The 72,089-nt window shown below is 29.2% G+C and overlaps 2 protein-coding genes across 3 annotated transcripts; one reads left to right on the plus strand and one right to left on the minus strand.

Moving 5' to 3' along the window:
- Positions 1-856: 856 nt before the first annotated feature.
- Positions 857-21,178, plus strand: LOC129958930 (mitotic spindle assembly checkpoint protein MAD2B-like). The gene is made up of 6 exons (XM_056071675.1): positions 857-1,090; positions 1,599-1,771; positions 10,839-10,945; positions 13,969-14,036; positions 15,053-15,142; positions 20,025-21,178. Exons 1-6 carry the CDS (start codon positions 923-925, stop codon positions 20,052-20,054), a joined length of 636 nt encoding a protein of 211 aa, XP_055927650.1. The 5' UTR covers positions 857-922; the 3' UTR covers positions 20,055-21,178.
- Positions 21,179-27,417: 6,239 nt separating this feature from the next.
- LOC129958828 (zinc finger protein OZF-like) lies at positions 27,418-44,429 on the minus strand. 2 transcript variants are annotated; one of them, XM_056071527.1, is made up of 4 exons: positions 43,649-44,429; positions 42,418-42,579; positions 35,617-35,761; positions 27,418-29,606 (listed from the first exon to the last, which is right to left on the minus strand). In XM_056071527.1, exons 1-4 carry the CDS (start codon positions 43,810-43,812, stop codon positions 28,344-28,346), a joined length of 1,734 nt encoding a protein of 577 aa, XP_055927502.1. In that variant the 5' UTR covers positions 43,813-44,429; the 3' UTR covers positions 27,418-28,343. The 2 variants fall into 2 exon arrangements, with proteins under 2 accessions (XP_055927502.1, XP_055927503.1); XM_056071528.1 differs by having other exon boundaries at positions 42,418-42,523; positions 43,649-43,787.
- Positions 44,430-72,089: the final 27,660 nt, after the last annotated feature.

Here is a 72,089-nt window from a genome sequence, read left to right on the forward strand (position 1 = left end):
CTGCGAAGAGTTACCAGCTCAAGATATTATATGAAATCTCCACGATATTGTTCGTTATGCTGAATACCGAAGTCTGACAAGCAGACAACATCGTGAAAATATCTTCTCAAGAATGTTGTTAGGCATTTTTTGCAAATAGAGAAACATAATGTATTGCTATTGAGATTTCATAATCAGTCAGGTTATCATGTTGATATCAATGTACAATTTTAATATGAAATTTGTCTTAAATTTAAACGAATGAAGGCAAAATAAATATTTACTAAAAAATCTTTTTCTAAAAAATTAGGGGCCGCTGTGGCCTGGTGGTAAGGTCTCGGCTTCGTAACCGGAGGGTTTCAAGTTCGAGTCCTGATTCCACCGAAGAACCGCCGTGTAAGGGGGTCAGTTGCACGTTAAATCCATCATGACCAAACGTCCTCCCGGTGTGGTGCGGTGTGGAGAGGGGGGGGTGCCAGCTCAGGTGTCGTCCTCGTCATCTGACCGCGGTTTAAAATTACGAGGTCCATCCCAAAATAGCCCTAGTGTTGCTTCAAACGGGACGTTAATATAACTAAACTAATCTAAAAAAAATGATTTACTCATTCTCCCCCCTTCCTTTTCGAGCTAATTCTGGGTCAATTTCAGTATCAATTGATTTATATAGGTATGACAAGTCTTATCCGATTCATATCTTGGCTTTTAAGAAATTTACTTCTCCTGGAAATAATTATAACTTGATGGAAGATGTAAAACAATAAAAATAAGATACTTGTCAAAAATTAAATATGCTGCTAAAGCCAGCATACCGGAAAGTGTATCATTTTTCTTAGGGCAATTCGGAAAATGGCAACACAAGGAGCTCTGCTTATAAATAGAAAGACGCGAGACGGCGTTGTTTACTTTCAAAATCAAACCGGAGCGCGTCGTACGATAGATAGAAATGGCTAGGGTAATACCAACTGTACCACTCGCAGACATTCCCGAACTTCGGTCTTCTGTGGGCTTATGCGGATTTATGGAGGTCGTTATCCATCATCTTTTGTTTGTAAAAAACGTTTATCCCAAAGAAGCATTCTCTAAATCTGTGCGAAAAAATGTTACTGTTTGGGTAATTCTTTCATTTATTTTTTCAGCTGTTTAATTGTGACAGATGTTAATGTTTTTTTAGACCTATCCATTATGCTGTTTAAAAATTTTTTGAGCATATGCAATTAACCACGACCGCTTTTTCTTATATCTGTCAGAAAGTAACTGACTTGTACAGGGAAGTATATATTTATGCACTTTATTTTGATGTACGGCTGTATTGCTTCCTGCATTCCTCTTTTAATTTAAAATCTCATCTTCTTTATGAACTGGCATATGTTCCTTCATATAAGAAAGCAATGAAATAATCAATACAAATGTTGTTCATTAGTTTATTTTTTCTATTGAGTATTTAATTCATTGCACACTGGAGTCTAATTTAAAATATAAAAAATTACTGAAATGGTTTTAGTGCTTATTACACTAATTAATAAAGCGATTTTTAGTATGTATTTGTGTTTATTAGAAATTTGTCATGTCTGACTTTTGTTCTTAATGAGTAAAATAAATGTGATGCATTTTTTCTCCAGAAATGTGACTGTCCAGAAGTCCAAAAGTATATTATCAATTTCCTCAACTTTGCTCATAAGGTTCTTATACAGAAAAGGAAGATTACACTTGGTTTTGTCTTGTGCAGACGAAACAACGAAGTTATTGAAGAGTTCGACTTCGAATTTAAAGTGCACGATTTGTTCGTTGAAAGGTAGAGTAAATATTACATTTCGGGTAGTATATTCTTTGCATTTTTTATTGAAAATTTTATTTTTAATTATTCTTTTATGAAAAGTAATGAGAAGTGATGTTCACAATTGAGAAAATCGCATGAAGTAAAAGGTTAAATTTAAAAATATGATAAGTTTACCAAACATATATTTTCAAATGATAACTTATCAAATTTGTTATATTTTAACATAGCTCAAACCTAACAGGTGACAGTCATATTTGCAGTTGAAAACTATTTTACTGACTTGACAATATTGCCATATCATGTTCTTAATTCAAGTTGTTCACTGACTGTTTACATTACACATTATATATGGTAAACATATACAATATGCTAACCATATATAAAAAGATTCATCTACTTTAGTCATATTTGGGAGACCAAATGTTTGCAATGCTTTGTTAAAAAGAAGTAGAAAGGGCAGATTCATCTGTTAAGCTAACCATTTAAAAACAAAGTTAGTTCTTAAACAGTTCCAGTAATAAATAGGTAGAAAAAAAAATCTGGAAATTAAAAAATTCAACCTGTGTAGTCATATACTACAGATTATATCATTCTTGTATTTTAAACTAGAATTGATATATAGCTTTAAAAAAAATGTAGTATTTGATCCCTGTATTTGTAAATAATTATGTTTTTATAATCAAAAGTTTGAATAATTATGTATTTACTATATTCCAGTCATAAGATTAATATGTATATACTTAATTAAACAAAATTTTAAATATATGTAGTAAAAATATTTCTTTTACTAAATATTGTTGACACTCATATAACTTGGTTCAGGAAATGAAGACTTTAAAGAACATGGAATTTGTTAGAAGTTCTGATTTTAAATTTTTATTTGAATGTATTGGATTTTACTACAGAAGCTTTAATTTTTCCTTTTCACTTATGTATAATTTACATTTAATTTTACTTGCTGTTCTGTATAGTAAAAATTTAAAAGGAAAAAAAAAAAAAACCCTTATTTTAATATTAAAATAAAAAATGCAAATTTTGGATGAATTTATATAATGAGAAAGAACTGTGTGTTGTAGAAATTTTTAATCCAACAATCCATTCTATGTAAGAAAAAGAACAAAGGATTGGAGCCTCCATTGCAACATGTTCTATTTCCTTCCAGTGCACTGAGGTAGTTTTAAAGACTGTTCTGTTAAGCGTGTGGAATGATTCTTACAAAATACAAATTCTTAGAACATCTATATCATTTGACATAATGTTTATTTAATATATATTAACATTTATTTTGCACAAAAGTTACCTTATTAAAGATTTTTATTTTAAAAGAATATTTGGCTTTTAAAATTAAAGAAAAAAGAGTGCAACTCCTTTTCTTGTACTACCATATGTGTGACACAACATGACCAGATCCAGCACATGTATTAAAAAATCCAAAATGAAACATCATGTTTTTTAGTACTTTTTTTTTAATTGACAGATTTGTGTTATGTGACAAAATGACCATGGATTTTTTTTTTTTTAATCATTCAAATCTATTATAGATGGGAAAGACATATATGCAACGTTGTGTATTGCACGAAGCTAGTTGTTTATGGAGAATTCACCTTTATGTGAATATCATATTTATTAACTTTTAATATTCAAACTACCCCAGGTTATATTATTTTAGATAGTTTACTATTATTTCAAAGTAATTGGTTTGGGCAAACATATCAAACTTGCGGCTTGTTGAATTTTGAAGTGCAATCAAAAACATCATAAACATTTTAATTAAGAATCCATAACATTTTAGTAACAAATTGCTGGTCATAGTGGATCTGTAAATTGAATTTTTCAGCCAGTAAGGTATTTATTTTCATTTTTTCTCTAGATGATTTTGTAATTGATTCCTAATTATATGCAAGTTGGTGGAATGCAGTTCTGATATAAAGGCTAAATTTAATGAATTTTACAAATATTTGTTAGTGGAGTTCCAAGACTCTTTAAATTTTCAAATAAAATTATTCCTTTTTTTTTTCCTTGAATTTGCTTATGTGTGGAGACAAATCTTTCAAATGTAGATCTTCTGTAGGATTCGGATATCTGAAATTACAACCCATTTTCCTCAAACCATGAAGAATAATTCAGATGTGATGCTAAATTTTGAAATGAAAATGTGTGTCTATTGAAATTTAAATCTTTGTGTTTTGGCTGCAGAAACCTTTTTTTTTTTTTTTTTTTTTTTGCATGTGTTTGGCATGCTTGGTTTACACAATTTTTTAAAGAAAAGTAAGGCATTAATAGTTAAGAAAATTTTCATTTAAAACAGCAAGCAGAAAGGTTTATTTTATATACAATAATAAAGAAAATATGAGGGATTTTTAGTTCTGAATTTTGTGCTCCCTGTTCTCCTTTTCTTTTACCTAATATTTTTTAATTTGAAAAATAATTCTTTAATGGCAGTATCCTGGAGGTATCTTTGATAATAACTATAATGAGGTACTATAATGAAGAAAATAATAGGAGGAGCAGATACTATAATTTATTTGGTTATTAAAGTACTGAATACATTTTGAGTGGGTTAATTAATTTGTCCAAAATTCTGCATAACTGTCCTGGTGGCCTTAGAGTTGTATTCTCTTTTGAGATGGAGGATTGGAAACTAAAATTTATAAATATAAAATTTATAAAACTATATAAATAAATGTGATACCTTCAGTGTGAGAATCTAGGATTTGGATTGGGGGAATGGGACTAGATAATAAAAATTTTCTATCATTGTGATATCTCCAAATTTTACTGCAGTGAAAGAAGCTTTCTTAATCTGTTGCGATACATTCGTATATCAAGTGCTTAAGCAAAATGAAATATATATATATATATGCAGGTGATATTTTAAGACCCTATACTGATACAAATATGAAAAATAGTATGTTTTATTTATTATTAAATATTACAATATACACCTATGTGTTAGACTGGACAAATTAGGAAATGGCAGCAAATTATAATATATGGCATATTTTTTGGCCTAACTTTTTTGGCCTTTCTTTAACATTTATGTCTGTTAATAATATCATCTTCTTAAGGTACTGTAGCTCCTTTTTAGAGTTGCTGTTGTCACTGTAACTATTTTAAAAAACTTGTGCAAATTTTTTAGGAAATATCTTTTTTGTATATATTTAACATTTCAATAACCAACAATTTAGTGTCTGGAAACTTTCTCATTTGCCTTTTCCATAGTAAATATCTAACATGTACTTATTCATCAGTAATGAAGGCACCATTTTCAAGATGGCCATACTTATGTAATTTGACCAATATATAGAAATTGTTGGATGTTTCTTCAGCCAGATTCAACCAGGAAAAGATATTCTATCTTTCTGAATTTATGTAATCATGGCATCCCAAAATGGGAGAAAATTAGAAATACAATTTAGGATCACTAATATCCATGTTGGACCAATAGACTTGTCATTTATTTGTCCCCCAGAATAATGATTGGAATCTCATGTTTCTCATACATTACTCTTTCTTTTTAGAAAATTCTCTAAAAATGATCATCTTCATTTTTCCTTATGTCCAACAATTGATCTTGAAGCTTCTTGATCTATGTTTTATCATGGCAGTCAACTAATTCTTATTTTTGTAGGTATTTTCTTAATGAAATGCTGTTTTTAAATATGCTTACAAAAAAAGGAAACCATAAATTTCACATTGTTGATAGTTGATTAATCCATGCCACATCAGTAATCTTTTGCACACAGCATCCAAAAGTTGAACAAGAGTTATTATAGTCATGCCTCTCCATCCATCTTGCAGGGCATAAGTGCATTTTTTAAGTGCATTTTTTTTTAATTGCATCTTTAAGTGCATTTTTTTTTTTAATTCAGGACATAACTTAATAAACCTACTTATGTCTTTGCAGTGTGAAAAAATAAATACATTTTTCTATTTTCCCCTAATGTTTCTTATTATAAAATGAAAATTTTAATAATTGAAAGCATTCAATAGCCATAATATTTTAATAATAACATATTCAAATTCTCATAAAATCATGTTCAATTATAGTAAGTGTTATTTTTCAATAGTATTCTATAATGGAAATTAAGAAATTATGCAAATCAATAGTCACTTTTACCAAAATTATTGTATATCAAACTTCATGGTTTATATAAATCAGAACACTTTAATTTTTGAATTTATTTTCCTGACAATTAGAATCACTAAGGATTTTACAATACTTTTCATAAATTAATAGGAACAGGATGAAATAACTAGCCAAAAAATCTTTTGGACAATGTCAACACTTCAAGTATAAATGGAATGATTACAGAAGTATTAAAATTCTTGAGCCTGTCAAGTAAAAAAGCAGTGTTGACATAATTTTCTTTTTTAAGGGAGATAAAGAAAAAAATAAGCATGTGTTTTTTAAATTCAAGAATTCTGGTTTAACTTTGGGGAGTGGAGGCTATAGTCCCTTAGCACTTCCAGTTAAATTCACCACTTGGTGCTTTTTGAATACATTGTTATAGATCAAACTTCTGATTTTAGTGTAATGTAGAAAGACTGAAAAAACATGATTTTGGACCACATTTTGCTCTCTTCGTACTCCAGTTTAAAATTGCAAGATCTTTTAAATATTTTTTTTTGGAGTTTAATGGGATAAGGGAGGATCTAATCATAAATATTTTCTGTAGTTCTATTGAATAAAATATCTATTATTCTAGCATTACCTGTCATATCCAGAAGTTTTATTTGAAAAAAAAAAAAAAATTCTCTAAAAATTCCTTAAAAAGAAACAAAATGTTCATAAGTTGCAGTGTATAAATTTACATCAACCTTTAAAGTTGTAGTGCTCCTTTTTATAGTCAAATTTCTAAATAGCTTGCACGTTCATTGTTAAATGTAAAATTTCAGCATTTTGGGTACACGTATTTAAAATTTGTAAGGATGTAGCATTTTTTCTTTTCATCAGAATCTAAAGTGTATAAATAAAAAAAAAATTTAAATAGATCCTATTTAATTAAATTATCAAAAAGTCATTAATTCCCAACTTTTTTTTTTTTTTTTTTTTGCTATACAATTAATATACACTTTAATCACAGAGCATCAAATTCATGATTTTAATCTATAATAGAAAGATGTGCATACATGTGTCGGGATCATTCTAATCTGATATACCAAATTTAGGGCATAAAGGCTGCAAAAGATCCTTCTCCTAAAATATTGATTAATTTATCTCAGTTTATTGCAAGCATAATTTTGGTTAGCTGAAAGTGATGAATCATTTTGCGTTGCTGTCTATTAACAATAGATAGACATCTTTATTATAAATGTATCGCCTTGAGGAATTTTTCTTATATATATATAATTCAAATTAAATTCTAAGGGTTGGATGGATTTCTATAATTAACTCTTTTATTTATAATTTCTTAAAAGTTTATAATTTTTTAAAGGGTAAATTAACTTTTAAAATTGTTTTGTCAAACAAAACTCATACAAATTTGTTCTTTTTTAAAAAAATATATATAATTTTACCCGATATAAATTTCATATACTTAAAGAAAAAAAAATGTGTAGGATTTTAAATTCAAATTAATTGTTGGCAACTTTAATGCAAGCAAGGCCTATTAGCTTCCCCCCTTCTTTTGTTCATTTTTAAGCAGTGGTGTTTAAGCAGTAGTTTTCACTTTTAGTAAGAATTTTGAAGATTAAGACAACAAACTGCAGACAAACAAGCTGACTGACAATGTTGGAATGCAGCTTATCTTGTATTAAGTATACTTAATGAAATATTTCTTCTAAAGATATCTTCTCCTAATTTTTTAAAATAAAAGAGTAACCCAAACATACTTTCTGATGGAAGATAAATATCTTTTATGTAATAAATTATAATTCATTTATCAAATGAATGAATATTTTTGCATAAAAATTGAAAATCATATTAATTAAAATCTATTTGTAAATTGCTAATTTAATCTAAATAATTTTTAAAAAATTAAAAGGAAAATTAAAAAAAAAAGACTTTGCAAGTACTGAATTCTGATTTCCAGCATGTGAAAGAATTGCTTTGACAATCATGCTTTTGAGCTGCTAAATACAAGTTACTAATATATAAATTATGAAAAAAGTTTGAACGTTATTTTCTTGGAATTAGTCGGTTATTGCACTTTAATAATTTAATGAATAAACATCCTAAAAGTATACTACTGTTATACTAAATTTCATCCCGAACTCAACTACTATTTCTTTGTTAGATAAAAAGCACATAATACACTTAATCACATAACAGTATCCTGCATGCAATGATAATAATAAAAATATATATATATTCTTTATCTATTAAAATTTTTAAGCATTGATAACTTGGGATTGCTTTTTTTTTTTTTTTTTTTTTTTTACTCCTTATGAAACCAGTAAAGTGATTTTCTGTGCTCTTTAAGAATAGGTATAGGACAAGTTAGGGTAACTGGGTAGAATTTTGAAGACTACCATTTCCTTCGATTTTAAATGATCATACGAGATGGAGAACATGCCTATAATTTATGAGAGCATGATCATGTTCTGGAAGGCTCATAAAGAATGCATTTTTTTTAACTATTGATTTATTAATCAACCAGTCTCAATTACAGAGATATTTCCAATTTTTAAAGATTGTGGTATAATTGAGAACACTTATTTTGGCTTCTGATCACTAATTGAACTGATTTGGTGAGAATATGTTTGAAATAGATTATTGCTTACAGCTCCAAACTTATTTTACTGTCATTTTTCAACATCCCCAAAGAATTTATTTTAAACTGTTTTCCAATAAAAAATATATATTCTATTTCATGGGAGATCTTATATTAATTGTTATAACTATTTTTTTTTTTTTTTTCAATTTGGAGTTGATTATAATTATTCTAGCCTTAATTTTGTTGGGAAATAATCTTTTATGAAAACAGAAAAGATTGAATTTTATGAAACATGGGAAGGAAATATTCAAGAATTAAAATGCACTTTGCTTAATAATAAGTAAGAACTATAGTTCAGTTTAGTTGTAGAGAGTGCACCTCTTGCTTCAAGTTAAATGTTCAATCTCTTACACAACTCATTTTTCTCTGACATTTATGTTACCTTTAAAAGTCAATTTAAGCGATTGGATCTAATAGTATATCTTTCATTTGGCTCTAAAAAAAATCACCAATAATCAATAGTCACCAAAACAAAATTTGATTCAGTCAAATTGATGCTCTTCAAACTTGTCGCATTCAATTAATTAATATCAATATTTCAGATGTACAAATAATCGGTATTTATTCTGGTACCTTCACAGTTGATCAAAATGTGTATACTTGTTGAAATCGCATTTTTTTTTTTTTTTCATGCTTAACTTCAAATAGCATTAATTATCTACTTTCAATTGTGAAAAGTAATATATATGTGGATTACATGGCTAATTCTTTAAAAAATATCTGATATTAATTTGACATAACAAATTAACATGATTGGCATAACGGGGCACTACCACATTACTAGATTTAATATTACTTCCCATCATATAATAAATCAGTCCAAATATTTGAAAAATGCTGATTTTTATTCCATTAAAACTTGTTCGTAAATACCCCTTGATGAAAATTTTCATTAATGGTAATTAAAAAAAACTTTTATTTGTCAGGAGAAAGTGAAAATTTGAATATTACTCATAACCGTTATAATCTACAGATCTGCGAAATATATAATTTTGTAACTTATTTTGCAAATAGCCATGTACAGAATGGGAAATGGTACTTGGAAAATGTTTGGTTTCTTTCTTTTTAAACAGGAGTGCAACTAAAAAACAAATTTTAGAAAATAATGCTGAGAAAGTGGTAAGTGTTGTTTCACTTCTTTTAAGGTGGCTTTAAAATGGTACATGCTTTCCAGCTTACTAAGGCTTCACCGATGTGAACTGTCATCATCATTCCCAATTAAATTTCTTGATCCTGATTTGTTATCAATTTTATTATAAGTATGAACATTTATCGGTTGTAACATTTTATCGCCATATATAATTTAAGAGACCTTGTGGAATTCTGAAGATGTTTAAGTTTTATGTTCCCTTTTCTAAAAAGATCTTATGATGGTTTATATCCTCTGCTCTCCCCCCCCCCAAGGCCCAAATCTTTGAAAAGTGCCTTAGCAGTTCAAAGATAGTTTTAGTTGATAGATCTGTTAAAAATTTCTCGATTTACTGGATTGGTTGATTTAACTCCATTTTAATTTTTAAGAATCTGAGGAACAAGAGCAAAAGGGAAAAAAATGTTTTCCTTCTGAAAGCAACAAACCGATTCCTCAATTTTGCTCCCCTGGTAATGACATTCAGGGCATATGCTCTGGCTGCTTCACCCTAATTAGCCACTCCTGTACTGATTGTATGAAGTTCGTCTTGGAATTGAAAATATCAGCGATGTGGCAAGCATATTTTTTCTTTCATTATACAATCTGTGTGTTTATTTTATTTATTTTGTACCTTGTATAATACTGTGTAACTGTAGATTGTATTTTTTAAACTATTGATTTGTAAATGTTTCAGAATATTTTTCCAATGTTGATTTTTTGCTTTAGAATTCTTAGATACTTCTAACTAACCTTATTATATTTTGTGTCAATTCAGTTTTCAATCTTCTGCATTCACTCCTTGCTGTGCCATTATTTTTCTATCACCCTGTTTATCACCATTTTTCTCCCATAAGCTTTTTGCATAGGTCTTACTGATTCCCTTAAAATAGCTAGCAGAGATGCTGTAACTCAACATGTAGAACTTGGCATGTAGATATGTAACATTAAAATTTTACTTGTTATAGGCAAGAGCTGGCAAATATATATATATTTTTTAATTGATGAAAGAAGCTTTTGCATACTTATTTTAAGCCAAATAGTAGTTCCTTGTCAAATAATATTTAGGTTTTAAGTTGAAATCTTAATGAGGCTTTTCCATATATATTTGAAGCTTCTTTTCTATAGTGATTCACTGCTTATTGAGATATTATGAATTCAAGGGGTTTTTGTGTGTGTGTGTGTGTGTGAATAATATATTTTTATCTGTTTACTAAGGATATCTATTACTTTTTAGTGAATCGCAGTTGGTGTGTTTGTTGGATAATTTGATTTCCATCTGTGAAGATATTCATAAAACAAATACCTTCTTTGATTTCAATACAGTTAACTCAGGAGCAAAAGGCAAGTATATTGGGTTTTTTTTTTTCCAACTATGTTAATTCTGATTTGTATTTGTAACTTCATTAAATGTTTTTTGATGAATGTTTTCTTTGTAATGTTTTAAATGATTTTAAACTGAAAATTGTATTGTCTTTGTTATGAATTTATGTATAATCCCAAAATGAGAAATTAAAAGTTTTTTGTTTATTAAAACATCCTTTCATATGTTTTTGTTCATTAAACATTTGCTATAGAGGAAAGAAAATATGGAATGATTTGTTTGATATTATTTAGTTGATGTCTGATTTAGCAGCAAATAAACGTGTTTATTGGGCAACTTTAAATGCTACATCTGTACAAGTCTGTTTTTCTCTTGTATTTTAAGATTTAATACATGTGTTTAGATTTGAAATCTGTTACATTACCACAGATCAAAATTACTATTGCTAATAAACTACCATGCAGCTGAGAGCTATGAAAAATTTTTCAAGATAAATCAAGTTGTGGAATTTTAAAATCAATTAGGAATTAATTTAGGAATAAATTTCAAATTAGATGTAGAGGATTGATAATGGCAGAGTTCTCAAAGAAATATGTGGTCAGAAATGATGCATTGTGCTGTTAGATGACAATAAAGAGGTATATAATGTGGCTAGTTTTCACTTTTTCATATGTTTCACACCTTCAGTTCTCGTATTTAGGTATACAGGGTGTCCTTGAATTCATGGGCCAGGCTTTAAGCGTAGGTAAAATACATATAAAAAACATTTTTGGTATAGCAATATAGTGTCAGAAATGAACAGTGTAGATGGAATAAGTAAGTGTAAGCAAGGCGGAAAAAAATGTAGTGTTTGCCAGACTTCTAATGACTCTGATAAAAAAAACAAAAAAACTTTCAATCTGCTCTTTTTTCAAGCTGCTGCAATTATTCATGGAACACCTGGCATCTTCGAAAGAGTATACCCTAATTACTTGTTAGGCGCTACTAGGCCTGTGTCGATGCTGATGGTGGCACATTTGTGCACATATTGAAATATGCAAGTAAAGAGCTTTCTCTTCATTTCATCTGCATTTCTTGTTTTTCCTTCGAAATTTTTCATTCTCGGCCCCACATTGCTACAAATTTATATGTATTTTGCATATCCTTAAAGTTTGGTCCATGAATTCAGAGACATCCCTGTATAATAATCCATGTATCAAATAAATTACTTGATTACCAAAAAGATTTGTCATAAATGTTTAGATTGGCAAGGTAAATTGCTTAGTAAAATAGCAAATTCTACCTAATCATTTAAATGGTCGTTCATGTACTAGCCCATCTTAACAAATTTCAGCCTTCTGGGTGTGCTCTTTCTGAGAGCTATAACAAGGAATTTAAGTAAATATTCTAATAAAATGCATTTGAAAATTGAGGAAAGATAAAGTCTCTTCTCCAATTAAAGATGTTTTACTATATTAACATTTTTTATTTAGCATTTTTTAAAAATGTATTAATTTAATCGATACAAAAATATGCATTTTATTTATAGTGTAATACAAGCACTATTAAAAGAAAAATTACTTAAGCAATTTAGTCGTGTTTCTTTACATTCTTAACTATCGGCAGACAGTTTTATTTTCGGTATTCAAAACTGTGCAGAAATAATCTGATCTAATGACTACGCCATCAAGTCGACATTTATTGTTCAAAAGATGATTGTCTTCTGTTGTCGCGAGTTTTTAGGTCACAAGTTTGGAAAATTGCGATCAAATGAATGTGCATATTCCACATTTTGTTCTTAGCATTACTACGCTCAAAGTGTCTCTCCGTACTAAATCAAAGATGCTCTACAATGTTATAATTGATCCCCCCCCCCCCAAAAAAAATTTTTTGTTCCACTTTTGAGAAATGGAACAATATTTGTTCCGTTGTTTGTCACCAAGTGGCTCTGTAACCGATCGCACCATGCACCTTATGGTCATTTTACCAAAGCACCAAGTTTGTGGTAATAGTTGTCAGCATTCTCAAGTCAATTTAGGGTAGAAGGATTTTAGCAGACCCCCCCCCCCCCCGTCTGTTACAGTTAAAGTATATAGTTATTTCTTAGAATTCTAAATTATTTCATTCCATTTTATTTTTGATCATTTATATATTACAATGAAAGTGTATAATTTCAGAGAATTCCACGTTATTTCTTGAAATAACAAATAATATTTTATGAAACAAAGAATTTAACAATAACATATATAAATTACCTAGTTGATGTATGCATCAGTGGATATATGTAATTACTAATTTCTAATTGGTTGAATATTTAATTTTTGAACTTTGGAAAGTTGACTCTATTCTTTCTCTTGTCTTAAATACTAAGTGTGCAAAATTGGGTTAACTTTGATCCAATTGCTCAGGAGAACGTACACAACATACGTACTTAGATATAATGATTTTTTTATATTAAGATAAACAGTGTATGTATATACAAACACTCTGCAGTCAATTTTCTTAATTATCTGATTTGTAAAAATATATTCATATTAATTTATAAATTTGTATGGTATTTGTATAGCAAATTTCAGAATCAAGAAATTTGTAAATATCCTTGGATTAGTTAGTACCTTGAGCTGCACCCAGTTAACTCTTGTGAAATTTTAGGAAAATTTCACAAGAAATTATTTTACAATTTTCCTTGTTCTGTGCTGTGCAAAGTAATGCATGCTGAAAGAAATTCTTATTAAAAATGGCATTTTGTATTCGGTCTACCATAACTTCAATATATCATTTCTACACATTCATTCTTTTGCAAACTCTGCTTGTTCCGTTCATTTATACCACAAATATTTTGAATGCCAAAACCTTGTTCATCTATACCAAAAAGAAATATTTTTGTATTGTAATCTGAGGTTTGAGTGGATAATGTTAATTAAATTTGCATTTTTGTGATGATATTCAAGTGCAATAGTATCTTAAAAAAGATTTGTATGATATTCAGAATTGATTTTGCTTATATTTTTAAGTATGGTTATAATTTTCTTCATGTAGTATAATTTGAAAATTTTGTTTGCAGAAATAACTTTTGAATTGCAAATTGTATTTGATCCAGATGAAGTTGAAGATCTTCCAAATCAAGATCCTGTAAGAAATTTGACTTTCAAAATCTTTTTCAAAATCAAAATTTAAATGCACCAGCTCCTTTTATATAACACTATTCAAAATAGGTAATTTACATTATACTGGCTCATGACATGTTGATTTTGTGCTAGAAGGAAGCATAATTGCTTGTTATACCCCTTTTATTGCAATTAGCCCATTCTGTTGCAATTAGCTCACACTTTTAAAATAATAATTTTTATTTTTAATTGTTCTGTCTATGTGTGCACAAATGTAAATCAAACTAGCTGCATTTGCAATGCAATTTGATCAAACATATACTAAAGTCCTAAGATTTAATTTTAAAAAATTCTTCAAAATTTTCATAATTAAAGATATATTTAAATTACATTTTCTAATATATGTAATGGTATTTTAAAATCTAATTTATATCATATTTAATTTCCATTTTTATTTTATTTTAACCCATATTAACTTCATTCTAAAATGTTATCATTTCTTGATACAATTCCACCTTTTTTATTTAATTAATCTTACACGTGCTTTGTAAAATTGCTTTAATCAGCAAGTTTTCACGCTCCAAGTGAAGGTGAAGGGATAAAAATCTCTCTTGGTTAGCAAATTCTTTTTAAAGATACCTATATTTCCCTTTCCTAAATCGACACTTGCGAAAGAAATCCCAATCGGAATCTCATAGTATAAAATCCTTGGGAAAATTTTTTTGTTCTCTTTTGCTCATTTGCGTCGCGGACTGATGTATTTTGTAGCTTCTTGCTTGTACATAAATTATGCCTCCTGGGATAAATCGGAAGTTTTAAAATTTCAAAAGTGTCTTTTCTTTTCTCGGCCATGAAGCTGCTTAAAAAATGTGTTTACATGTATAATATAACATTTCAAAATGCACTCTCCTGTTTCCAATTACACTTTATTATAACAAAACAAATCTTTATTGGTTTTAATGATTTTAAATTTTTTTTTATCAACAATAGCTTGCTTACTCTGAAACTTCTCCTTATTGAATATTTTGTTCCCTACTTCAGGAATATCCCATGATTTTACATCGTGCACCTGCAAAAAACCCATTGAAAAAAGTTACCCAGTTGAAGAAGGAGCGTAATAAGACATATGAGGTAATTTTTATGTATTGATATTTTAATTTCTTTATGCTTATATATATAATTGGCATTGTTTCTTTATAGAATTCATCTATGATCTCCTTTTATTTATTGGTCAATCTTGCATTGAATAATAAAATAATACTATAAACCCTTTTATTTCTGGTCTAATATTTATAAAATGAAAGATTTTCTAGTGGTTACCTTTATTCAGTAGTTGAGTTTTCTCTGCCGCCTTTAAATATGATAATATCTCGAACCATGTGTATATCATGTAACATGGTTCCCACAATCCTTGAAAACTCCTTAAATTTTATTTTGCTGTACTTGGAGCCCTAGAAAAATTCTTAATTTGTTTTATTATGTCCTTGAAATGCCCTTGAAAAATAAGAGAAATTTATATCAACTTTAACTCCTGTTTAAAAAAAATGTTTTCTCTACGCTTTCGGATAATAATAAATTTTCAGAAAAGGTGGAAATTCAATTTGAAATTTAACATTTTGTCTCGATTATTGTCTGAATTCTTTTTCCTAATTCTGTTACGCTCATGAACACTATTCGAAAAATTAGTTATCAAGATATTTTTTTCAAATTTCAGTTTTGCTATTATATTCAACAATCAATCATTCATTTATTATTATTATTATACCTTCGGAAATCATCAAACAGCATTTATAAATGGGATATTTGATAGCTCATTTTATAAATCATTTTAATATCTATAGTTTTTCAACTAAAATTTTTCTTCTCAGATTAATAACTTTTTATTTAAACGGGAAGGGAGGGTGGCTTTTTTCTGCATTATTACATTTTTTGTAACAATTCGCCTGGACTATTGGTTCTGCCTAGAGAATTCCACCAACAGGAAAGAGGTGTTGATATGGGGGAGTTGTCAATTTCCAATCTTTTCTCTCTAATTTAAAGAAAGTTGCATCAAACAGGATTGTCTCACTAAGAAAGAATCTCCAACAGGCAGAAATAAAATTATGCCATTCACAATGTTTAAAATACAAAATTGAAATAATCTTAGTTATTATTCGTAAGCTCTTGTAAAAATGCATGTGTGTATGAAATCATTCTATGCATTCAAGGAATGTATTCTATGCTGTTCAATACTTACTATTTAAGAATGTGGCCGATCATAATCTGTATAGTTTAGTTTGATGAACATCCAACCAATCCTAGAAACAAAGCCAATGAATTTACTCTTCCTGTTCGGGAATGAAACAAACAAGGAAGCTGAAACTAGATATGTGGCTTTAATTTTAATGTGCTATTCCACAGCCGAAGATATTTTACGAAACTTTGTTGGAAAAATTGGATTTGAGAAATATTTTATCTATTTCGATGGATAGTCTATCAATATTGGAAATTTTTGAATTATTGAATAGTGAAATGCAAAAAGAACTTTCAGTTTTGTATAATAAAGGTAGGTAGTTGTAGTCCGCATGGGATTTTGAATCTCTTTTTATTTTATGCTTATCTCTTCAAAGGTTCGCCAATGAGATTTATTCTTCAAATTTTTAGAGAATTGGAAACTTCCCCAGAATTTCTGAAGAACGAGGTGTCTGGAGAATGCAATTGTTGTTAAACGAGCAATTGAAATGAGGAACATTTACTATTATATGTGAAAAGGGCACATTTATAACTCCAAAATCTAAATCATATAAATTTGTACTAAGATGTTACGTTTTTCTATATAGAATTTTCATTTTTACCACAGGATATGAATAAAATGGTCATTGGCTGTTTGAAAACTTTCAGCATCCTGAAAAATGTTCTTGAAATTGTAACTAACACTTCTTTGATTTTGCAAATAAAGATCCGTATATCGATTCGTATAATCATGTATTTGAAAATTAACAGTGAAAATATTTTTTGAGATTTATTATTGTATTTCTATATCTAAAATAAGAAATTTTACTCTCCTTAAATTTTCTGGAAAAAAAAAATCCTTGAATTTTTTTTTTCTGCTTTCAATAAGAACGGGAAATCCAACCAGTTGTCCAACACTGCTGTGGGAAGATTACTAGTAGCAAAAATCAAATGTGTGTGCTAAGCCTACGAATCTTGCTTGCACGTTACACTGTTCTTTATTATCTTCAGCAAAGGTCATAAAACTTCCCATTTATGTTAGCAATTCTTAAGTACTAGTAATCACTCTTTGTGTGTGTTTCTAATTACTATCAGCTGTTATGTTGATAACACCCATTCCCTTACAGTCATTATTGGCCCATAACCTATCTGGTAGGAAGGGGGGAGACATTTAATGAGGTGTAGGTGGGTTGCAGATAAGTGAAAATCAACAGCATTAAACCTTGTTTAAACAAAATTCAAAGTTCTCTTCCTTGCACAGATATACTAAGAACATCTGTATACCGTACTACATCCTACTACTATGTACGAAAGTGCATAGATACTTGACCAGCAGAATTTACCATTGTTTGTGGATTCATACAGTTTTATAGCAATACCCTCTTACCTTGCTATAATACAAGCTGTCCTCTTTTAATTAATCTGGCTTTCCTCTTTTCACCTAGTTGGTCATTTTAGAATTCTATCCTATTCAGTTACCTCTGATGTGATGGTTAAATTCATTGCTAATGAAGGCAACAAAGGTAGCAATTACATGGATGGAAAAGAAGACTTATAGATAGATTCTTTTTTGAATTTCAATCTTCTTAAAACTGTTCTTTGCACAGTCCTAAGCTGAAGAGCTGCAGTACTCCCCCACCCTCCCGCAATTATTTTTTAAAAGTTGCATTTTCATTTTTTATGTAATTTACATACTTTTCTCTGAGAGGTGGATATTTTATGCCTACTTTTCATTCTGCAAGTACGATGGTCAACAAAAATTGTGAAATAATGATAAAAATAAAAACGTGGAGAAAACAGAAAGTGAATCGACTAGCAAGAAAAACGCAGGTTTGGGCTAATCGTCGGGCACTCTGTGAAACCCATTGATTGCAGTTGATTGATTTGAAGGCTAAAATCAACTCTTAAAGATCCAGCTTGGAATAACCGATTTTTTTTTTTTTTTCTCCCCTTCCCCATGCTTATCCAAAAAAAATTTCCGCATGGCCTCTGGCTAGGTCGGAGTATTGCTTGCTTATATATCCAAAATTTGCCTTCGTTCTCTGTATCCCCCCCCCACACACACATGTCTTTCATTGGCTATTTATAAATTTTAGTTTCGCTTTTTGTACTCCGATTAAAACATATTTGGTTATTGAATCTACATTGATGGTGGTATGTAGATTATTAAGATCTGTGCAGGAAGCAACAGGACGAATGTTGTTGGAAACATTTCTTTAATCACATTCACACACTTAAACAATCACAAACACAAAACATTCACGCGCGCTGCTTCACAGTTCAGCGTCACATCTCATTCTAATTACAATCGCAATGCACTATGGGATGGCCTAATCAGGCATCGCCATCTAGTATCCAAAAGCGAAGATAAGAGTAATGCAACTGCTACACATTTTTATTATTAGAGGCTCTCTTGAAAAAATAATTGTATAGATAATTTTGTTATTCAGAAGAAAATTTTTATAAAGAGGGATTATTTGCTATTCAATAATACATGCGGAAAACGAAAAATGTAGCAGATCTTCAATATATATATATAATATACAGCTTTCACCGAGCGAAAAATTAAATATAGAAAATACTGGTCGTTTTATGTTCGATTTGAACATTGTGCAAATCGGGCATAAAACGAGAATAATAGCGAAATTTTCAAGCAGAAAAACTCTGCATGAGAGAAAATTTCTCTGTCACATTTATTCTAAACATGGTTGGTTGTGTGACTAATGTAAAAAATGCATTATTTTGTTTTCCAAGTTCACTTTATAGTGCAGATGATTACTTTATGTTTCATGGACTGTTGATGATGTGAATAATTTACGTCATCTTCCTAAAAAAATAAAGTAGCATGAAAATTCTTTAAAATATTTAAGAACTGTAATAGATATAGCGACGCTTGATGACAACGAATTTTATGTTTGATTTAGAAATTTAAAAAATTTAGTTTTCTTATAGGTAAGGCAGCATTTTAAAAGAATACAATTTCTTAATATTTTTGCAACACTGCGGATTTCTGAGATAAGCAGTCACTGCTACCACAATTATGTTTCTTGTACAACTTAAACTTATACTGAGCTGGAATCTTGATTAAACCTTATAATTGTTGAGGGTGCTTATATATGACTTATGGAGATTGTGTTAATTGTCTTTTATATTGCGTAAAATACACACTTTTACAAAATATCTTGCTAGTTGATATAACTTGATCCACTGCTTTAGAACCTAATAAATTGATCTTTAACAAGAGCTTGCTTGGTATAGGCTCATTTCTTAGAATAAGGAACAAGTTTGTAAAAGTGGGTCATGATGATTGAGGTGGCACTAGGGAGCAATTTGCTTAAGCCTTTGTTAGCAGTTAAGTAAATAAAAGTGGATGATAATTTGCATATTTATTTATTTAGTAATTTCTATCTTTGTTTGCTCAATTTTTTTCATAGTTTGAATAATTCTGAATAGATCTACATATTTTTTAAAAATATTGACTGCAAAAGTCTAGTGGTACTTTTTTTGCATAACCTTAATTACTTGCTTTTTAATGTAAGCATTTTGGAACATTATGAAATAATTCTATAAGAAACTAATGTCTGGTTATAGGACCTGCAGATATTTGGTGTGTGTGTGTGCGATTCAATTTTAAGCTTTTTAAAACAAAAATTATGTTAAGGCATCACTGATTTTGAACAAAGTTCTTTGAGAACTACGTTTTAAAATCCAGATGCCAGGAAAATTGTTTATTTTAATTTTTTCCATACAAGTTTGTTCTTAGTTTTACTTGGCTTGATGACGAGTTATTTTTGTTTTTTAGGTGAAAGCTTTTGCTCTGAAGAAGATGTAAATTTGATTCTGCACTTCAACTTACATTGCTACCTGACACTCAAATATTCATGATCACTTTGTAACTATTTTAATAAAATTTTATAAATAATAGAAAATTTTGTATTGTTCAATACTATTTTACAATTTTTATAATGCCAATTTGTATATGCTAACTTTTATAATGCCAATTTTTATATGCTTTTATAATGCTAATTTTTTATAATGCCAATTTTTATATGCTAAAATCATTGCTTCTGTTCTCTTTTCAATTCAAAGAAAAATACAGCCTGTGAAAGCAATTAGTTCCTTGAGTCATTTTATGAAATTATAGTTTTTAATCCAAAATTTTAAAATCTTTTTTTTTTTTTTTTTTTTTTTAATATTTGCATTTTTAATGAAATGTAGAATGTGATATATTTGACATTCCTAATTCAGATTTTATAAAGTATGGTATTGATTTATTTAAGTTGGAAAATATCAGTTTTGTTCGTTTATTTTCAAACAATTCAATGAAATTTTTAAATATGTAAACCATTGGCAAGATGCTAAACTAAGTTCAAAACCTGAATTTTAGTGACAAAGATTGAGTTACAGTGAGATGTGGTATCATTTAGTTTTAAGATTGTAGAATTTGTTTGTGAAAGTTAACGATTATTGTATCAGTGTAATCGAATATTTATTTCTAGATGTGTTATCATGTCCTTTAAGCTGACAAAGTTTTATATCATGGTCATAAAAATTCCATATATTCCTTTTTAAACTTAAATTTTAATTTGTATACGATTGGTACTATTTAAGCATGGAAGTTTTGCATACCATATTTATTCGGATTAGTTTGATAAATTCTGGATTCCATTATACAATAAAAACTCCTATTTTTAAAATTCATTTTAGTAATGGCCAATTTTGATTTAAAAGGCTAAGGTTTGTCTACATCGTTTTGTGATTTGTCTGAAACTTTATAGTACTGTTTTTTTTTTTAGTTGCACACGGTGACAACTGACTTATGATCTGTATCTGTTATTGATGTATAAATATTTTGCTTGTCTATGATGTATTTATATTCATGTTGCTTACTATTACTTCAATTGTAAAAGTGTATGTGAATCATAATAAATAAAATTCGGTTTATAATCTCGTCAATATGCATTGATGTTATATACATAAGTTTTTCGTTCAGAAAAGAAATAAAAAATTACTAAGTTTTGCAAGATATATTATAAAATACAAGATTACTTCTATAAATATATGTACAGGGTGCGTAGCGTCATGAAAAGTACTTAAATTTGAAGAACATTTTTAAGCACCTTAAAAGTGCTTAATTTTGGAAAAAAGGTCCTTAAAAGTGCTTAATTTTCTCAAGAAACATTCCTTTTTGTTTCCCTAGGCGATGAATACGATAAGTCGGTAAAAGTCATAAATTTTTATTTATTGGATATATCGATAAAGAAAATCGATGAAAGGAAAACATTCGGTGAAAGAATATGGGAGTTTCTGCCCATGTTAAGAAAATGCTTAGTAAACTTTTTTTTTCTTTTTTTCCACTCCTTTTTTCAACAATGGGTATATTGTAAGGTGACCATTCGTACTGATTTTACCAGTACAGTACTGGTTTTCAGGGCATAAGTCCTGGTTAGTCATTAAACAAAACCAGTACACGAAAAGTACTGGTTTTAGATTAGAAAACATTAAAACAAAAAAATAATAAAATTAGAACTGGTGTTGCAACGGGAAACGAACAAACTTTATTCGTTTTCGTAGTTTCCTGTAATTCCTTTTTTTATTATTATTTGTTTTTTTTATATATATATGATGCATCTGTTCATTTCCGGTCTGGTGGCGCCAGAAGGGATTATTATTTATATTGGTTTTTTTGTAATTTAAGAGTTATCGGTTAGAACTCCTGAAGGAGTGCTTGTAATTTATTAAACTGCATTAAAAATGTTAAACAAAACGTCCTCACTGCTTTTGTCATGTGGAGAAGTTATTGGATATTTTTAGTGTAGGCAAGCTCTATCCCGGACATTTTGGTTTGAACTTTGATCAGCAGAAAGGTATGTGGATTCTTTTTTGTTGATCAGTAGAAATTAAAGAACATCAAATCCGCAATAACTGGCAACCCTGATAATTCCATGTGATATCGTCAGGTGTCGCATGAACAGGACCGCCACGACGTCATACAAGCCAGTGGTAGTCTAAAGTACTAACTACTGTGATGTACCTACCTTATTATTATCATGGCGGCAAAACGACGAAAGTGCGTATTTAATGATGATTTAAAATTAAAATATACATTTATTAAAGAAAGTAATAATATTGATCCTAGTGAAGTATATTGTGAAAAATGTAGAAGTACGTTTTCTATTGCAAATAGTGGAAAAAGCGACATTGAAAACCACATAAAAACAGTTAAACACAAACGAGCAGTGTCAGCAGCAATTGCAAGTTCGAGTATGACATCATATTTTAAGAAAAAAGAATTTGAAACTGCCGAGAAGAAAATAGCTGCAGCTGAAGGTTTGTGGGCATATCATACAGTTATGCATAATCAATCTTTTCGATCAATGAACTGTACCTGTAAACTTATTAAGGCATGTTTCGATGCTAAATTCACATGCTCTAGGACCAAATGCGAAGCTATAATCACCGATGTACTTGTCCCTTATGCAAATCAAATATTGGCTGAAGATTTAAGAAACGTAAGTTTTATATCAGTGTATTCAGACGCCTCAAATCACAAAGAAATTAAACTTATTCCTTTACTTGTCAGATATTTTTCATACAAGAATGGAATACAGGTAAAAATTATTGAAGTAAAGGATTTGCTAGGAGAAACGTCTGACATAGTTATCGAATATATTGTAGAGGTCTTAAAAAAACATAATTTAGAAAGCAAGATATTAAGAGTTTTGTGCCGACAACACTAACTTTGGAGGCATGCGAAGAGCCGGGAAAAATAATATTTTTACCAAGCTAAAAGCAACTTTGGACGGACGGGAGCTTGTGGGAATTGGTTGCTCAGCGCATATTTTAAACAATTCTATACAAACCGCGGCGGACTGCCTTCCAATTGATATACAAACTTTAATTACCAAGATTTACTCTTACTTTTACATTTATACTGTGCGCGTCAGTGAATTAAAAGAATTTTGTAGACATAGAATATAAAAAACTTTTGGGTTACAGTGCTACGCGGTGGTTAGCGTTACGACCAGCTATTGAGCGCGTGTTGGAAATATTTCCTGCATTAAAATCGTATTTTGCGTCTAATGAAAAAACTCCGACAATTATTAAAAATTATTTTGAGAATCCTGAGACTGAATCTTGGCTTTTCTTTCTCCATAATGTGTCGTCAATGTTTCATAACACGGTTTTAAAGATAGAAGGACAGGATATTTCTATGTTGGAAACAAATATCATTTATAAGGACCTTAAAACCAAAATTGCTGACAGGATAGCAAGTGTGTTTCTGCCCCTGCAAGTTCGACAAAATTTAAAAAGGCTAGAAGAAGACGGCTTAGTTAAATCGAATATTTTCAAAGAAAAAGTGGTGGAATTTTACAGCACATGTTTTCAGTATCTGGAAGAATGGGAAGGCCATTTTGAGGGAATCGAGAAGTTTAATTGGATTACATTAAACATGAAACCTACGCATCAAATGGCTCAAGTATGCAGTGACTATTTAATTCAACATTATCCGGAAATAAATTTAATTGAAGGTGAGCTCTTTGATGAAATATGTTTCATTCAGCGCTACACCACAGATGAGAAACTTGGGCATTGGAAACAAAATTGTGTTTCGGTATCGGTGGATTGAAATTTTTAAAGCCTTTAAAGAAAATGATGTGTCCAACAATATTGGCAAATTGGTAGAGTATTGCCTCTGTATGCCAGGAACTAATGCACCGACCGAGCGGGGTTTTTCTTTATTAAACAACATCTGGACTAGCGAGAAAAGCTAATTGAAAGTGGAAACTTTGAAATCCTTGTTGATTGTCAAAAATAATTTAAATGCAACCTGTATGGAATTCTATGAAAATATACAGGAAAACAAAAATTTGTTAAAAGCAATTCATTCCTCAGAAAAATATAAATAAACAAACTAAATTAAATAACTCCTTATGTTTTATTATGTTATTACATTAGGTATGGCTTATCATGTTATGTTATGTTTATTATGTTTTATTTTTATATTGTAAAATCATATTTTAGTTTTCACATTTCTTGTGTTTAAATAAACGCAACATTTTTTGATATCTAAAAGTTTATTTACTTAGGTATACAGGTTGGCCGTTGGGTGAATTTTTGATAAAATTTGGGCGTGGCTGGTCAAAATTCATGTTGTCCTGGTTTCAGGTTAAAAAAAATGGTCACCTTAGTATTTGAAGTATTGGAATGATTATTCCGAAATATCCCAAACTGGTTGCAACTAGAAAAGCATATGAACTTCTTTTACAATTAGTGTTCTAAATATTATATGGTTTATTTTAGTTATGCCTGGCGACTTTATTTTCAATTCTTTGTATTCTTAAAGATTACGCAGATTAGCTCCGATCGACGAAAAATAAGACAGTATGGTGTGTAAAAGAAATAGATACACCAGGGATGGGAGCAGTTATTCTAAAGCGTACTTGAAAGATATTTAACTGCTTTTATTCTGATTACCATGAAATCTCATTGCATATTCAATCATCATTCTCGTTAATATGCTGTTTTGAGCGATTTTTTGAACTACTGCGAAAGGGATTTTATTGTACGATTATTTATTGCGATTGTAATTACTTTAGTCGACTGCGCAAAATCTAGTGAGTTGAAATTTTAATTTGAAGACGGAAGTTTTCAATAATTTCTTTTGCGGTGTCCTTTTTTAAATGTCCCCATTCCTTTGAAAATTATCATTTGTTGAACCAATCTTGTGAAATGATAGTTTTTATTTTTTTTTTTAATTCTGCTAGGTTTGATGTTTAAAATTTAAAAGAAATAAAAAAAAAAGTTTTAAGAATGATAAAAAAAATTTAGATTATATCATTTTTAAAAGGGTTTTTTTTTCCCTCTCTTTTTTTACTTTTACACGATTTTTTTCTTTCCCTGCGATTTTTCTTTTTCGGTATAAGATTTGACTGATTAATACGGAAAATCACTGAAATAAAGGACGTGAAATTTAACCGGCAATTACTTTTTATATATTAGAGGCTCACTCGGATGGATATTGTAAAATTTCAATTTAACAGTTAAAATTTCTAACGTACTTCCCGCCTAACATAAGGAATATTATGGCACAAAATTTATTTTTACATCTTCTTAAAGGTATTTATACAACATTTTCCGACAGTCATCTGTGAATTTGTTTGCCGCTTGTTACATCTCTTTTAGATGGCCTCGTCAGGCTTGCATTAACTGTGATAGTAATAGAAGGATTTTCCCATTAACAGCTTTCAAATCTACTAGTCACTCGCATCAATAAATTCTTACCCCTCTCCTTTGTAAACCCATTTTTTAGAATGAAAGAAGCAAATTTATAGTTAGTACATATGTTTGGAATTTAGTTCCGATATAGAAACTTGATGCAAAAATCCGTTTGTGAACACAAAGCGAAAAGTATCGCCTACAGCAGTTGTAAGTTATCCTCCATAGAAAATGAATGCTACCGACTTTCCCTTGAATAGATTCAGCTACTCAAATATACTATACACTGTAGAAATTAAAGAACTGTCACGAAAAGCTGATTTAGCAAAGGATTTTTCACTCGTAGCGAAGTGCAACAACATTCAAAGAAGTAGGATAGAAAAAAAAAATACTTTTATAAGATGTAGAATCTGAAATTGTCAATGTGAATTTTTTTTAAAAAAATGTATAATTGGCTGTAATAATAATGTTTCTCTACTTACCTACCTAATTAGTTGTAATTGTTACCTAATTAGTTCTTGTTTCTATGCTTATTATTTCCATTCATACAAATATTTATATGAATAGAAAATGTCTTATATAATCAATTTTTTTAACAAAAATAACGTTAAAATAAAAGCTGTATGTATTAGTTAATTTATCAATACAAAATAATACTGTCAGATTTTTGTCATTTTAATTTTAAAATTTGGACTGAGTATTTTAAAAATTAGGGAAGGGAAGCAGTCAGTTACTTTTTGTGCATACTTTTTTTTAAATTGTACACATAAAAAAGAAAAAATTATTAATGCGTAAAAATTATTTAACTATATTTTTTCCGATATCTTGTGAAAATTTTATAAACCCATTTTTGTCGAATTTACCAATTATTGAATCTTTAATGTTTGTAACATATATTGATTTTATTCAGTTTGCTCTTAATTCAAATTTTCAGAGTTTGTTTGTATTAATTATTGCTGAAGATAATGTTGCCAATTTAAATGAATGATGAGGCTGGATTCAACAGCCAAACATCGATTAAAATTTGAAAAGTTGTTTTTTAATCAAAGATTAAAATTTAAAAACAGATGTTTTTAAAAAAAATTTTTATAAAAACTATAAGACAAAAAAAAAAAAAATTCTTGAGTTTATGTATTCGTGCATGTACAAAAGTGCTTAATTTTTGCATCTATTTCACACTACGCATCCTGATGTAGGTTTAGAGAATAAGGCTATCAGCCATCTGATGTACTTAATATAGAAACGTCACATGTTAAGAGATCACTCCCAAAGACTCGTACTATAACTTCAAAGTATATGAATCGTAATATAATTACTGTACGGAGATTTCAAAGTATTAATAAGAAAATGCGTTTTTAGATTATAATTCCGACCGTTCCATGCATCAAATCAGATGAATATTATTTAATGAATTTTAAAATTCTATCTAGGACCATTTAAAAAATTTGCATTGCAACTGGTTTGCAATATCCAAAGGATCAACTTGATAAAATATATTCAAGATTTTTTAAACATAAAATATGGGCATTACAAACAGCCTTTTTCCATGACGGCGTATTAATTTTGTTAAATTCATCAATTGCGTTTCTAATATAAAATTTAAATACGCTCAGTTTAAGACCATAAACGATGCATTGAAAACATGTTTCATTATTCAATGAAGCTTAGTACATCTAAGCGAATGCGAAGTTTTAAAAAAAATCTTATTATTGTAAAGGAAAAGCAAAATATTCGAAAACAATTTAAAGCATCTTAAATTTTTATTAAAGAATTTATGGTGGGCGGAAAATAAACGACGAGGAATGAAAACAAATTGTTAAAATCAATTTCTGATACTTTTTTTTTTTTTTTTTTGCAGAACTGCTGCCTCTTTACCTACATACTTATCAAGCCATAGAAGTTCATCAATATAAAGCGACTTTATATTTATTACATTTTTTGAAAGAAGCAAGAAACTGATATCAATCAACATACTTTTTATTAATGGGGATACATTTTTATCATGGGCAACCAAACAGAATATTTAGAAACCAGATTTTAGTAAAAACTGATTAAAAAAGCTGCCCCTGCAATTCACTTTGAATTAAGACTGTAGATGGGTTTAAATAGCATGAGCAAAGTTAACTGAATAGTTAACTTTATTGGGGAAAGAAAGTTGCAGAAGCTATACAAAACTTATAAATGTTGCAGGCATGAACATTTCATTAGACAGTAAAGATCTACAAAAAAGAGCAGGTTATCTCCAGAATCAAACAGCTTAATGTACATAATGCCACTTAAATGTATAATACAAGAGAATATTGATTTGCTATTGGTTATAGCCAACTGTGACAGTGATATCTTAAGATTCTACATCTTCACTTCCTGAAATATTAAAAAAGGAATTCTACTTTTACAAATTTATTCAAATCATTAAAAACAAAATGAGAAAACACAGCTTTATTATTCCAAGAAGAGTAAATCTATAGGGAAAAAAAATAAGTGCATAAACAATTTATATGATTCAGATATCCAAACTATTAAAAAGAATTTCTTCAAATTTTGCCTATGTATGCTTTGAAGCATTTGAGTTTTAATGAAGGTTTTGTGACAAATAATTATTTATTTATTAAAAATTGTAACTGATATAATTATTTGCAGTACTCCCAAGTTCACTATTTTCATTCTCCAGAAAATTAACAAGTGAACATAGATAATAAGACATGGTGAAGCAAAAAGTTTCAAATAAGATTTAGTTGATAAAGTATCTAAGCAATGATCTGTTGAATTATTGGTTTTATATACCTGAATTTGATCGAAGTTCAATAAAAAACCAAGTCAAATAAAAGTGACTGGAATATTTCAAAAAATTGAGTCAGTTTTCAAAATAAATTTTAAAAATTACACTATAGCATTAAAAAACTCAAGCTATGAGTGCATCAATATTTTCTTCTTCAATTCTGTGGTATTCTAAAAGATGACTTCTTAAAACCATCGTAGAATTAAAAATACTTCGGCATAATTTACATTTAGATAAGATTTCATCAGAATTAGACAAGTTATATGAGAAAATATTATAATTTTGATTATTTAAAGACATGCAATTAAAATTTGTATTATTCATATTGGAAAGGCACCCAGATCTATTAGGCATTGGGCTAGGTTCAGTGGCATACATATTAAGCATAGGCACAGGTTGAGAATATTGCACGTTTGAATGTTGAGGATATAAAAACTGAGATACATAACTATCTTGAAGAAGTTGACATTTATCTTGGCATTTATCTATAGAACTGGGAAGACTACAGTCATACATAACAGCCTGATTATCAGACATATCAATATGAGTTGGAAGCATTTCGTCTGTAGGATGAGTCTCATTAAATTGAGGATGAGTTTCAATGTTTGTAGCAGAACATGTTAAACTAGTAGAAGGTATTATTTGTGGGCAGTTATGAATAACAGCATCTTGATTTTCATCAATCTTTTCACATTTTTTATCGATCTCATAATGACTTTTTAGTTCTTGCTTTTCCATAAAGTTTTTATCACATGGATCGCATTTTTGCAGTTTTTCATTTAAATGTCTTTTCATGTGTTTATGCATATTACACCAAGCGCGAAACGTTTTTTCACAATACTTACATTTGTGCCTTTTAACTCCGAGATGAAAATCAATGTGAACCCGATATCCACTTCTTGATTTAAAAGCCTTTCCACATTTATCACATTTAAATGGCTTGTTTTCACTATGTACAGACATGTGGGCTGTCATGGCACGTTTAACGCGAAAGAATTTACCACATTTATTGCACTGAAAAGGCATTTCTCCAGTATGTCTTCGTCGATGCCCGATTGCAGATGACAAATGTATAAATGCTTTATCACAAAAGTTACATTTGTATGGTTTCTCTCCAGAATGAATTCTGTAGTGGACAAGTAATGCTGCTTTAAATCGGTAGCTATTTCCACAGTATTCACACACAAACGGTTTTTCTTTTGTATGATTATAACTATGTCTTTTTAATTCCGGTTTAGTAACAAATTCTTTGCCACATTTATCACATTTGAAATCCTTTTTCGGATTGCCATGAACTCTTAACATGTGATTTTTTACTGAAGACTTATTACAATATTTTTTGCCACAAATATTGCATTTGTTAGGATTGTCCTCTCTATGAGAGACCTAAAATGAAAAACAGAAAAGACGATTAAAACAAATATTTAAAAAACATACTCAGAATTTCATTCTTAGAAAGTTATAATTTAACATATCATATTACTGGATACAAATGTAACTTTCTTTAAACTTTCCACCATTCCACTTTCTTTAAATTTCTCACCATTTTTTATTTAGCCTTTATCACTCCCATGTCCAGTCTGACTGTCATTGTACGGGATGCACCTTTTTTCAGATTCTTGTTGAATAATAATAATTATTATTAAAGCCGTATAACAGCAAAAACTTTCACAATAATTTGTAGAAATTATAATGAACTTACAAATATTTCTGAGATTTCTAAGCATAAGAGGAATCTTTATACTCGCATATGTATAATAATGCATCACATTACTTTTTGGAGTAATATGTAACAAAGATTTCAATACTAACTCAAAAATTACTCAACACTATGCAAGATTAAAACAGTATAGTAATGCAAAAAAGTTAACTTTATAAACTGAAATTAAACTCTAATGAAATTGCTATGGTACCGCTTAAGTGTAGAAATCAGTTAATATGCAGATTAGCTAACTAATCTGCACATTAACTAGGATGATCCGTTGAAGTGTGGAAAACTGTTTCATTTCTCACTTTACCCAGATAATCTGCGAATTACCTAGATAATTTTCACATTACCTACTAAGCACTCGCTAAAGTGGAAATAAGATCTTTGCTAGAACAACAGCAACGTTTCTGTACTTTTAAATTAAATGGTGTTTATTTATTTTTTTGATAACTAAAGAATCAAGTTAATACAATCGAACAATCCAAAAATTAGTTAAAAGAATAAAACATCAATCAATTTAAAAACTATAATACAAAGAATCAAATGGTTAAACATATTATTACAATAAAGAAAATGAATTTGCGAAACATATAAAATTATGCTTACTTATTAGTGCAATCTAAAGCTCGGCGGCACTTTGAATTGCATGGCAATTAGTTTTTGCGACAAGCACACATATTTATGGCGTATTTAGATTTACAATAACTTTTTTTTAAACCCTGTCCGGTCCCAATTGATTGTTTTATTGCCGTTTGACGTAAAGATATTTCTACAGCAGGGACATCTTTCGTAAAAAAAATCTCTCTTTGCGAACACTGAATTCAGATCTCTTATACAATTATTTTAAAATACCCGTTTTAGTACCAAGTTTATAAAACCCATCCTTATCACATTACCTAGTGAATAAAAACTTTTGAACTTTAACGATACGGAAGCAGCTAATGTGCACATTACCTATTTAAAATGCGGAAAACTTTTGATCCTCACTTTAAAGGAGCAAATCAGTTAATCTTCAGATTAGGTAGCTACTCTGCACATTAACGGCTTCCGAGCTTTAACTTTAACAGTTACACTAAATTATCCTTTTAGAATAGAAATTAAATAAAAAACATATTTAGTAAGCTTTCTTTTTTTAGCATTTTTTTTAACAGTAACTATTTTGTAAGAGTATCAAAATAAGAACGAATTTCAATATTGCTGATGGTGTTACGAATATAACATAAAATATAAATGGTATTAACATGGTCGTTTGAAAGTTTTTTTAAGATCGATTTCCAACACTAGACGTCAACTTATCCATAGCGACTTGTTCACATATTTTGCTACCTACGTTGCTATGGTAATAACGAACCTACGTTAGACGCATGCGTTTGAAAATATTTTTTAATACTACTTCTGATCATACATAATCAGCGACATAACAGACAACATGCGCATAATGTAACTTGAAATTGCATATGGATAATTTCATTCACACTTAAATACGCTTTCTATCTGAACTGTTGCAAACGTAATGTCCTATCTCAGAGGGGATATTATCAGGATGCTTGACAACAAACAGAAAGTCAAATCAACTTATTTAAGAAATGAAAGAGCGTCATTTATTGAGTATCATAATTGGGAGAAACAAATAATTTGGGATAAATCAGATTCATATTTGTCTAAAATCCAAAGCATATATTTTCCTAATACAAATTTCTTTCTTTTTATTTAATTTTTTTTCTGTTTTACAAAATTTACAAAATAATCTAAAATTGAAAAAGGTCTTAAATGTGCAAAAATTTATTGGGTTTAAATCTGAATATAAAACTTAATACATTATCTTATATGCAACATGAGAGTAAATTCTTCAATAATTTTCCGGGTTTTTTTTTTTTTTTCTTTTTTTTTAAATTTTTTTATTTGAACAATTCTTTCAAAGTTTCACCAAACGTTGATACTCTTAATTTTAAAAGATTCATTAACGACATGATACATGTCTAAATTGATCTCAAAAAATAATATCAGCAATGAAATAATTATAAACGTTTAAAAAAGATATTATGATAAATAAATTTAAATAATATAAAAGGAAGTATTAACTGCTTTTTTCTATAACTTTCAATATTTATAAAATATAGCTTTTATCTTATCATATTTCAATTGAAATTAATATCGACCGCCTTCGGTGACCAGTTGCTAGCCTAAAATTTGTATATTTAAAATAAATAGCAAAACTAAAGAATTAATCCCCGAGCCTCAAACAATGTAATGATTTCGCCAATTTTTATTTCATATTAAAATTAATGAAATCTAGATACATCATCAATGGCCCATTTTTCTTCACCACTGTCCATTTTCGAGAGAAATCTCAAAAACGCTATTTCAATATACATTCCCTATAAGTAAAAACTACAATAAAGTTGTTGTAGAAAATTTTTATTTCATAAGAAAGCTTTTGACCTTTATATATATATCTTATAATAGTGTGCTCCCTCTTCTCCATTTTCAAGAGATGTAACAGAACAGACTGAGCCCACAACTTCGACAACTGGGCCGATTTCTCTAATTCCGCCTTTTTGAAAGCAGAACTAACATATCAGAATGTTCCATCATTATTGTGCAATCTTAGTTAAAAATTGTGCTTTCTATTCTTTTAATAAGGTACATTTCATTAAAATATGTATTATACCATAAGTACAACATATTAATCATATCAATGACTATATTGATATGTTTACTATAGTCGCTGACGGCGGCAAGATTTAATAAGATCAATTTAATCATATTTACCAACTTTTATGAACTACATCTTACTACAACAAAAGAAAGTGTTATTTAAAATTATATGTGCACAATAATTATAGAATATTCTGATTGATTAGCTAAACATCAAAATGGCGAAACTGATTGAGTTGTTAAAGTTAGCTGTGGAAGTTTTATTTCGCAATATCTCTCAAAGTGAAGAGGAAGGATGTAGGTGTCCATTAATAATGTATCTATGGGTCCTGAGCATTCATATAAAGCAAAAATGTTCCAAATCGGTACAATGGTGATGGCTAGAGAATTCTGTCGAATCTTTTCCCTGTAGAAAATGTATAATAAAGTAGTATTTTTTCACTTTATCTGGAAAATAGGCAGCGTTGGAGGCCAGAGATCACCGATGATTATCCAAGTCATAAGCTTTCACACGAAATAAAATGTTTCAAAATCGGTTAATTGGTTGTGGCTGGATGACTAGTTGATGGTTTTTCTCATTACTTTAAATATACAAATTTATTATTTCTCTTGCAAGAATCCCCCCCCCCCAAAAAAAAAAATTATGCTTGAATATTTTTTTAAATTTTATTTCTGAGCATCAGAATTTTGCAAATCTTTCGAAAGCCACGGAGATGTTGATATTCTGTTTTCTTTTTCAGCTATTATATTCTATTAAAATGAGAATTTCTTGAATATTTGGCGTAGTTAGAAATTGATTTGGTGAATTGGCTGTGGCACAAAAGCCAGATTTGTCTATACTGCGTCAGATAAATTTCTTTAAACCATTGACAAAATGAAGTTGTGAAGAAGAACAACGACAGAATAACAATTAACTTTAAAAAATACAGTTTTGATGGCTATCTTTCAGTAAAGATACTTACGAAAAACAGTTCATAAAATAAGATTAATGAAAAGGCATATTTTGTTCTGTAGAGCCTCTTAAATAGGCTTCAACTGTACATATTTCTATAATTATATTAATTAATTAACACTACAATGATATAGTAGTGAAAAATCTGGTTATATCGTTAATCAAACCGTCGTTCTCATTATCACATCATTGCGCTTAGTACCCGATTTATTTCTTCATTTTAATAATTATTATATACACTGAAGTGCCAAAACATTATGACCATCCTCACATTTATCAATGAATTCGTCTGGATAACGAAAAGGGCACATGATTAAGTGGGAATGGTAAACTGCTACTGCAGAAGGTAAAGTAATCATTAACTCATCAGCTCTCTGAACAGTCGAATTAATCTCCTCAGGTTTTGAGAAAAGACAACACACATGAGGGGTATTCAAAAGTCTTCGACACAGTGTGGTTAGAAGGATTAATATATAAACTAATGAAATACAATACTTTCCACACACACACACACACACACACACACACACACACACACACACACACACACACACACACACACACACACACACACACACACACACACACATTTATTAAAATCACTGCATCATTTTTATTCAACCGAAAATTCACAATACACGTTAATGCCACTTTCCAAACTTCGCTCCATCAAAGCAGATGTCACACAAGGGGCAAAATTGTCCACCACCCTCTACGCTATTTATATTAATGATATTCCCCGTAAAGCGAACAAAAAATTCGCATCTTTTCATAAGATTCTTTCACATCTTTTCGTATTACTGGCCAAAAACAGATACACCAGATACGAAAATATACAAAATTTACTTTACAATAGATGGTCAAATTTAAAATTTGTTTTCTATTAACTGGACCATGCACATGCCGGATCAAAACATTTTTTATAGAACAAATAATATTGCCTGTTACTCGTCTAATATGAAGAAAAATATACAATAAATTAAAACATATCCACACTAAAGTTAATTTGTCTTGAGTAAATTTAAAGTGAATAAAATTCCTAGTGTTTAATTAAAAAGAAATATTTCTGCACTGAATTTCTAAGCATTAGACAATTTTCTACGAAAACCCACTGTTAAATTTATGAAAGAAATTAATACAGTATTGATAAAATATTCTTTAATTAATAACCAGCAAAGAGCAGCAAAGGCATTTTAGAATAAAAATAATCGGATATTTCTAAAACAGAAAACATGTTTCGCAGAACAAGTGGCAAGGAGACACCGTTACGTCACAAGCTAGATTGACCTGTATCATCTTTATGGAGAGCTTGTTTAAAGAGAATCCTTATATTTATATGGAAAAGTGTTGGCTGAATATTGTTTTCGAAGAGACTCTGAGGGATTTGAGGAAAAGCCTGTGGAGCTTTAAATAATGAGTTTGTCTCTGGACAAGATTTTGTGGCTGGAGGTGGATAGCAACAACATCGATGAGCTAGTGGAAGAACGTAGCTAAAACTACCGAAGAACTACGTCACAGCAAAATGCTTCGGAGGAGATTTGGTCACAAAAAGAAAAAAATATTAGTTGCAAAACAGCAACAAACTTTTAATGTATTAAGGGAGAAGCTGAAAGCATGGGCAATTATTGTGCCGTATATTGAGAAACATCACCTTGATAAGGCAGTAGCTATGCGCACTACAAATTTATTTAAGTGTCTTACTTTCAAGAAATTTTGAAGCATAGTCAAAAACAAATGTCTTTAAACAATTTTCTTGCAAAAAAAAAAAAAAAAAAAAAAAAAATCATGCGTTGTAAATAATAAATTTCATTATTATAAGTTGTTTTCAGTATTTCTTTTCGGAATAGAAAGCATTGTCCAATTTAACATGGAATAATATGGAAAAAATTGTTTCTCTTAACTACTATTTCGTATTGCGAGTAAGATGTTGGAAAAAATTATGTTCGTTAGGCGAAGTCCCATTGTATTATAAATTATCTCCAATTCTACAAATATAAAATAATTTTAAATTTTACAAAGTTCTCAAAATATCCCAAGACATTTTCCGATTTAAAAAAAAAAAATGAATTTCAACTTACCATGTGACTTCTGAGCGAATAACGCCAAGCAAACTTTTTACCGCATATTTCACATTGAAGATGCTTGTCTCCTGTATGACGACTAAGATGTTCCTTCAGTCGTTGAGAACTAGATGCTACATGCTCACAAATGACGCATGTGAAACTATATAAGAAAATATAAAATATTATGAATTAAAAGAAATTGGGCGATTGGCAATAATTTACAAGATTTTAACTATTTGCTGAACATAGATTTACTTAAAACTGAAAGAAATTAGTTTATAAAAAAGAAAAAGTCAAAACGCATACAAAAAATTATATAGTTGCTATTATAACCATCTTTAACTAAATGTTTTCAAACTACATGGAAAGGGCATTAGATTAATCATGATTAGCTCAGATCTTATGCAAACAAACTCCAGCAGCAATGCAATTTTAACTCTTCTATGCATACGAGTTCCTGAATAATAAAAGTAATATGAAATAAGGCAATTTAAAAACAGCGCTAAGTAAATACAAAATTGCTTTATCTTTATAAATATCATATCTAAGAATAAATAAATGGATGAAAGATACATAGCAAATATTATCCAATTAGCACTGTCCAAATTACCATACTTGGGATTGTGAGCCTTAAAAAGTATAACTAATTAGCAAATCCCAAGATGAAGAATGATATTTTCTACCTTTGAACTGAGCATTGACTGGGCAGAGATTGAATCGGGTTTAGCTAAGAGCTAATCGATGCCCTTTGTTTCTTGATCACTCCCATGACTTGGCTTCATTGTTGCTTTGTTTTCTTTCACTTTTTCTTATTCCTTATTTTTTGGCTTCAGTTTTTATTTTATGTTACCCTGGCACAGTGGCATAACATGGCGGGGAGCAGCAAAATTTCACAATAAATATCTTGCAATCTAAACTAAAAATTAACTCTTGTAATCTAAACTGGAACAATTGTAGAAATTTGTAAGAAACTTCACTAACAGTGGAATTTGGTGGTTAAGGTTGCCTATCAAACTTTGACTATATTACTAGATTCAGACGACATTGAATGTAATCTAGACTACGCATCTACTGAAATTGATGAACAGGATTCCAAGCTTGAACGAGTTCGACTAAGTGCTTCCATACCTTCCATAGGTAAAGAAAATAAATTAATTAATGTGGATCCACTTAGATTATTAAAATTTATTGTGAAACCCAAGGTGATCAATACTCTGTCCAACATTATAATAATCCTCCGAATACTCCTCATAATTGCTATAAGCAATGCCAGCTTTTAGAGAAGCTTTCTAAAACTGCTGATCAAAAATTATTTAAGATCAACTACAAGGACTTTAAAGCTAACCAATCTGGTTATCTTGTTAATTGAGCAAGATGTATAAAAGACATTGTTCTTAAAAAATGTAGATAAACACAATGAGCAATAAAACTTCTATTTTAGTTAGAAAGAAATTTTATTTTGTTAGTTTTTCAAAAAAAAAAAAAAAAAAAATGTACTGTAACAGTATCATTCTAGTTCTAACAGGACGTTGATTATTGTTTGATATTCGATTCGCTATTATTCATTATGTGTTCTTTATTCTATGCAATAATAACTTAGTCTTGACGACGCACATCATAAATATGAATATAAAAAAGTGGCCTACATGCAAGAACATTCGTAACAAATATGTTTATTACACGGGGTGTGTTTGAGCTAATCTGCCAAAAGAAAGAGGGTGACAGAAGAGATCATATGGATCATAAAATACTACGGTGACTATGCTATATGTGATCCCATTTGTAAGTTATGGCGGAAGAAATGAATATTCTATCAGGCAGGTAAAACTTATAATTAAAAAACATTTCTGACAAACCTACATGTAAAATAAGCAGAGCAGGGAAAATCCTATAAAATGGCACAATCTTCATAAGCTACCTGGTTTTAAAACTGAACTACAAGCGCCGAAACCTTGGCGAAATATACAAATGAATTTTCACTAAAATCTTTAATCCTGAATACCGCAAATACCATTCTAACTACAATCTGTCACATTTACAAAAGCTGATCCATTCCATTAGTTTTCGAATCAGATTATAATAAACTATATCAATGTTCTAATTCAGGAGAAATTTAGTCTTTCGTTTGCAATAAATCCTAGAATTTGTTTTTCGAAATAGGCATTTGTTGAAAAGTGGGCAAATGAAAGGTTTGTGGAATAAATGGAATATTTGTTATTCCGCAAATATGAATTCTTTCGGATATGAAGACATCTGTCGGTTTGTTTCCATTGTGTTTAATGCTTAATAAAAATGCTATATATTTTTTTTTATTTGGCTTTAAAATTTTCTTTCTTGGCCTTAAATAAAACAGCAGACTTAAGATGAGCGGGAAATTAAAATCAGAGGTGAAACAACCCACACGAATTTTCTTTTTTGACGAATGCCGATTTCCGTAATTGATATACTGCAAATGAAAAACTAAATTTATCCTGAACTTGAACGCTGATATTATTTATTATAGGCTCATTTGAAAGCTGAGAGAATGGAAAAGTTATTAATAGATTTGACTTATTGTGGTTAAAAGGATAGTTGCAGCATTTAATATTAAAGATTGTGGCGACAATTAGCGTTTGCATTCAGCCAAAATTTAGGCACTTGGTCCAAAATCGTCTTTAAATCCAGATGTCCTGATGAAAATGGGTCATCTTATTGGATTTTCTCTACTTCTTTCAAAATATTAGCTTATTTTAAGTGTAGGTCTATCAGAAAGGTTTTAAATTAAGATCTTTTCCATATTCATTTTTATCTGCTATAAATTGCAAACAGTCAGAAATAGGGCAGGTTTGTCATAGTGTCTTATGATTCACATGGACCATTCTGTTATCGGCTTCCATTTTTCAGATTAGAACAAACTCACCTTGTATTATAAAACATACATACATGACTTCTTTATTTGTATAATGTGCAATGCACAATAGGATCTTTTTTTCTCTTTGTTGAAATGGTAATTAAAATTTCGATAAATTGTGGAGCCTTTTGGATTTAAATATTATAAGGATTTGGCGGATTTGACCAATGCCCTAGGCAGCTGAAACTCACACTACACCACTGCCCTGAAATAAGTACATCTAGTTTCATATATTATTTTCATATATTCTTTCGTTAGAAGTCATTCTTTAAAAAAAGTCAAAAAGTCAAGATTTTTTTAAACACAATTCAGATAATTACAATAAAAATATGTAAGGCTACTTAAGAGGTAAAGCTGTTTTGGAATTCATTTCTTTTGACAAATACTTTTGCAGGAGAAATACTACTCATTTCTGATCTGATGAAACAATCTTTCACTAGATGATTATTTCATATGAATAATACATATAATAATTGAAAAATATGTGAATAATACATTTTTCAAATATCTGTTTTTTCCATGCAACACTTTCAAATAAAATATTTATTTATAATTTTAAAAAAAAGGGGGGGACATTCCTTCAAATATTTTAAGAAAGAAAATGTTTCAAATATTACTATTCTTTAAAATCAGTGGTCAATCCAAGTGGGTTATGACATGTGCAAGATTACAAAACTCTGTACCACTGACTGACATTTCATAATGAAAACGTATTTGCCTTTTTTTTTTGTTTTGATTCATATATTTGAATATTATCAAACAATATAAGAACATTTCACATCCATCAATTCAATGCAAATTATGTGCTTTGAATCTTGCAACCAGATTTGAAAAAAAAAAAAAAAAACATTGTTTGAAATCCAGCATTAGTCAAGAATGATTTTCCTAATAATAATATTTGTTAGAAAAAAATGAGGGGAGAATGCAAATTCTATGAATTATAAATACAATTTTAATACTTTGTGAAATGTAATTGTCCAGTTTCTTATCAGCTTCATTACATTCACTTAGTAGTTGCATTAATTATAAATAACCAGCATCTGTTTAATTATAATTATATGTAAATCTAAATGCCATGCAGTAATGAGTCAAAATAAATAAAAGGTACATTTTCACAAAGTAATGCAAGCAAAAAAAATTACTTAAAATAAATCCTTAACCTACTTGTTAAAAATGCACTGAAATTTCAAAATAAATTGACCAGTTTATTAAAAGATTGGCCTCATAATGCAAACTGCTTAGGTCTGTAAATTCCTAAATCCACCATGGTTTACAATATTAATAAAGTTGTAATGATGAACAGGAAGATATTTAAAATGAGTATTTGATGAATATAAAATATTTAAAAATAAAATTCCATTCTTCCATCTAAACATAAATAAAATTAAGTGTCTGTTTGTTTGAACTTTATACAGTTCCCAACTCTTTGACAAATTCCAAAAAATATGACACCCATGTTCCTTAGCCCTTGAAAGGATTGATTGTAGAAGGTACAATATTTTGAAAGCTTTTCCATTATAACTTTAGGAGACATCATCACACAAAAATTATTTTTGCATTTTATCTTAAAATTCAAAAAGTTAGCTTTTAGTAACACATTCAATTTTCATATAATTATTCACTGATATTTAATCCATTTTTCAAATTTAATTTTCTAACAATTCCTTTCTTTTTGAGTAAATATAGACTTTTTCTTGTTTGATCACACCTATCACTCACACACTTTTGTAAATGCTGTCTTCAGATGTTTTCATCTTTACTTTTATTATGTAGAATAAGCACCTTTTATACATGTACCATAATTTATCCTAATTCACTGCCTTTAAAAAAATTTTTAAATCTATTTTAGTGTTTCTTTTACTGTATGTCTCATATTTTTGTACTTTTAAATTTATGACACACTTTGCTAACATGTCATGTGTCTTTTTAATTCTAGCTTCTTAACACAAGTTTGATGTAGCAAGCGTAATATTGTGCTTACTGTAAATACCCTTTTATGTTTCATTTAATTTTGTTATTCATTTATTTAATTTCATTGGCCACATGTTTGTAAAAAATTATAGAATTTTGTATAGCTATTTATATAATTACTATTTGTTTTACTAGCAATTTCACTTAATTAGATTTACTTTCCAACTATAAATCTGTAAATGTTTAAAATGTATATTTAATTGTTATATACAACTGTTATATTTTCAATTGTATTGGCTTCAACGTTATAATTTTTAAAGCATATCAACAACAGCATATCATTTCTCTTTAGCTTTTCCTTTTCCGACAACAATTTTTAAAAAATCTTTTTTTAGCTTTATAGTATCTAGAAATCACTTTTTTTTTTTCAGTTAATCATTACTATTCTAACATTAAATTTAATTTTGTCTCCAACATCTAATTTTTGTGTGTCAGTATGCACGTTGAAAAGACGAAGGGAAAATGTCATCTTAGACATTTAAAAAATTATTCATCTCAAAAGTATATGTCCAATATAGTTCATGTAACAACCATTATAAGCTATATATTTCCCATAATTCTCTTAAATGTGCCATTCAAATTATAACTTCATTTTGCTTTACCAATAATGTTTAATATGAGCTATAGGACAATCTTTTGAAATTACCAATATCAACCAAGAAACTCGCTCTTTTCCCATTGCCAATTTTATGTTGCACATTCTAGAATGGAAACTCCAGACAATCTATTATATGCATGCATACACCAAATGACAAAATTTTAAAATATTATATATAGGAAAGATTTAGAGTAGTAATTAATAGGAGTGAGGATTCAGAAACCTCTTAAGGGTTGGAAATAAGAATCCAAAAACTGTAAGTAAAAAACTTTTCATGCATATTTCAAAATAAGATTTATTTTTCCTTTCATACATATAGAATCAATGAAAGTGGACAGAGCTGCAGTTACAATGACTAGTATCTAATGTAAGATAATCTGAAAGCTTTTGCTTGCTCCACTCTTTACCCCCTCTGCTGGATCCAAGAGGATAGTTTTCATTTTGTTAGATTCATAAGACACTCAGCACTATTTTAAACATTAACTATAAACTAAAAAATTATCTAAATTAAACTATCTGCATTTATTCATTGAGTGAACTATCAAGGTAGGTCAAAATTTCAAAGTTAAATCTATAAAAATGTACTAAAGAAGTACACCAAGATAATAATTGATATATTAAAAGTGTATTTCAATTTGAAGTCTATGCTAATTAAAATAACTGGTTGCTAATATATTCTGAGGAGTTTTTTCTACAAACATTCAATGCTCACACAATGAACATTAGATTAACTTGTTCAAAAAATGATGCAAATTGAGAAACTTCATACTTCATGACATATTTTAATGAGGATAAAAATTATACACTTGCTGTTTCAGAATAAAAATTTAAAATAATAATTTAAAAAAAGAGCAAAAATTTAATTTTTTTTTTTAACAAGTTGTTCAGTCTTCAAATCAATCTACTTAGAGTTCGTTTCCTTTAAATGACTATCTTGAAGCTTTCACTTGATTAGCCTTGCATCAAGAACGTCTTTAAAATAACAAAAGAGCATTTGGGATTTAATATTACATTTCATTAAAATTACGATTTTCTTGTTTATCCATTGTTCACTGGCATAGCATATACTAGTCTACTGCCTTGTTATACAAGTTAGCTTTGTTGCTATAGAGATACTTTATTTATTTATTTATTTTACAATCTTTTTAATAAAGGATATGAATGAATCTCGAAAATTACTTTAACCAATATAAGCTAATAAGGATCTTGCTAGATAAAATATACTGCTAAACAAAAATAAAGTCAAACTTGAAACCAAACATATTCTCTGATGAATTGGCCCTCTTTACATACACATATTAATGTCTTAAACTGACTATAACATAACAAAAAATTTAGAAAAAAAGTTACAAATTACCCTTTACTCTTATTCTGAGATGGCTGATTAGAATCAACAGATGAAATATTTGCAAAACTTGGATCATCACAAGACTCACTATCATCCAAATCAAGGTTGTCTACATCTTGTATAGAAAAACCAGGAGTTAATTGTATATCATCTAATGTTGGAACATCAATACTGGAATAAATATTTTACCAAAATATTAAATTATTATAAATAACAAACATAATCAACAGACATGATGATTTTCAAATAAAGACATATAGATGTATAAGAATAACATTTTATTTCTAATAATTTCATATTCATATACATAATAATTTCATATTCATATACATAATAATTTCATATTCATATACATAATAATTTCATATTCTATCATTGTTTTAGTTGATTTCTAGATAATAATTAATTTTGGATGGATTTAGCACACTATTTCAGAAAGGCATTCCAGTTAAATTTTCAGTTATAAATTGCCAAAACATTTTATTTGCCGATTTGTTTGATCGCATTTATCATATACATCTAAAATTTTCTTGAAAATATATAATTAGTGAAATTTTATATCTTATGCAAACTGCAATAGAAATGATCAAATTAATAAGATACAAAAAAAAATCTAGTCAGCATTACTTATTCTGAATTTTTAACCAACCACCATTAGAAATCTTGCGGCATAATAATTAGCATCACAAATGTTACGACATAACAAAGGCAGATCAATAGTAATGTAGAATTGGATAATACAAAGACAGTGCACTAAACTAATAACTATTTTAAATTAGAAACTAAAACATGACAAAGTTTTCTTCCAGTAAAAACATTAATTAATTTTCAATTTTTCATCAGATTTTAACTGTTTGAAATGAAATAATGGTCAATTATCACAATAATTACAATGTATGTAGAGGTATCAAATTTCAATTCAGTAAAAGGAAAATTAGATAGTTTTTAACACTTAAATTTTTCTTATACATCTTTGGCTATATAAGTTAATAATTTTCATAACACTTATTAAATAATTTATTTAAACAATTGATAAACTCAATACTTTTTTATTTATAATTAAAATCAATTTTTGTGATATTTTTTTAGTATATGCTTTTGATAAATTTAATTTTTATTGCTGATTTTGTACTATATTTTGATGCAACAACATATAACTTAAAATTCTAATTATTCTTGTTTAAACAAGGACTTAGTTAACACATATAACAAATATATTATTTTTACCATAAATACTTACTCTTTAGTTTTAGACTTTGCTTTTCTTCGACGCAATCTGCTTGAAGCATTTTTGGCATTATTTTCAGATTCTAGATCAGAATTCAATAACTTTTTTGCCATTTCATAAAGACCTCGCTTCAGTCTGAGCTGATTATCCTTTTGATCAAGCAAAACTTGAGCCATAATGTTAAATTAACAAAGAAGATACTACAAACCAAACATTCAATGGATTTTAAAAGATTTGGAAAAGTGGATTTAAGATTGACTTTACTTCTTTGCACAATAAAACAAACAGAAATATTTGATTTTTATATAAAAAAATTAATTGTTTTTTCAAATGATGACAATTCAGTATTTATCATTTTATGTGAAAATGCATTTGTTGAAAATGTTGAAGTAGAGAAAACATAATCACGAAAATTCAATTTATTAATTTTATAAGAAACATTCCTGGCTATCACATACAAGATATTATTTAAATGCAAAAAGTGACGTGAGACATCAAATTCCAGCAGATTTTAAAGCATGATTTCTTCACTAAAAAAATATTAAAAAATAAAGGAAAGAACCCTTCATACTCTTTCTTATTACGTGCTAAATTCACAATAGATTCATGCAAATGTGTGAGAGATATGTCCCGATAGCAAGAAAAGTAAGAAAAACACACAAAAATAAAAAGACGCGCTTTGCATCAATTGCACTTAAAAAATGTCAATATTTCAGATAGCAGACAACCGCTTTAACAATTGCTTTCATTTACAGCACATGCGCACTACGCACAAGAGATGGAGCAGGGGGTTGTGGCAGAAGTCGGTTGAGTTTCCGAAAAAAAATATATATACGCATTAGTCTTTCCAACAACTTTAATTCGGTTGATATGGCTTGTTTGCGCCCAACGAATCATTTTTGATGACAGCTTGTATGAATTTTGTAAGTCCTGTTTGAATTTGAACTTTTAAAATCAGTCCTCATGAAAAGTTTTACTGGCATTTATAAATTGCCTTATATCGCAAATGAAATATACTGCTGAATGCACAAGAACTTATTTGAATTAAAATTAAGCATTTTCAAATTACAGCTGAAGATAATTTTCAATTTTTTTATAAGAACTAGCTAAGACTAAACTCAGCTCTTAAATACTTTCCTAAGCGATATAACGTTCTCGAATCCTGAAAAAAAAAAAATTTGCCCTCATCCCTTACTTGAAATTAACTCTTCAATAGTAACAAAAATATGTCCATTTCGAAATAACAGACAAGCTTCACATTACCAGCCAAACAAGATGCAAAGAAGTGACTCCCTTAATTGATGTTTTGCAGAATTAATGCCGAGGAGATAACGTGACGTCATGTGCTGGATATGAGCGCTTTTGGAAAGAGTAATAATTTGCAATTTCTCTGTCTTTGAAATTATTAATTAATCTGTTTTTTGTTTATTTGTTTTACTTCCGTGCTTTCGTTAAATCTTAATTCTCCTACGTTTCATTTGGATTATTTCATTCATTCATTTCATTTTTAAAGAAGTGTGTGTGTGTGTGGAGGGGGGGGGGGGCGGGTTCTGTGAACAAGGCTCCGATGCACATAGAGCTGCTGATGCAGAATATTTGTTTTCGGTATTGCACTGCGATATATGTTGAATATATTTTTGAGGTCCCTCAACTTTCATTCATTCCATATTTATATTTATTAAAGTGGTGTATTTTATATAATCGTTTGGAAAAAAAATATTCTTCCACAATGGAATTGGAGCAATACGGTAAGTTTGATTTAATATATCATTATAGATTTGGATCATATTCGACTGAAAATATTTCATGGAATTAGCTCACTGAGTTGTAAATAAGAAATTAAATTGAACATATTTTCTATAAATTCATATATACAAATTAAAAGCCATATTCACTATTTTATTAAGTATATTTGCAATTTCGCTGCCTTCATTTAAATTGAAAGTAATTTTTTTTCAATTTTTAATATTTCTTTATTATTTAAAATAAAGAAAAATGCCTTAATTATAATATTTAATTTCCATTTGTTTTTTCACAATGATTGCGATGTCAGATTACTGAATGATTTTCATAGATTTAATGAATGTAATTTGATAATCCCAAAGAAAATAAGGTATTAAATCCATGAAATTGTAGTGAATAGCTTATAAGCCAGTTAACAGCGACGCTGCACGAGCAATTGCTTTTGTGTTGTGGTCATGTTACTGGGCTTCGAACCACAAGGTCCCAGGTTCTATCCTCACTCATCGCCGGAAACTTTATTAGAAATAAAAGCATCAGAATCAGAAAAAATAATCTACTTCAACTGAAGCCATAGGTTTAATCAAGAAAATATATAAAGACCCGAAAGTGCTACCATTAGCATGACTGAAATAATTTTGAAGAATTTGTTGATTCTCTCCATAACGGATTCATCAGTAGAGGGATAATTTTTTATCTTGAAAAGCGTAAAAAATTATTACAAAAGTTCATTGTCAGAAGACAAATCAAATAGCATGATTCTACTGTATGCTAAACAAGAACAATAAAATAAGTTTGGCAGATTTAGAGTAATTAAGTATTTTCTAGAGGAAAAAATTTATCTTAATTTTTATTTTATTTATAATTAGTATATAAAGGTACGCAATAGTTTTTCTTAGAAACATTGTGCATTAGTTTTGAAAATTAGCTTTTTTTAAAAAAAAATTTTTTTTTTTAGCACCAGTTTCAAGAGACGGTTTCAAAAATTGAAAAGAAATTTTTGCACTAACTGTAATTAATAAATAATTCCAAAAATACTAGAATATCATGTTATTTATTAATTAAAATAATCAAAGATTTGACATTTATATCCTTCTACAACAGAACTTAATTTTATTTTTCATGCTCAATTCAAACGGTCTTTTACGACATTTTAAAGGGCAATATTTTAGGTATCTGAAAACTTATTAAGTTATCTTGATTAGTTAAACAAAGTAATTGGGTTTCAATCTTTTTTAAAGAAATAATCTGAGCAAATTTCAAATTGATCCAAATTTGCTTTTAATCTTATGTTTACTTTAAATTACTTTTTAGACTTCTTTAAACCGCCACTTTTTCAAAATACGCTCTTTTTCTCCTTTTCTACTTAATTTCATGTCTCTAAAACTTCTAAATGATTTTTAAAAAAAGGAAAAATAAAATGATGTATCTTAGATTATGGGCCTTTAAGAAGGGAGGGGGAGGAAAGGCAACATTAATTATACACAGAGGTGGCGGTAGTAGGTAAGCAATCTCCCTCCCTTGTTGGCGAGAGAGAGATTGAGAGTTTCGTCAGCAAAAGACCTCATCATTTCCGGATGGTTGTGGAGAGCTGCGCATTATGGAATAAGACCATTTAAAAACCATTTAAAAGTTAATACATTGTAAACTATTAAAATATCCGAGTAACAGTAAAAGCGGTTTGACAATATTTGGCAAAATATGCAATATGATGCCAGGTGAATAAGATGCCGCATTTTACGGATAATTTTTGATAGACCGACTAAGAACTGAAAGCGTTGGATGTCGAAGACATTAAGACCTCAGATTTTCAGACATCTAATTGAAATATCGTTCAGAAAGCTTATAATTTTCACTAGTTTTGTCAATATATCCGACATGTGAATAAGATATCGCATTTTCCCAAAAATTTTTCATCGGTTGAGCAGTGGTGGGTTTTGACATTATGAGGCTACTGACGCTGAAATATTTCGAGGTCCCTCCAAGAAAAACTATATTGATAACAATAAAGTAACGGAAACTAAAATTATTTGAGCTTTTAAATTTTTTTTACTTCTCTTTATTAGATGGCATAATTTATGTACAATCAAGAAGCGACGAGGTACGTCAATCCACAGCATGCTGCAAGAGTCAAAGAGCGAAATATCTTCCCTAGCTATTTTATAAAAAAAGATTTTGATAGGGATTTCTTTACACTTGTCGATTCAAGAAAGGGGAACATTGGTATCTTTTAAAAGAATTTGTTTAACTTAACAGATTTTTATCCCTTCATTCGGAATGTGGGAACCGCTGACTTAAGCCTTTTTATAGAGCTCGTGTAGCATTAATGAAATAAAAAAGGTGGATTTGGATCAGGAAATTTTAGAATTAATTTAATATGGGGTAAATTAAGATAAAAATTAGGAAATTAATTAGGAGTTAATTTAGATTTAGAGATATCATTACATATATATATTTATATGTAAAACTGATTTTATAAACAACATTTGATTTGAAGCATTTATTTTTTATAATTTCAGGGAGATGGTCCATGTTGTTTTACATTATCAAGATCCTTTGTCCAAGCTCTGGTAAGTGCGCTGTAGCTTAAAAATAGGTAGACAAAAAATAGGAAAGAAAGACCGAGAAAATATTTTGAACGTATATAGTTTTAGAAAAGGATTTGGCAGCACAGCTTTTTGAGAATCAACGCATTCCGTGAGAAAAATATGATCACACGCAACTCAGAAATTAAAGATACAGGAAATATTTTTTAGAGGATAGATTAATTACAAATTGTAACACACACATAAAATCGCTGTGGATTGATCAGGTTTCTTTATCTTGGATAAATATGGATATCATTAAGAAGGTTTTAAAAAAATACAATACTTTGTGGCCCTTAATTTTTATTTTTTTAACTCTAAACTCTTTTATTAAATAAAATAAAATAATGAAGTGACAGAGAGTTCTTTTTATCTTTTAATACAGATGGATACAACAGTGTTCAGGCATTAGAATTTTATATTAAATAGGATCATGTTAAAATTTTATATTCTTTCTAAACTTCGAACTGAAATAAGCATTCTCATCTAGCTTTCTTTAACCCGAATGGCATATTCTATAATCTAGTATATTTTTGATAAAGAAATATTAATTCCAAATAACAAACAAAATTAAATTAAATTTTAGAGGGAGGTACAAATATGCATATTAAGTAGCATTAAATTTATATTTCTGATATGGAATAAAGGTAACAAAAAAAAAAAAAAAAAAAAAAACCTGAAAATAACATTTTACATACATAGAAACAGATACTGAAAGGCATCAAAATATAAAAATGTTATTTATTTATTCATTTTTTGCTCTTAATTAGGAAAACGTGTCTATAATTCTTTGATAATATACTTTTTAATAAATAAGCGAGGCATTTGACTCATGCTATTACGAAAATAGTTCTTGATTATTTTAGAACAGAAAAAACGGTGTCTCTTAACTTGGAATACACATTCTGAATGACTCTCCATTAGATTTCAATTTGGGGAAAACTAAACGAAAAGCAATAAAAGAATTTTTATTCAGATATTTAATTATCATTTATGACATATTAAATTAAGAATGTTTCCATTCATTTAGAAAAAAAAATGTGATATTTTTCTCATTAAGTGATCTGACATTATTATAAATGGAAGTACTCGCCTTAAGTGACAATGGCAATTTTGAGGGGGAAAAAATAAAATCTCCTCATTAATGGCAACTTTTATTCAAACAGAAAAGAAAAATCGCACTATAGGCATCAGAATTCTTTCATGGATGTAAATGATTACTATTCAAAACTAATCCTTTTCATTCAATAAGCAAAAGACATAGATATCTGTTTATGCATTTAGCGTAAAAGATACTAACCGTCTTCGGTGACCAAGTGTTCACTCTTCAATTAAAAGTAATAATTTAGCCATTTCAATTCTTTGATCATCTGCATTTTATCAAGACAAATGAAATAATATTTTAATAATTAATTTTTGCATAATAAACATATAGAGTAATGACTGATTAGGTATGCATGCAAAGAGGCGTATTTATTTGGCGAATAAAACTGACATAATCTGTCTAGATGTTAAAGGTGGGGGCTGTATTACAGTTTTATTTTGCGGTAGCTCTCAAAATGGGTTGGTAAGGCGGACAGGCGATCATTGATGATTTACCAAGAGAGCATGAGTTTCCTGCGAAATAGAATTTGGAGAAATCTAACAGGTGGTTGAGACTGGGTGACTAGTCAAATTTTTTTTCTTATGGTTTTAACTATAGGATGTTGATTTAATAATAACGGGTTTTTTTCCCGTCATATATCTTAGAAACTCCCTAAATATCACAGCTTTTGATTTTTTTAAAACTCCGTATTGCCATTATTATTTATTCCTTCCAACATTTCATTTGGCTATTTTTATACATTCATTTGTTTTGAAGTAAAGGGAGAAAATTCTGTAAACCAAATCGAAGGGAAGATGCCAAATTAAAAAAAAAAAATGACAGTTTAGCACTATGATATGTGTCGAAATAGATTTTGAGGCCCCCTGCAGCTATCAACGCACGAGGCGACCGCCTCCAGCATCTGTGCGGAAAACCGGCACTGCGGTTGACTAAGAACTCTATGCGATGGATGTCGACGACGTTAAGTCCGCAAATTTTCAGACATCTGATTTAAATGTCGTTCATTCAGTTTATAATTTGTACTATATTTAGAAAAACAATCAATAATCTGACAAGTGAATAAGATGTCATTTTTGCTGACTGATCTTTGCCTTTTGACTAAGATGTTATCATAGGTTATGGAAAAAAAAAATTTGTTTTCCTCGAGTGCTTCGATTACCTGTCAGTGGAATCATTAGGGAAATTGAAGCTTTTATATTATTGATGCATAGGGCGATAGAGGTTTTTTTCCCTAATTCATCATTAAAATTCAAGTTCCAAAATTAATCGTTATTTTATTCATCTAATTGTTACTTCCTCTGTAACAAACCTTCTAAGTTTATTTTATTTATTTCACTATGAGAATGGTATGATTAAAATCTAATTAATGGTTAAAATAAATTTATTAAAACATCCTTTTCTCTCGACACTCTTGCACAATATGCATTCTAAGGATTAATTTGCTGTAGCCAAAATATGTGATTTCAGTATAAATTACTTGGATAAGTAAACTTTGTAATTATAACTTAAATTTATTTAACGGTAAAATATCCTCTTTTTTTTTTACAACCTAAATTATCAAATTATCAGGCAGCAATTATTACACTAAAGAAATATTACCGATTGCAATTAGACGACAAAAAAAGTATGTGGTATGATAGCTTTTCAACTACATGAAAATAATTTATCCACGTATGCACTAAATTTGTTAAATATATTACTACCTAAAATTTTCAGATTCTACATTCATTATTATAACTATTTAATCAAGGGATGTATCTTTTTTTATTCCCCTTTTTATTTTTTCTTTCGATTACTCTTTGCGGCAAAAACTACGTATATAATTTTAGGTGCTTCTAAATTTTTAATAGACTTTGGATGACGATGTTTTGATAAAAAGAAGATTAAAATAGTTTTTCATAGAATATTCATATATAAACATTAACCCCCTGACATACAAATTTGCTTACTTTCCTAATTAGATGGCAGGTTTTTTTGGGGGACAATTATTAATATATGCCATAGAATAATCTAAGTGCATTTGAGGTAATTTTGCGTTTTTAAGTGATTTATGCTATTTAAATTACTTAATACTTTCACTTAATTAGAGATTTTAAATTAAAGATTTAGTAATTCGATGCGCAGTCATATTTGTTATTGTATACCGGAGGGGGTTAAGAAAACCCATTGCACGCAACTGAAGGGATAAAACTCATTTTGGGGGAGGAATATTAGCTTGCAATAGCTTCGAGGGAAAAAATTAGAACGCTTGTCTAAAAGTGAAGATAGGGAGTTTATATTCAAGATCTAATTGCTTCTTAATAAAATGCATTGGTTTTTAAAGCCTAAATATACACTTAAAATTAAATACGTGGGGAATCTAATGCATAAATAGTCCGATTTTCACAAAAACATTTTTCGTATCGTACGTAAAATATTAAGTTTGTGCATATATTTACAACATATTTTTTCCAAACGTCTTAAGAATCAACAACATCATTGTAACTTTCCCGCATTCTATATTGCTCGTGTCAAAAGTATAGTAAATTTTTGTTGAGCACTCGCACTTATTCAACTCGGAATCGAAATACATCTGCATTCCTCCTAGCTGTTGTATCCTTATTTAAAAAAAATATTTTAAATAAGATCGATTTTTGGAGAAAATATCGAATATTTTTTTGATTTATTGTTCTGGATTTCTAAAAAAGTTTATTTTACAAAGCTTTTTGAATTTAGTTTCAACATTCATTGTGATATAGTTTCCATGATAAGAGCATGTATTTGTTTATTTAGCATGATACATCATTTTGGTACAATCTGTGTTTCTATCTATATACAACAATCTAGAATGAAATTTAAACATATTTTTTTTAAAATTAGATCTGAGTGAAATTAAATCTCCAAAGTCTCATAAAAGATAGATTCCGATATTGGCAATCTTTTGATGGTCAGTAAAAGAAACTGAGAACATTTTTTTTACTAATATCCTTGTAAATTTTTAACAATAAAAGAAAAGGCCAGTATCTGAATTAAAAAAAAGAAGCCAAATAAGCCGTAGTTTTCTTTAATTAAATTTAAAATTAGTTATTGTAAGTTATTTTAAAGCCAAATTAGAGAAATTGTTCTTGCCCCCTGTCGGATATCTCTCCCCCCCCTACCATACGCAAACTTCTGCCGCCGCCTCTGATTATACAAGTACAAAAATTCAAATTTTGTAATTCCTGATTATCATCATTTTACTGTGCTTCAATATTTAGAAATGATAATCAAATTATCATTTTTATCTTGATAAATTGATGAATGTAATATTCGATAATTATAGTTAAAAGAATTTTGCTAGAAAAAAGAATATCTTTTTTACAATGAATAAGAAATTATTTCGATAACTATCTAAATATTTATATAAGTGAATTTCTGGTATAAATTTCATAAATTCGTAAATTAATTTCAAAGTATTAATTATCAATAAAGATTAAACTAATCAACCATAATCGAAGCTCATTCGCCGAACGCTTGTTGGCTCATTGGGTAAGACGCCGATTGCAAAATTAAATGGTCTCGAATTCGAATCTGAAGGTAAATGAGAATCATAAACATAGAAAATTTAGGCAAACTGCAAAGTAACAAACTGCATTGCGTAGCTTGCTTGAGTAACACGAAGCAAAAGCTTGTTTGTTTCCTCTGTCTGGAAATAAAGAGAAAGTTAATGATAAAAAGCAAAAAATGGACCTTTCATTCAGATATAATTACCGTATCAGTAAAAAAAAAAAAAAGCGAGTTAAATAGTTCACAGTAAAATAAGAGAATTTAAAAGTAACAAATGCGATATAACACACGATAATATACATTATATAATATATGCTATTGCCAGTTTTTTTAAGCATTTAAGTCAGATATAACAATAGAAAAAATAAGAACAGACGGAAATATACTCATTAATGAAGGCATCAATTTTTAAAGAAAGCGGAAGGAACTATATCCATTGTGAAGCAAATATAATGTAATATGAGTTATGACTGGATTATTTCATTATACAAAACCATAATTGTATTTCTCAAAAGATGAAGATTATAATAAAAGTCTTACATTAAGGTTGAGTGAGAAATTAATTCTAAATATATTCTTGACCTTAATTCTCCAAAAAGTTGATGGAAAAAAATCTTACCAGAGATTTCAGTTATTATTGAGTAAACGATACTATCACTCATATGAAACAGATAGGCTCTCGTGGATGTTAGGACGAATTTCTTTCTCTCTTACTCCAAAAATTGATTTTATAAGTGACAATAATAAATAAAAGGAAGTTTTACTTTCCAAGAATGCAGCATATTTTTAATATGGATTTCTACATGCCATACACACTTTCCTGGCTTTCCCAACAGCCGTTATTTATATTCTCGAATGCAAACTGTTTATAAGGGTAAGGGAAAGAAGTTGGAAAAATCCAACTTCTTTCCTTCAATTAAAAAAAAAGAAGTGAATGGTTCTTCTTAATAGACAAGATTGTCTTGAATCAGTGCAGAAGTCTCTGAACCATAGTGAATTATCCTATGAAAAGAAATTAACTAATCCTATAAATATAAAATCTCCTATTAAGAAAAATAAACATGTTTCTGATCAACAAAACATCATTCCTGAGAAATATTCACCTACACCAACACAATCTTTTAATTTAAGGGCAAGAGGAGTTATAAATGAAAAACTAGGTGATGCAACAAGTAATTCTATGACTACCACAGGAGAATGTGAAGATAGTAATAAAATTCGCAAACCTATTCATAAATCAGTTACTAAACAGAAGCAAAAATTAAAAATCTCTCTTGGGAAAGATGCAAGCTCAAATTCTGGTTTTGTAAAAAGAAGGTCCAGAAAACTAATTCATGTAATGATAGAACATCTGAAGATAATATAAAGAATTCTGCATGCAAAACATCATCTATATTGGTTCAATCTGAATCAGGAGGAATATTAGTTGATAGCAATAAAATTATTGTAATTGATGAAAACTGAACTGTAGTCAAGTTAGATCCAACTTTGTTAAAGGGAAAAGGAAAAGAGCATGTAAAGATAAAGAAAGTAAAAATGTGTATTCTTCCAGTGCAGTCCAGAAAAGTTCAGATGATCAAGAAAGTGGAGTAACTGAGTTAAATGAGAATAACATTAAGTGCTGAATATGTTCCAAGCAAGAAAGTTACAAAATTAAGTATTGTAAATGCAGATCCTTCTGAATTGACAATTGAAAAAACAGTGCAATTACCTGGAGCTGAGCTGTTCTACAAATAATATTGTAAATAAATCTACAAATAATATTGTTAAATCTGTTTCAGAACTGAAGTTGAAGGAAACTACTAAAAGAAAGGTTAAAATTGATATGGTTAGACATGAAAAAATAAAATTGGATTCAATGGCTTCTAAGATTGTAAAGAAAAAACTTACCCAACCAAGAAATGAATTCTGATAATAGAATAAATATTGATTTTCAGAGGATTTCTGATGAACAATTAAAATCTACAAAGAACTTTGAATCTCAAATTAAGGGGTGTGCCAAAGAGACAGAAAAACTGTTAAAAATACACGTAAAATCTGTAACTGCAGTAAGTGAAGATACAAAGAGAATAACTAAGAAAAGAGGTTGTGAAAATAAAAGGATGGCAACAACTGAGAACAGTTCATTATCTGACCAAGAACCAACTTCTAAAAAGAATGATAAAGACTGTGCCACTACTATTAACACTTTATTAAAAATATCTCCTCCTCAAAATAAAGAGTTTGCTAAGGAAACTAATGAGTTGTTAATAAAAGAGACAAAAGTTTTAACCTCAATAGATACCAAGAAAATGTATAAGAAAAAAGGTAAAGTATCAGTGAAGAATAATTTAATATCTGATTTGGAACAATCTTCTAAAAACAGTGATGAAGTCAGTATCACTTCTTCTGAAACTTCATCTATTGATTCATTAAGAAATTTAACATCCCAAAGCAAGAAGTTTCCTGAGAATTCTGATGATTCACTAATAAAAGGTACAGATACTGTAATTCGATTAGATATAAATTCAAAGAAAATATATAGAGAAAAAAGTAATGATAAAAGTAATCAAGGCATCAACTAAGAATTATTTAATGTCTGATTCAGAACAATCTCCTAAAAGTAATGGCATGGACAGTTTTTCTCTTGAGATTTCTTCAATTGATTTTTCAAAAAATTCACTATCACAAAGTAAGCAATTTTCTAAGAATTCTGAAGAGCCAGTAATCAAAGATACACCTACTGTAACTACATTAAATATAAAATCTATGAAAATATGCAGAAGAAAAAGTGGTCAAAATAAAGTTAAGGTATCAGCCAAGAAGAGCTTAATAGTTGATTCTGAAGAAGCTTCTAAAAATAATGAAATGGACAATATCACTCCTTCTAAGACTTCATCATTTGATTCTTCAAAAAATTCACCATCTCAAAGCAAAGAATTAGCTAAGGCTACAGTAGGGCTGCTATTCAACAATATAACTATTGAAACTCAAACTCAAATTCTCAATTCAAAGAGAATATATAGAAAAAAAGGCAGTGGAAATAAAAGTAAAGTAGCAGCGAAGCTCATTTTAATATCCAATTCAGAACCAGCTTCTAAAAATAGTGATAAGGACAATATTTCTACATCAACTGATTCATCAAACAATTCACCATCTTAAGAGTTGCTAATAAAGGATACAACTATTGTAACTCTATTGAACGTAAAATCTAAGAGAATACATGAAGAAAAAAAAAGCAATGAAAATAAAAGTATGGCAGCAAGTAAGAATAATTTAAAATCTGGTTCAGAGCAAACTTCTAAAAATAATGATAAAAACAATATCAATTCTATTGAAACTTTATTAATTGATTCATCTAAAACATCTATATACACATTTATTATTTCATTTGATCTCATTTCAAATGAAATTTTTGATTTTTATTCATTAAAAATAGTTATCCTGCAAAATTTCAAATGTCTTCTATGTTTTCTTTTAGCATGCACTTAATATTTTTTTTTAATTTCAATATTATTATTTTCTACTAAATCTACTTTTAATGAGATGCATATTAAAATATTGTACCTTTTTATGTATTCCTTATGATGTTAAAGAAGTTCTAGTGTTTATTTCATGATGAGAGACAGAATGAAGATTTATAGTTTGTTTTTATTTAAGTAAGTTCCTTGTGGAAATATTCATATAAAGAAGTAAATTAATATTAGCAGCTTTCTTTTACACCTTTTTCAGTGAATTAGATCTTATTTTCTGTGTAACTTTAGAATTGTTTCCCTTCTACAAATTCTTCATTTGAAGAAAAAACTTTTTAGGTTTGATGTGTGAAATTAATTATTTGGGAATGCACTGGAATGTTCCATCTTAACAGGTAATTTGATAGATGATGAGATTAAATTATCATGATGGAACATTTATGACTTTGTTGCTCCTGCATCAGGAATTTTTCACTACATGGAATTGTATGGTATATGAATGAGTTGTATGTATTTGCATTATGTGTATGTGCTTTCTATTAACCATTTGACCATACTGTTTGCTTGCTTTGCGAGAGATGTCTTCAATGCATTTGGAAATCAGTTTAAAAATTCTACAAAATTTTGAATGAAATAGGATTGCTTTCATTGTGCTTCTCTTTTTATTGCATTAAACACTTTTTGTGGCATTATTTATTATTGGAGTTCAGATTACATTGTTGAAAGTCTTTTTTATCTTAAAACCATATGCACATAGAGTACTCATTTAGTATGATGTAGGGATTTATTACACTGTGTATAAAAGTGTCATAGTATCAAATATATATGTATAATACTTGCTGAAGTGACTCATGTCATTTTTCTTTATAATTATGCCCTCTAATATTTATAATACTAAATTATATGTTTCTATTTCATGCTGTGCTTTGGATTCAATTCAAGAAATTTCTGACATATTTTTAATGTTAAGTAGTGGTAAGTAATAAGTTATATTTTGTGTGAAATGTTAAAGATTAATGCCGGCATTAGATACTCAGTACTTCCATGTTTTAAAATACTGTATATAAATTTTTACTGGGAATATTTTTTTTAGTGTAAAATTTAAAAATATGTTTCTATTAACATAGTTCTGAACAGAAATAAATTTCTACTTTTCACTTTTAAACATGGTTTTATTGAAAAATAAGAAGAAGATGGAGGAGAAGGGAGAAAAAAAAAAAAAAAACTCGTGTAAGAACTCATTGTCAATTTCAGTTTTATGAACATGTCTTATGAGTAATATCCGAATTAAATAGTAATGAAATAAATCTACTGGATGAGAAAATTTTAGAGGGTGTGGTGTGTAATTTTCTTTGTAATTGAATAATTATTAAGGAATTGGAGAATTATATCTCCATTTTTTTTTTCATAAACATAATGGCGATAAGATTCTTCATATATAATATATAATTCTCCGTTATGTTCATATCAGTTTGAGTTAAAGATTTTTTTTTTAATTACTCATAATGTAAAATAATTATCGAAATCAAAATTTTATTATAAAATTGTATTGAGCAAAGCTAAACTTCTGTATCTATTTGAATTAAAATTTAATTTTATAGCTGATTAGTAAAAAAAATAAGAAAGAAATACACTCTTCGTTATCACAAAAATAGAAATATTTGGAAACTTTTCTTTTGTTAGGATGTAATCTTTTTCTTCTTACCATGAATATTTTTTTTCTGGTATGCATTGAAGTGTGCATCTTAATTGTTGAAATGAATTTCAAATATTTGAGATGATACTGAACTATACTGATGATTGTTTTTACTACACCATTTAATTCATTTGTTATTTCAAATTATTCTTTTTCACAATTGAAAATTTTCTTTATTTTTGTTTGTACAGTTTGAATATTGGTTAGAAATTATAAATCTAATTTTTCTATTGACTTTTTCTTGAAAGTATTTTGAATTATATACATTTTTCTCTTGTTGTAATGTTTGTTAATGATTGTACTTCATTATTCTTATTTAATATAATACACATACATCATTCTTTCTTATTTCATATAATACACATAAATTATTTCACTTTCATAAATTCTTTGATTTTTTTTCAAGATGTATTAAAAAAGTTTTTTTGAGAAATGTTTGATAACTTCTATTTCTTCGTATTTATTATAAGCTTAATATTTTGTTTAGTAATTTTAAATAGAATTGCCTAAGAAATAAATCTATTTTTAATGAGATGCAAATTCAAATATTGTACCTTTTATGGATTCTCTTATGACATTAATAAAATTCTAGTATTTATTTTTGATGAGAGACAGAATGAAGATTAATAGTTTCTTTTTATTTAAATAAATTGTGTGTGGTCATATCCATATAAAGATGTAAATTAATACTAGCAGCCTTCTCTTACACTTTCTTCAGTGAATGAGGTCTTATTTTCTATGTAACTTTATATGGGTATATATTCCTTAGGTGTAAATGTTAAAAATATGTTTGTACACTGTTAGAATGCTTCTGAACAGAAATAATTTTCTACTTTTCACATTTAAACATGTTTCTATTTTAAGAAACTTTCATAAGTGATAATTGTCATATTCAATGGGGAAAGATTATTCAGCATGAAATGATTAATATGTATGAACATTTTATATTTTAGAATAAATTGTGTTAGAATTAAAGTACTAAGAAAGTAAATATACTACAACAAGAAAACTTTAGAATTACAGGAATTTACTTTATATAATATTCTTTATTGTTAAATATGATATAAATCTACATTATATTCATAACCAATCACTCCAGTTTGTTTTTAAATCTTTGCAAGTACTCATCATGCAAAATAAATTTTTAAATCAAAATTTCATATCTAAAAGCTATTTAAGATTTTGTTATTTTTATTGAACAAAGCTAAATATCTTAATAATAATAAGATAAAATTATGCTATCTACCATCTTCACAAAAGTAGAGAAATATTTGGGAATTTTCCATTTGTTTGTGTGCAACCCATTTCTACTGATCATGAAAATTTTATTCTGCTATGATTTGAAATGCTGTGTCATAATTGTTGAAATGAATTCTAAATTGATATGGCACTGAATCTTACTCATGACTTTTTAACTACAACTTGTAATATATTTCTTATTTCCATTTATTCTTTATGATGATTGGAAATTTTCTGCTTTTTTTTTTGTTTATTTTGAATATTGTGTAGGAAATGTAAGGCTACTTTTTCTCTTTCAATTCACTCTCTTGAAATGAAATTTTTGAGTGTTGCTCTAATATATATCAAAATATTTATCTTGTCAAACTTCTGAGACCATTTTTTTTGGTTATTTAATATGCACTTAATATTTTGTTTTGTAGTTTTAATAATTGAATTGCCAATGAGATATATATTAATGAGATGATTTAAATATTGCACCTTTAATGGATTCCCCTTATGATGCTCAAAAATGTTCTGGTTTTAATTTGATGATGTGAGAATGAATGCAAATTGGTCTTTTTTATTTGGTATTTCTTCTTAAGTAAATAAATACCCTATGGAAATCTCCTTATAAAAATGTAAGTGAGAAATACAAGTCTTATTTTGGCATTTCCTTCAGCGCTAAATATCTTTTTTTTCCTTTTTTCTTTATAAGTTAGAATTGTGTTCCCAATTGCACATTCACCATTTGAAGAAAAATCTCGTCTGGTTAGAAGAAGAAAATAAATTGACTGGAAAAGCACTAGAATGTACCATTCTTATAGGGGATTTGACACCAGGAGGGGCTGGTGAATGCGAGACTGATCATGATGGAACTTCATGATTTTGATGCTCCTACATCAGAAGAATTTTACTGCCTCAAGTTACATGGTGTATGGATGCACTTTGTATATTTGAAATATATGTAACAGCCCTGTCTAACCAGTTGTACCATACTGTTTGCTCTCTCTGAGGGAAATACCTTCAGTATATTTTTAAAGTTTTAAGATTTTTTAATGTAGTAAAATTGCTTTCATTCTACTTCCTCTTCTTTTTATTGCATTTTAATATTTATTCATTTCATTACTGAATATTAGAATTTATATTACAACAGTGGAGAAGTCTCATTAATCTAAAAACAATTTGCAGATTAAATACTCTTTGTACTGGAAAGTTTGTACCAGTCATTTATTCCTCTGTGCATAAAAGTATCATAACTTCATTCATTTGATAGTCACTGAGGTGACTCTTGATATTACGCATTGTAATTTATTACTTTGATGTTAATCAAATATATTTTAATATGTTTTTTTTTTTTATTTCAGACTGTGATTTTGTATTTGACTAGAGAAATTTCTAAAATATTTTGAATATTTAGTGGTAAATAACAAATTAAATTTTGTCAAAGATAGTCAAAATATGTCAGTAGCTTGCATTAAATGTTCTGTGCTGGTTTCATAATTGCTTCCATTATAATTTTCTTGTGGTATACACAAAATTCGAAGTAAAATAATGGAGTATACACCAGGGTTGCTACGCTACCAGGAAAACCTGGAAAACCAGGAACAACAAGGAATTTAAAAATCGACTAAAAAAACCGGGAAAATGCCGAGGAAGTTGAATATTTTTATAAAAACTGGGGAAATACAGGGAATTTTAAGTTTCTTAATTATTTCTTTCTCATCTAAAAAATGCCGATATTAAAGATTGGAAGAATAAAAGATCATAGTCATAGTTTCCAATCACGAAACAATACCATTCATGATTCTGTAACTCTCTTCTCCTTTTTCTGTATAGATTGTTATGTACAAATTGGAACTTCCAATTTTGATTTTTGAGACAGTTGTTCTTTTTCCGTAAGATTTCTCAATTGAGCATGCGCTAGACTTCTGTAATTGTATGAAAGATACATATATCTGGCGGGGATAGCAGCATTCAATCTGTGGACGCATCACTGTGATATTTATTCACTCACACTTGAGTTTATTGAACACTAGCCGCCTTTGGCGACCAGCCGGTTCGCCAATCTTAACGTTCGTTTAAATTTTAATAATTAAATATTTTACGCAATTCCAACTTTAATAGATTCTTCATCAAAATATTTTAAAGCTTCAAATTTTGATAGTCATATAATTCACTCATAATATTATAAAGGCCTTCAGTCATAACGTAATATGTATCTTTCTGATTTTCTGTTACCTCTCGTAGAATTTATGCTTTAAATTAAGGTGGAAAGAATTAATCTGCAATTAATATAATAATATTTTTTACTGAAACAAAGCATTTTTTTATAATATGACTACTGATAACAGAGTCACTGAGCGTTTAAACTTTATGGGCACTAAAGAATATCTTTCTTAATTTATGTAATATCTCAAGAATTTGTGTACAAAATTTTCTCAGATTCATCATGAACAGATCGATTAATTAACAATGTTTAATTTTAAATGCATCAAACACTATGTAAACAAGAATGTTTCATTGTTGTTTAATTTACATATCTTGCAATCAGGACATTTTTATTTTAAAAATTTATTCATGTATGTTTCTTTGTATTTACCCATTTTGTTGTTCAATCATTATTTTTTATTTATTTGTAAGTGCTGCACAGATTTTATTTGATATGTTGTTTGGTTTCATAGTGGAATTTGAATTTTTCTCTGTGTATCTAATTTTCATGAGAATTTTTATGTCAAGATAATTCATCTGATGTCCTCGTGATAAATATGTATATATCACTTGCAAGATTGTGTAGATCACTTGATGTAAGATTGTGTGCATCTTTCAACAGTATTTTTTTATGGGCTTTGAATTCAAATAAATAATACTTTTAAAAACTAATGAATATTCTGCTTAAAATCTCTTACCAGAAATATTATTGACTCATTTTTGTGGGCAATTATTTATTTCCTCCACTGCTGTTGTAGAATTTCTTTAAGTCCTTAATTTAAGTAAAAAGACTCTTGATGCTTAAACATTTCAATGTTTAAAAATCCAATATAATTTATGCATTATTTTTTATATGAAATTTGTAGATTTTGTTTTTGTAATTGTTTAACTTAGGATTGGGTGCGTAGCGCCATGAAAAGTGCTTAAATTTGAAACCTATTTTTAAGTTTCTTAAAAGTGCTAAATTTTGAAAAAAGGTCCTTAAAAAGTGCTTACTTTTCTCGAGAAGTGCAAAGGCAGCATTTTATTCATTTTGTTTCCCTTCATGTTGAATATAATAATTTAAATCATAGTCGTAAAGGATTTTTTATCAGATGTATCAAGAAAGAAAACCAAGAGAAGAGAAGAATTCAGACTAGGAATTCAGGGTGAAACAGATCCAGGGGTGCCAACATACATTACGTTAACGTTCATGAGACTTTTTTTTTTTTTTTTGCTTCTTCCTTCAACAATGTATACTGCCATTTTTTGAAATACTGGAATTGTTATCTGGAAGGGGCAGTACGAAATATGTACGGCGACATATTTGTTGCTGCTCGAAAAACGTTTGAAATTAAAAAAAACAACAAAAAAACTCAAACACTAAACAAATTTTAAATGTTTGAGATATTGAAGAATTTATTTAAATTATTCCTAAGTACGTTTTTTGTTTTGTTAAAGAAGAATACGCAGATTGGTCCAATCAACGGAAAACAAAAATTTAACAGAATGAATTTGATGCGCCAAAGAGATATATCGAACGTGGTAGAAACTTTAGTAAAAAAATTTGCAGTGCAGCCTCTTCAGTACATTACACATTCGATCATCATTATCTTTAATATGTTATTTTGGAGCAATCCCTTGAACGACTTATTAGACTGATTTTAATGTCTATACTGAAATGAATTAATTACGATGGCTTATTATGTTAGTCGATCACGTAAAATCTAGTAGTATGATGAGATTTGAACTTGAAGCCATAAGTTTTCAATTATCGTGATTTATTTCATGGTGTGCTTTTTAAATGATCCCAAACATTTGAAAATTATTATTTATTCTATCAATATCGCCAAATTTTTTACCAAGGGAAAAAAAAAAACTACTAGTTCAGGTATTTTAAGATTTTTAACGAAATAAAAAAAAAAGTTTCTCGATATTTTTATACTTTAGGGTTTAGATACTATAAGTTTACAGCAATTTTTTTGTTTTTGTTTTGTTAAAGCTCTTATAGAATCCCCGCCCCTCAATGAAATCTTCCTTTACTTATAAAGGTTTAACCTGATTGAGAGAGAAATGCGCAACATAAACCATTGAAGTTAGGAATATGAAATTCGGGAAGTTATTTTTAGGATATTAGAGGCCCACTAAAAACGGGTATTTCAAAATTTTAGAAGTTTAATTAAAAAAATAAAAACAGAATTTTAACGCTTTGCCAGCATAAGCATAAAAAGAATATCTATCAATCTTGTTTATCCAATGAAAAGGATTAAATTTAAATAGTAATCCTTTCTATCAATCGCCACATTCTGATGCTGTAGTATGATTTTTCTTTTGTACTTGAATCAGAGTTGCCAGTAATAAGGGGATTTTATTCCTCCCCCTCAAAAACGTCATCGTCGCTCAAGGCCAGTACTTCCATTTTCAATAATGTCAGATCACTTAAATTAATGAGACTAATATACTACATTTTTTTTTTCTAAATTAATAGAAACATTCTAAATTCAGTAAGTTATAAATGATAATTAATATTTAAGTAAAATTGCTTTTTATTTAATTTTTTCCAAATTCAAATCTAACGGAAAACCATGCTGAATCTGTAATGCAAGTTGAGACAGACCATTCTTTCTGTTTTAAAATAGTCAAGAATTATTTTCGTAATAGTATGAGCCAACTGCTTCGCTTATTTATTAAAAAGAATATTATCAAAGAATTATAGACAAGTTTTCCCAATTAAAAGCAAAAAAAAAAAAAAAAATGACGCCCTTCAGTATCTGTTTCTATTTGTAAAATTTTACTTCCAGTTTTTTTTTTTTTTTCTTTTATTACCATATCAAAATCATAAATTTAATGCTATTGTAATGATTCAGCTTCTTCCTGGGTGACCACTGTGACATTCCTTTTTCCCACACTCAATAATTTACATTCCGGGCCATTCTTCATCAACGAAACTCCCACAGTGTTAAGTGCCTCCAGATTGCCAAATGGAAGACCCTCCTTTTAAGTACGGTCATCTGGCCAATTAGTGCTAATCCAGATAAGGAACTACACGTGCGTTTCCCAGGGAAATAAATCGTGTCTTCGAAAGGCGAGAGTGTCAAACACTCCAGATGTCCAGATGTCCTTCATTTTTCCCATTGTGGAGGGTGGATCATCAATGGACATTTCCCACGGCAACGGCAACGTCGTGATGTTTCGGAGTTCCGCGATGTGACAAAGTGGTCACGAGCACCTCCACATCATAATTTGGAATAGATACTTTAATTTGTTAGTTTAGGGAAAGTTAAATTTAATTGAACTAGTTTAGACGAGCGCAGTAAAGCTCTAACGTCATGAAATTTGGTAATTAATTTAATTTATACATATTTTTCAATATTTGATCTAATTTAATTAATTAAATAATAAAAAAGATTATTTATGGACATTTCCCACGGGTGACCAGAGACGATTCAGGTTGTTCTGAACGGTGATTGGGTAACAGGGAGTCTGAGAGGAAAATAAAAGGTGAGATTTTTTGGAAGAAGAGAGGAGAGAAGCTTCGTGTGAATCGGACTTCTGAGTAAAATTCCACCCGAAGCAAATTCGGTCGATTCCGAGAGCTACCCCTGGAGTAGCCTAAGACGCCAACAGCCTGTTAGCTGTTCTTGTAAAGTTGTTTCCTTCGAAATTGTTCGAGGAACTATTCTTGTTTAATTTTCGTGTTGTAAATAGCATCATTCATTTAACCTAGATTAGAAAGAGTTGTTTTTATGTAATAAAGCTGTAAATAAAGAATTTGATCATAACGCTACCTGTTATTGGATCGAGACTTTACACTATTCAGCATGCACGTTTGTATCTCCCTCTAAAATTTAATTTAATTTAATTTGCTACTTGGAATTAATATTTCTTTATCAGAAATTATGCTAGATTAAAGAATATGCCATTCGGATTACAGAAAGCTGACAATGTTTATTTCAGTTCGAAGTTCAGAAAAAAATAGTTTTCCCATAATAGTCCTTGGTTGACAATAAAATTTATTATAATTCATACAAATATGTAGTGATTTATGAGCTCAGGCGCATTTTTACTTACTAGTATAACGAAGTAATCGAAGAGAATGCATTGTAATTGTCAAAAAATTCAATTCTACATTTTGAAAAATCTCAACATTACAGACTTTCCTGAGTTCATAAAGCACTGTTTGTAAATGTGTCTATCTAAAAGTCTGTGAATACAATAGCTCAAAAAACATCTTGAGATAGACAGGTTGAAATTTGGTTGTGTGCTCTTTACAACAAATTTGTAGAATTTTATCAAATTTTGAATGAAATCCATTGACATGAAGTGTGTGGTGTGGCTGTTCAAGTACAAGTGAGCACGATAGACAATAAATAGTCATACGAATAAAATCGGTTTACAAATTTAGCATCTAAAGGTAAATACTTATCGAATTTTGAATTAAATCCGTCAAAGAGTTGACTATTTGTTCTCTGTACTTTTGGCATACATGTAAACACGATAATTTAATCATATAATGACTTAGATAAATGAAATTTGATATGTGACAGTGCTATTAAAACTGCAGTTCTGTGTTAAATTTTGATTAATTAGTCAGTTGGAAAAAAAAAAGGCAATCACATTGCATGTTTGGTTTTCTTCACCGTACTATGAAGCACAAAACTCACATGCGGTTTTCTGAAAATAAAAATCTGAGCACTTATGGCGTTGACGGTATTACCCACTGTTCACAATTTTACGGGTTGAGGGAGGTGATACCGTCATTAGTGAGTATACTGGAAAATTGCGGAGAGACCATTATTGATAGTTAAATTGACAGAGTGGCCAACCGACCAGGAATTCCTGTAGGTCGGGAAAAGTCACGGAAATTTATTATAAAGCTGGAATTTTTTTTATAAATCTGTAATTTTTATCGTGCATGATAATGCGCTTTTTTTTTCCATAAGTAGAATGAAACATCGTTGGCAACTAATCAAAATCAAAATTTTACAGATAGTTTAAAACAGATCATGGAAGACAAAGATTAACCACCATATCTAATTTATTGCATATGTGGGTGTGATGGGTTTTCATGCATTTGTCCACTTGGAATAGTTTAATCGTTTTATTTCTTGATTAACAAAGGATGATTATGATTGTTTTTACAAGTGAGAATTCAATGATAAAGAAGGAATTTATATTACATGAAGATGGACAGTTGATGTTGTTCAAAGGATCTTTCCCACCTATGCGTCGTACATTGGGCATTTGCAGATGAATTCTTCTATGCAAGAATTCCAGTTTCGGCCTTTTTCAGAGGATCATGTCTTTTCGATTTCCGGTCACACCCTTCTCGGCTGACGTCTGTCTCTCCTCTGATGAACTCTGCCCTCTGAGTGCTGGCTAGTACCGGAAGAATGCAGCGTGCCCTTTCATGGAATTAATTTACCACACATATATGTGTAAATATATAATATTTTCGCCGAAAGTTTTTGTTTGCTTTTTTTAAAGAACGACAAGTTATCGACATAATTAGCGAAAGTTGTTTTGCATACTGTTGGAAAAGGCAGTTACTGTAATGATTTTGAGCTCTCTTTTATTTAATTATTTATTTTATTGAGCTTGTAGTGATGTTCATGTAGAGTGTAGTATAAAGCATTTCATCGCTATTAGAAAAATAAACTCTTTATTACACTAACAACTATCGGAACATCGCTGCTTAGCGCACGTATACACAGAACGGGGATTCCCCGGGAGAAGTATTAGCATAGATTGTATTAGGGAAAGTAGATAGGTAGCGCTTTAGAATGACATGAATAAAAGATGGCGCTACGATCACTACAAGCTACTTCCCCTCCCCTTACTTCTTTCGAACCTCAAATCGATCATATCATGTGTTATGAGAGCGAAAGTATGAATTTTGGGTATTCATATTCAAAACCGGTTGTAAAATATTGACCCCTTATTATAATTCCAAAACAATCTATTTTAATTAAATAAGTATTTTACAGTAATTATTTTTTTCCCTCTTCTCGGGGATCTTTTTATTGAATTATGAAGTATTGGACGTCATTGTTATTATTTCTATAAAACATTTTCTTTTGTGTTTAATTTTAAACATAATGAAAATGGATTACAAAATTCTTCATATGAATGGATGCTATGGATGACATGAAATGGACGTTATTGTTAATATTTTAACATTTTTTTTAAATTTTGTCTTCGCTTGAAATTCCCCAAATATTCAACAAAATGCTTTATAATTTAAAAATAATATTATGCATGAGAAATTAATTTGTTTGATACATTATAAGTACACATGCCTCTCGTAATTTTCTCAAAAAAAAATTTTTTTTAAGAGAAGGGCAGCATTTTTTTATGCGGTTTCCTGTATATGAAACGATTTGCCTCAAAAATTTACAAAATTCATTCCTATGATCTTTTTTGAAATTTATATCTCTAAAACATTTTTCTTTATATGTAGTAAAGAAAACAAAATTTATAGGGACCAATTCCCCCCCCTTTTTTTTCTCTATTTAACGGGTTAAACATTGAGCCAGCGTGCAAACTATTTTTTTTTATTATTATTATTATAGTTGATGAGCTAAAAGTCAATGCAATTTGATTTCATTGATCATTGATTTCATTTTCTTATTTTGATACAGAGATTTAATTTTGTATTTTTAAACGATTTCTTTTTCTGTTAGTAAAATTATTGCTCAATTTTTATTGGCGTGTTGGTAAACAGTTTGGGATACACCACTGGAAGGAAACAAATCATTTCATACCCAAGCACTCTGCCAATGTGCATATATTTTTGTATTACATTTTTCGTGAGTAAATTTGACTAACGGTTCTGAGATATGACTTGTTGGCTAAAAGGCGGTCTAGATGAGCATGTATCTTCTAGAGTTGCTTAATATATTTGCATATAAAGGAGAGGGTTTTATATAATTGAAGCGTATCTGAAATTCAATAAGTGGAAATGCATTTTTTTCTGAGAATTAAATTTTATTTTGCATTAATTTTAGTTAAAAGAATAGAACAATTTTTTAAATAAAGTTAAAAACGTATTGTGCAATAATTAAAAAGAATAAAATAAAGCAGCGATTCTCAACCTGTGGGGCGCGCCCCCCTAAGGGGGCGCGAACACACTAGAAGGGGGGCGCGAGAATATCCAAGAGAAAATATTATTTTAAAAAATTGATTAACTGACTGAAAGGAAAGCACACATACACATAGAAAACAAAATACATTTCGACATATTTAATAACTTATTAAAGTGAAACAACTTACTGAATCAAAATTTATTTAATCAAAACATACTAAATAAAAACAAATTTAATAATTATTAGTGACTTCCTGGGGCAGAGCGAAGTTTTTCGAAGGAAGGCTTAATATTAGAAATAGAAATTCTCAGTTCTGCCGAGATCTATATTTTGTCTTCAAAGAAGCCACAGCAGAAAATACAGTTTCACAAAGGTAGGATGTTGAAAATGGTAATAGAATGCGAAATGCCCTTGTTTTTAGTGCAGAAAAATCATCCTCTATTCCTGCCCAAAATTCAAATAGTGATTTATTACTAAATTGTCTTTTAGTTTCGTCACTTGTCGTGAAGTCTATGAATTTTTCTTCCTCATCAATTGAGAGCCTTCGAGAGTCTTATGAAATGGATCCCTAACTCACTCGTAACTTGCTATCAGTTTGTCGTCAGAAAGAAAATGCTTTTTAAAATTCTTTCCCAGCATGGCTAAATGATTTTCAGTGGTTACAAAAACCACTTTTACATGTTCTTCTTCAGCCTTGTAAGTTTTAGTACAATCATCCACATTTGCAAACATTGTTGGATTTCTTTGCTTTAAATTTCTGCTCCACAATTCCATTTTTTTTTTTTTTTTTTTTTTACAAAAAGTATTAACTTTATTACTCGTATCCAACATATGCGTATTTGTTTCTTGGAGTGGAAAATTCAAATTATTTAATTTCTTGAATATGCCGACCAAGTAGCTCAAATTCATCACAAATAAACCATCGCGAAAATTCTTGGCCTCCGGTATGTTTTCTTCTTCTAGGAAAATGGCGATTTCTTCACTTAATTCATAAACACGTTGCAAACATTTCTCACTTGATAACCATCTTGCCTCGCAATAAAATAGTAACGCTGAATGTACTGAACCCATGTCTTTACAAAGTACAGAAAAGATTCTCGATCTCAGATGTCTCATTTTTATATAATTTACTACGGTTACAACCATAGTTAACACAATATTCAGACCAGGACTCATTTCTTTCGAAGCCAAAGCTTCTCTGTGGATTATGCAATGTGTCCAGACGCACTGAGGCGATTTTTGTTTTACAAGTGCTTGTATACCTTGGAATCTTCCGGACATTGAACGAGCACTATCGGTGCATATTCCAACACAATTTTTCCATTCTATGTTTACCTCGTTCATGAAATCATTTAAAATAGCAAATAATGCGAGGGCCGTTGTTTTGAGTTCTATTGGTTTGCTGAAAAGCATTTCTTCTACTACTGACATATCACAAAATCGAACATAGACAATTAAATGAGCATCTTCATTACTATCCGTTGCTTCATCACGTAATCAAATTGCTTCATCATTGAAAACCATTTGTCACGCAACTTCGAGAAAAGCTGACACTGTACATCTTCAGCTATATCACCAATTCGACGAGCAATAATATCATTTGAAACAAGTACGGACTGCAGTTGTTTTGAAAAATTATCTTCTAACATAGTTTCTATAATCTCAATAGCTGCTGGTAAAATGAGCTCTTCACCAATGGTGTGTGTGAGGTTTTTTACATCTGGCTATTTTATATGAAACTTTGTAAGATGCAATTAAAGCTTTTTAATTCACAAAGTTTTTTTAAAAAATGATTTTTGCTTTTTATATGATTTTAATTTTAATTCGAAGAATTCTCTGGGTTTGTTGACGTACTCACTATGAAGCGTTTCCAAATGTCATTTAAGTTTATTAGGTTTCATGCTGCCTGCGGCCAACATTTTTGAGCAAATGATACACAGGGGCCTTTCTTCTCCATTTACTTCACCCCAAATTTACCCAAAATTTAAGTATTCATCAGAATATTTTCTTAATTTTATTTTCGGAACCACGCTCGTCTGTGTACTTGTTGATGCTTGACTATCGTCTAATGCTTGCTTACTTCCGCTTAAAAATTTATCCATGAGTCTGAATAAATCAACTGCCGTGAATATTTAATATGGTGAATTGCAATTAACACGAAAACATATATAACATACACCTTCAAGATATATTCGATAGCGATAGAAGGATCGACTCGAATGAGACTGGCTGGAATTGAAACTTGCGTTATCGAACATTTTCCTTCTTCCTATGAAAAAACATTTGCTCCGCACATGCTCGATTCCCTTCCACAAACATTGTTTATTTTTTTCACTTTTGTTTAGTCATGCTTCTGTTTTATTTCTATTATTATTTGAAAAAATGTATTCCCAGTTTCTAAATGTAGCTCACCCCGTCTAAGTTAACTTTCATTAACGAATTTTTCTACTTTCATATTCTTTTAACGTTATCTCCCTTTTTGGCTTTCATTTCAAATATAATCTTTAAATTTTCCCCGCTTTCATTCGCTTCATTTGCTTACCGTCCGCTTGTCCAAAATGCAAGATTTGGTTTCTCGACAGCGTTGGCTCGCTTTTACTCTTGTTTTGGCAGTTAGTTAAGAATAATTTAAAAACAGAATACAAAATATACATTATTTTTGTATATATTTTATTGTAAGTGGGGGGGGGGCGGGCATAATATTACCACAACAAAGGCATAATAAACGTAACAATAATATTAGTAAAAACTATACAACAATGAGAGAGTATTTTGATTTGTTAGCTGTACATCAAAGCTGCGAAATTGTCAAGTTGGTGCTGAAAATTAGAGAAATCGATAGAGTAATTGAGACTGAGGGCTCTTTCAAAGTCTTATTTTACTTTATCACTTGAAACAGAGTGGAAGGAGTAGAGACCGTTAATGGCGTATAGAGGAGCCATAAGCATTCACATGAAGCAAAATATTTTCGAAATCAGTACAATGGTTGTGGTTCCAGTTTTAAAGAAATGCTGATGATAATGCCACGACTAAATTTCGCAACTAGACACTAAAACAAAGGGAGGAAACCATAAGAAATTTCTCAAAATTTATGTAATCCTTCTCGTTAATTTTAATTCTTTCACTTCTAATCAAAAAGAGTTCATTTTGCTTAACACTCAATTCCTAACAATGATACAAAATTAGATCTAGAAAATCATATAAAAATTCTCAAAACGTAAGCTCTTCTTATAAAGAGTACTTATTTAGAATTTCACCTAGAGCTTCTTTTAAAATTGTATTTCGTGTTATCCCTTTTCTTCCATGACACTTTATGCTGGAAAAACTATGATTGAAATTGGAATAAAATTTAAATAATATAAAAAAAAATTGTAATAATATGAATTACATGTTACTTGCTACATTTAGATGGTAATAAACTTACATCCTAAATAATAAATAACTAATGCTGTGTGGCTAATAGTATAGAGATATCTGTTATTACCACGAATTCGTATTAGAAAATTAAATTAATCAAATCAACAAGGATTTGAATCTCCATAGATTTAACATATGCTAGTCTTGCACGCGATTTTATTTGCATTAAATAGAAATTCCAACCCATAGTATTCCAATCATTCAACCGAAACATACTTTATTTTCTGTTTTGAGATCCATGATACTGTGATTACAAATTGAAACGAATAATTTATAAGATTTCGTTCCATCACATTAGAAGTAGGAGGCTCTCATATAGTAACAATTTAAATTTTGAAATTATTGATACTAGGAAGTCTATTTAAAAGAAACGCTGCGATCGCCTACTTAATCCGAAATAAAAGCATTTTCCCTATTAATTAATTTAGATGAAAACAAAT

This window comes from Argiope bruennichi, chromosome X1, assembly GCF_947563725.1.
Source record: "Argiope bruennichi chromosome X1, qqArgBrue1.1, whole genome shotgun sequence".
NCBI classification, from domain to species: domain Eukaryota; kingdom Metazoa; phylum Arthropoda; class Arachnida; order Araneae; family Araneidae; genus Argiope; species Argiope bruennichi.

Bases quoted from the DNA above. Each gene is read 5' to 3' on its own strand.
- LOC129958828 (XM_056071527.1), bottom strand. From the start codon at position 43,812: ATGGCTCAAGTTTTGCTTGATCAAAAGGATAATCAGCTCAGACTGAAG. The intron at 42,580-43,648 runs GTAAGTATTTAT...TATTTATTCCAG, and splicing joins GCAAAGTCTAAAACTAAAGA to TATTGATGTTCCAACATTAG. The intron at 35,762-42,417 runs GTAATTTGTAAC...TTTCTTATATAG, and splicing joins TCTCAGAATAAGAGTAAAGG to TTTCACATGCGTCATTTGTG.
- LOC129958930 (XM_056071675.1), top strand. From the start codon at position 923: ATGGCTAGGGTAATACCAACTGTACCACTCGCAGACATTCCCGAACTT. The intron at 14,037-15,052 runs GTAAGAAATTTG...TCCCTACTTCAG, and splicing joins ATCTTCCAAATCAAGATCCT to GAATATCCCATGATTTTACA. The intron at 15,143-20,024 runs GTAATTTTTATG...TTTGTTTTTTAG, and splicing joins AGCGTAATAAGACATATGAG to GTGAAAGCTTTTGCTCTGAA.